The sequence below is a fragment of the Trichosurus vulpecula genome, chromosome 1 (genome assembly GCF_011100635.1).
Source record: "Trichosurus vulpecula isolate mTriVul1 chromosome 1, mTriVul1.pri, whole genome shotgun sequence".
NCBI lineage: Eukaryota > Metazoa > Chordata > Mammalia > Diprotodontia > Phalangeridae > Trichosurus > Trichosurus vulpecula.
This window is the reverse complement of record NC_050573.1, coordinates 153,948,388-154,020,476: the sequence shown is the minus strand read 5'-3', so window position 1 is coordinate 154,020,476 and position 72,089 is coordinate 153,948,388. Positions and strand designations below refer to the sequence as shown.

The window sequence follows — 72,089 nt, the reverse complement described above, 5'->3', positions numbered from 1 at the left end:
AGAGAGGAGAGGAGAGAAGAGGAGAAGAGAGGAGAGGAGAGGAGAGGAGAGGAGAGACGAGAAGAGAAGAGAAGAGAAGAGAAGAGACGAGAAGAGAAGAGAAGAGAAGAGAAGAGAAGAGAAGAGAAGAGAAGAGAAGAGAAGAGAAGAGGAGAGAGGGGAGATCCAGAAGAGAGTATTAGAGCATTGAGGAACACTTCCAGTAAGGGCACACAACCTGGTTAATGTTCCAACAAAGGAGACTGTCAGATAACTGGAAGAAGAACCAGGAAATAGCAGTGTAATGAAAACTAAGGGAAGAGAGAGTATAAAGTAAGAGGAGCTGGTCAACAGGGCAAAATTCTACAGGTCAAGAAGGATGAGGACTGATAAAAGGCCGTCAGATTTCACCATTAAGAGATCTTTGATAACCTTGGAGACAGCAGTTGCAATTGAGTTGTTGGATGAGAGCAAGGTTGCAAGGGGTTGAGAAGTGAGTGAGAGTTCAGCTACAGAGAACAAGATTTACTGCCATTGTATGTTTATGGGGGAATATGAGGCATGACCAAGAAGCATGTGATCTTTTGTCCTGCCCTCCTAGCCCGCCACTCATCTCGCTAGCCAGGACAAAGGCAGATGACACTGCCTAGCTATAATCATTCCAACAAAACTTTTCATTTTCAAATTAAGTATAAAATTAAATCCTGCTGACTCCTGTCCAAAATTTCACTTTGAAGCTTTATCCCTATTATAATAACTCCCATAGGATCAGAGGCCTAGAACTGGAAGGGACCCAGAGGTCATCTAGCTTAGGGTTGTAAAAAGAATGCTGGGCTTGAAGTCAGAAGAACTGGATTGGATTGTCATCCTCAGTTATTACCAGTGATGGGATCGTGGGCAAATCATTTAACTTTTATGAGACTCCATTTTCTCGTCTATAAATCACAGCAAATATTCCTTTTACTAACTACATCACAAGTTGTAAGAAGCACTGGTTCTGGAGCCGAAAGACATAGTTTCACGTTCCTGCCTCTGTTTACTTGCCATGTGAACTTGGGCAAATTGCTTAACCCTGCTACTCCTCATTTCCCTATCTGTAAAAAATTGCACTACATAGCCTCTAGGTCCATTCTAGATGGATGATCTGAGTTAAAAGGATAAAGCTTCGAAATCAAATTTTAGTCATGAGTCAAGTGGTCAGAAGACCACTTACATTACAACCACAAAATCATAGACTTCAAGTTGACAGGGATGGTAGAGGTCATCTAGCCCACACCCCCCTCCACCGCCCACTTTGTTTTACATGTGAGAAAACGGAGGCCCAGAGAGGTTGTGACGTGGCAAAGGTCACACATGTACTAGTGGCAGTATAGGGATTGGAACAGATTTACAAAACTGGAACTCAGCATATATATATGCATATGTGTGTGTATGTATATGTATATGTAGTGTGTGTATATATGTATATGTAAGTATATGTGTATATATGTGTATACATACACATATACATACGCACATATATACACATCCATACACATATATGTATATGCATGTATAGTATATAGGTGTAGTGTATGTGTATATATAGTATATTTATATACGTATGTATATGTACACACATACATTGTGATTATACAATAGATAACTGTATGTGTATATATGTATTTAGTGGCAGTAAAAGTAAGGTTCTGGAAATGATTCTTGGAAAAATATGAAGATAAGTCTCAAACATTTCTTGGGGAATGGAAAATGTGCTGTAAGAGTCAGCTTCAGCCAGACGAGGTTATCTAAGGGGCGAGAGGACGTCTCAAGCCTCTCTGCTTTTGAACCATGACAAAGATCAAAACTGTGGAGGGAGATATTTGAAAAAAAAAATCTGAAAGTGATGTTTGCAGAGTCCCCAACAACATAAATAAATCCCTTGGAATCTGTTGGCCCTCGTCTTCTGCGTCTCCTGGGAGCCTTTTCTGGCACCCCACTTCCTGGGCCAGCTGCCTGCCTCAGTCAGTCTGTCTGAGCTGGGGATCAAGTTCATTGCTCTGTAATATCTCCCCGGAGCTCTTTCCTGTTCATCTTTAACTTACTCACCCCGGGCCCTGATTATTCCATTAGTTTGGTTTCCTGTAAAGACTGCTTATTGTCTGTCCTTTTATCTCTGCTCCCTCTCCCTCTCTCAGCAGGTTTCTGTTGTTGCGTTGCCAAGGCAACGCCTGATGACGCTAACATCCGCCCAGCAGGGAAGAAGGATGCTTAATCAGTTTGTCTGGTAGCTTACTTTGAGCAGAGGTAGGTGGCAGGATCAAAGGCCAGTGCATTAGGGGAGGTGGGTGTATGTTAATTACCTGCTATTGTTGTTCAGTCGTTTCAGTCATGTCTGACTCTTTGTGACCCCGTTTGGAGTTTCCTTGACAAAGATGCTGGAGTGGCTTGCCATTTCCTTCTCCAGCTCAATTTACAGATAAGGAAACTGAGGCAAAGAGAGTAAAGTGACTTGCCCAGGGTCACATAGCTAATAAGTGTCTAAGGCCAGGTTTGAACTCATGAAGCTGTCTTCCTGACTCTAAGCATAGTACTCTATCCACTGCATCACCTAGCTGCCCTAGGTAGTTAATTTGCACCCCACAAAATGGGGAATTTTGTCTAAATGTTAGTAGTCCCAGAGGCAGCTTAGGGGGAGTGGATAGAGAACCAGCCTCAAAGCCGTGCAGACACACCTGGGTTCAAATACCACCTTTGGCATGTAGTGGCTGGGTGACTCCTGGTAAATTATTTATCCCCTGAAGCATCAGCTATAGGTCAGAGGTGTCAAACTCACAGTCTGAACCAGATTAAAATGTAATAGGGAAATTTAACAAAACAAATAAAAACACAATATAACACAGGTGATGTTAATGTGAGGTTTTCTAAGTCAATATGCAGTGGGCAGGGATCTGTGTCTGTTTGAATGTGATGCTACTGAAGTAAGGAGCTCTCTGAAATTGTAAACTGCAGAGATGGTACCCAAATGTGGTGATAGAAATCTAGACAGATAGAATATTTATTAAGTGCTTGCTTTGTGCCAGGCATTGTGCTGGGTACTTAGGGGAAAAAAATGCAAGCAAAAAACCCGATCCCTATCTTCAAAGAGTTTACATTTTAACGGAGGTGGAAAACATAGGAAGGGGAGTTGGAAAGATGAAGAAGGGCTGATGCTTATTGGGAGCATTGCTGCTGTCAAAGGTGTGGAGAAGTCTGGAGAGTGAGAAGTGAAGCCGAGGGCTAAGTAAGCATGGAGTGGAGGCTTCATGAAATGATGGGGGGACAAGGACTAAGCAATCAAAAGAGAAGGCTTGGTGCAGAGGTATCTCCAAGGTGAAAAGGCTGGTAGAAGCACCTATGAAAGCACAGGTGTAGTTCTCATGTAGCCCCATGAATTCCCACAGCTACCCTTCTCCCTACCGCCAATTCTGACCATTTATGGGCAGAATTCTCCTTCACTTGCTTGATGGATATGCCCTGTGCTTGGACTACCCTGTGAAGCCTTGGGAACTCTTGTGAGCAAGTGTGGGACAGACAGGATTTGCAGAGCTGATCCCAGAGGCAGTTTTCTTCATTTGAAATACTGTGTTTAAAACTCCAACAGCCCTTGTCTTAACTCTCAACATGTTTCTGACAGGGAGGAAGTCAGTGCACTCAATATCCCTCCCTTTGCCCTTCCTTTGCTGCAGATTCAGATCAGTTTTGTTCTTCTTCTCTCTGAAATGCTGGTGCTTTTCATGTAGAGACCAAAGCCGGTGAATTCACAAAGTTCTGTTAAGGAACTCGGGATGACCTCGGGCTCAGCATTGAACATACTGAAGTTTAATGAGTTCCTCTGTCAAGATTGCACCTTTTCTCCCTGCAGTGGCTCCACAGATTCTGTGCTGTTCATTCTCACAGCTGGCCCAGGGGTTAGCTATTATTGCCACTCCCATCTTCTAGACATGATAACATTGAGGCACCATGAGATTAAGTAGGTTAAGAAACTTTCCTGAAATCATGTTGTGAACTCAAGGGGAAAGAAATTACATTTTCTTTTCCACTGTTTCTGTTTTTGCCACATTGCACTCTGCTGGCTCTGTGATCCCGTGGATATGGGCATTCCCTCCTACAGTGAAGATCACAATCCACCCATGACTGCCCATTCTGTGTAACCTTTATTCCAATTGCCCCATGAGTCCACCCTGGAGACCCACTAATGTGATCTCATGACATTGTACATATGCTGATAGCTCATTGATAAGCTCTCACTTTTGCTGTATAACCAACCTTTCTGCCAATCACACATTTCATAGGAACATAGATTTCATCCTGGAGGTGTTCTCAGAGGTCATCTAATTTCGTTGTTGTTCACTTGTTTCAGCCATGTCTGACTCTTCATGACCCCATTTAGAGTTTTCTTCACAAAGATACTGGAGTGGTTTGCCATTTCCTTTTTCAGTTTATTTTACAGATGAAGAAACTGAGGTAAACAGGGTTAAGTGACTTGCTCAGGATTACATAGCTGGTAAGTATCTAAGGCCAAATTTGAACTCAGGTCTTCCTGACTCCAGGCCCTGTGCTCTATCCACTGCTGCACCAAGCAGCCCCATCTAATTTTACAGAAGCTAATTAGAGGTCTTCTTCATTTTTCAAATGAGGAACTGAGGACCACTGAGGTTAAGTGATTTGCCAGAGGTTACACAGTAAGGGACAGAGCTGAGATTTGAACCCAGGTCCTCTTCATTCCAAAAACAGATTTTTTTTTTCGAGGATCATATTGCCTCTCTGGTGACATTTTTTATGCCCACTTCTCCTGCATAGCTCTTTGTTTGTACTGTGAAATAGCCAACTCCCACTCTCTATCCTGTTCTCCGTACCACTTTGGAGAGGTACTGAACCTCCGCTACTCTATTTATCCTTTATTTAAAAATAAGTAACATACACATTCCATCATCTCTAAGGTCATGTCTATGTACCTAATGAACAACTAATGAAGACTGATTCAGTTAATTCAATGAAAAACAGTGAAACAACAACAAAAAACATCCAGAGAATATGACTAGTTTTCATAGTTATGGTAATGGGTATTAGTGATCATCCTCAGATCTGGATACTGCAATTTTTAACCAATTATTCTGATATTATCTAAACATCCTAATCTTGCCCCAGTTTTTCATTAGTTGGTTTGTTGGCATGTTCAGTGATAAGTGTGAGCTTCTCCTACTATCTTGCCTAATAGAAACCCCCTTGTCATTATGAACCTGATATTATTGTCCTAAGCTTCCCAAGTCCGTAAGTAAACATCATTTCAGAGATCAAAGGATAGATACACTTAAGAACAGTGTCCAGGGATGTCCTATGCAGGGGTCCAAAGCTGTTTGTGTGTATCCGCACAGCAGGCAGGCTGCACTTACATGAAATCTAAGAGGACAGACTTCTTTGGATGCCTCGCAGGTCAGAAAGCCAAGAAGTTAAGCAGCAAAACTATGCGCCTCCCTTTGTGTGCAAATCCTACCATATTTTCCCATAAAATTATCTGATCATTGCAGAGATGCCTTGTTTGGGGCCTTAATCATCCCCTAGTTTATGCATTTTTTTAAGGTCAGAGCTGAGGATTTCTTAAAATGGCCCCAAATTACAGAATCATTGAGTTGGTACAAACCTTACCTAATCCAACCTGTACCTGAACAAATAAACCCTCTCCAACACTCCTATTATTTGCAAACTTTAAAGCATTGTACAGTAACACTTTTTATTGTTTTAAATTTTTTATTAGATGTTATAGCAGGGCACTTAAGCAATGACCATTTTTTTAACCAGACCTGAGATTTCATTGTCTTAGGGGAACTACCAATGCTGATGGGCACCTGCTCTGCAATTTTATAGTCTTAGTGATTTGCCTGGGCCACTGAGAAATGAAGGTTAAGGCTAAGTTCTCGATAGCCCAAGTGAGTCTACGAATATTATTGTCATTAATATTGTCTATAAACCTAATGCAAAGGGTGCTCTATTCTATCCATCCACCTGACCCTCTCTCTGTCCATCTGACAAACACTGGAATAAACACCTCTGAAATGTTTTTTTTTGAGGAGCTGTGATATAGCAACCTATTTACCACTTTAATTCACTGTAATGATCCCTGGATGAAAGCCCATTGAACTTGAGCACATGTGCTGTTTCCCACTCATGTCCTCAGATTCAGTCTGTCATTTCGGAGGGCGCACTCACCGGGGAAGTCATTGGATCTCCTTGGCTTGCACGTGTCCTGCAAACACTGGCAGAAGCAACAGAAGCAGGACAAACCGTTCCAGCAAATGCTCGAAGACAGTCCCTTTTGAGTTTCATTATTACACACTCTGCCTTGGGAACACGGTGCTGTGTAAAGGGTGAGCTGGTCGTGTTTCTTCTATCTTTGGTCCTCTAAAAGTGACTGAAGTTGGGTATTTTAAGAATTACAACATTTCAGGGTCTTCTCCAAAGGACAGGTGCAGTTAACCTTGTCTTCTGAATTCAGCAGCATTCATTCAGCATGTTCCTAGCTTCTGCGGGGCATTGCTGCCACTGGTCTCCCTATAACTTTGTAAAGTCGGTGCCATAAGGAAGGCAATGATATTTTTCCCTAGATTTCCCCTTATAGCTGAAGTCTGAATTCCAAGCTGTGATCCTGAATAAATTCTAGAGCTGAGGAGGAGGCCACGTTATACAGAGAATACTATATTCTAAGACTTTCCATTCATTTGGTGGAATCCAACACTAAAAAAAAAAACCTAGAACCTGGGAAGAGACCACAGTTACTTTAGAATGTCCAATAAGGGGTTCTGCTTTACAGGAGCTGGTATAAAGGGAAATGCTGAAACCAAATTCTCTCAAAGCTTGTTTTGATCTCATTTTATGGACAAAATATTAGGAAAACTCCTTGAAATAATAGCTAGAATTTAAGTAGCATTATAAATTTGCAAATCACTTTATATATGTTATTGCGTTTTATCCAAACATCAACCCTATGGGGCAGGGTGCTATTATTATCTCATTTTACACATGGGGAAACTGAGGCAGACAACAGTTAAGTGACTTGCCCAGGGTCTCTCACAGCTAGTGATTGTCTGATGTAGGGTTTGAACTCAGGCCTTCCTAACTCCAAGTCCAGCACTCTCTCCACTGTGTCAACTAGTTGCCTAAGAGAAATTCTCCTTTTTGAGAGGCTTCCAGAGGCTGAAACTGAAGGTGCAAAGGTGTCCATCTTATCCATATCTTACAAAAAAGAGAGTCTTTGAATCCCCGTATGTTTTTTTCCCTTTAAAAAAGTTTTTCAAAGTATAATTTTTTTCTGAATTTAAACCCCCAAAATATTTTCCTATTTTTTCTATTTATAAGTATTTATTTTTCCCTCCCACACCCCCCTTGATAGAAAAAGAAAACTCTTGTAACAAATACATAATCAAGCAAAACAAATTCCCATATTGACCATACCAAAAAAAATGTATGTCTCATTTTGTATATTTAGTCCATGTCATCATGGGCATTGTAGAATAATAGTCGATCATTTCATTGATCAAGTTTCTTAAGTATTTCAGAATTGTTCATTTTTACAATTGTTGTTGTATAGGTACAAATTGTTCTCCTGCTTTTGCTCACTTCACTCTGCATCAGTTCATTTAAGTCTTCCCCCAGTTTCTCTTAAATTGTATTCATCATTTTGGTGGGCAACACCATGATATTCCATTCATTTCCATTCATTTACCATAATTCATTTAGCTATTTCCCGATTGATGGATACCAGTTCTTTGCCACTGCCAAAAGAGTTGCTATATAGCTACATAAAGGCACTTTCCTTCTTTCTTTGATTTCTTTGGGATATAGGTCTAATAGTATTATTGCTGGGTCAAAGGGTATGCAGTTTAGTAACTTTGGGGGCAGAGTTTTGAATTGCTTTCCAAAATGGTTGTACCAAGGAACAGCTAGGAGGCACAGTAGATAGAACACTGGCCCTGAAGTCAGAAGGACCTGAGTCCAAATCTGGTCTCAGACACTTGACACTTACTAGCTATGTGACCCTGGGCAAGTCACTCAACCCTGATTGCCTCACCAAAAAAAAAAAAATGGCTGTGCCAATTCACAGCTCTGCTAATAGTACATTCTTATACCTATTTTCCCATAGCCCCTCCAATATTTATAATTTTCCTATTTGTCAACTTTGCCAATAAGATGGGTATAGGGTAGAATGTCAGAGTTGCTTTAATTTTCATTTCTCAAATTTAGTGACTATTAATAACTCGGATCTCTTCCCTTGATCACTGCCTATTTATATCCTTTGACCATTCGTGAATTATTCTTATACATTTGAATCAGTTCCTTATATATTTTGGAAATGAGACCTTTATCAGAGAAACTTGTTGCGAAAGTTTCCCCTCCTTGTTATCTGTTTCCCTTCTAATCTTAGGTGTGTTGGTTTTGTTTTTGCAAAAACTTTTTATGTAATGAAAATTGTTCATTTTCTCTTCTGCAATCCTATCTATTTCTTATTTGGGAGAGTTGTTTTTCTCCACAATGTTGCTGTCCTTGTACAATTTGTTCTCCTGGTTCTGCTCACTTCACTCTGCATCAGTTCACGCTACTTGGTATTCTCAGAAATCATCTCTTTCATCATTTATTACAATGTGATAATATTCCACTACATTCATACATCCCACCTTATTCAGCCATTCACCAAATGATGAGTATCACCTTAGGTTCTAGTTCTCTTTCTTCATCTTTTTAACCGTTTTAACTTCTTTCTATAATTAGGAAGATTGTCTGCTTCCCCTTCCTTAATTCCCTCCATTTCTGTTTATTCCCCTATTGAATCTACTTAGCGGGTCCACTACAAATTTATGTTACATAACCTTAACCGAGCCTATGAGACAATCTTTGTATAGCTCCCTAATTAGTTAATTATTATACTGTTATACTCATCATAGCTGCTCTTCCAAATCTTTTATCCCTCCTCAATCCTCTGTTGGACATCAACAGCCTCAGATGTGCAGATGAGCCACTCTGATGGCAGAAAGCAAAGAGGAATTAAGAAGCCTCTTGATGAGAGTGAAAGGGGAGAGTGTAAAAGCTGACTTGAAGCTTAACTTAAAAAAAGCCCTAAAATTTAGGCAACTGGTCCCATCTCTTCCTGGCGAATAGAGGGAGAAGAAATGGAAGCAGCGTCAGATTTTAAATTCTTGAACTCAAAGATCACTGCAGACGGTGACTGCAGCCATGAATTGAAAAGATACTTGCTCCTTGGAAGAAAAGCCATGGGCAAATCTGGACAGCATACTAAAAAGCAGAGATATCACTTTGTCAACAAAGGTCGGTATATTCAAAGCTATGGTTTTTCCAGTAGTAATGTATGATTGTGAGAGTTGGACTATCAGGAAAGCTGAGCACCGTAGAATCAATGCTTTTGAATTGTGATGCTGGAGAAGACCTTTGAGAGTCCCTTGGACAACAAGGAAATCAAATCAGTCAATACTTAAAGAAATGAATTTAGGCTATTCACTAATAGGCCAAATACTGAAGATGAAGCTTAAATACTTTGACCGCATAACGAGCAGATGAGACTCATTGGAAAAGATCCTGATATTGGAAAAGTCTGAAGGTAAAAGGAGAAAAGGAGAGTAGAGGATGAGATGGATAGATAGTATCATGGAAACAACGAACATGAACTTGGGCAGACTTTGAGAGATAGTGAGGGATAGAAGGGCCTGGTGTCCTATGGTCCATGGGGGTCACGAAGAGTCAGACATGACTGATTGACGCAACAGCAACAACAACAACAAGAAGAAGTTACATTCCTTGCATCACCAATCACTTCCCCTGGAAAGTTTTTTTTTTTGGCTCAGTATATCCTTCAGTCCTGAGTTTAATATTAAACAAGTCTGGTCTCTGAGCCACACAAGACTAGGTTCAAACAACACAATAAAGTTGCCCCCCCCCATACCACAGCATTAAAAATCACTTTCCAATTGGTCAAATAAATTTACATTTTTTGATTTCTCTGAATATTGTGTTTATATTTCAGAGTTACTACTCAGCTCATTTATTTTCACCAGAAATGCTTTTGAGTTCTTTATTCCATTAAAAATCTGTTTTCTCCTCTAGGATTATACTTAATTTGAGAGAGCAAGTTATTCTTGATTTTAAATCTGTATCTTTTGCTTTTTGAATGATTGTCTTCTAAGATCTCCTCTCTTTTATAGTAGAACCTTCCAAATCTTATATGATCTTTATTGTGGTTCCTTAGTACATGAACTCCTTTCTGGGTGCTTGTAGTATTTTTTCTTTGGTATAGAAGCTCTGGATTTTAGCAATGACATTCCTGGGACTTTTCATTATGGAGTTTCTTTCAGGAGGTGATAGCTGATTCTTTGTATAATCACTTTGCTCTCTAAATCTAGTAGATCTGGGTAGTTTTCATTTTCTGATTTCTTAAAATATAGTGTCAAGACTTTTAAATCTTTTTTTCACGGAACCCAGTGATTCTTAAAACATCTCTCTTTAACCTATGGAAATAAAGACCTGGAAAGGTCCTTTATATGTATTTGAATAAACCTACCTATCTTAATGCCTTAGTAATCTTACTTGCCAGCAAGAGGCAAATGAATACTCCTAGGCAAGATCTAAAAATGAGCCAGATATTCCTAGGAGAAATCCTGTACAATGGTGCAAACCAATTAGTATACTTATTGAGGAGCTTCCAAGATATAAACCCAAGCCCATTTCAGTACAGGGTGTTTTAGGCCATGTAGATTTTGGGAGAATAGATTTCAAAGGGTTCAGAGAAAGTATATCTAGGAGCCAATGGCCTAGAATTCTACAGGGAAAGTCAGTTCAGGTGAAATGATGAGTTCTCAAGGACAAAATTCTGAAAACAGAAAGGAAAACTATTCTCCCAAGTAGGAAAATTAAAAGTTAATAAAATAATAGATTTAGAACTGGAAGAGGCCAGCTCCTGCATCTAATCCAACCTCCTCATTTTATTAATGAGGAAACTGAGACCTAGAGAGGTGAGTGTGCTTGCCCAAAATCATATAGGCAATAAATGCCAGAGGAGGATTTGAACCCAGTTCCTCTGACTCTGCCAACATTTATACACAGAGAATTCATTGACCAGCTTAGATTTTTTTTTTTTAAAGTACGGTTCTTAGAAGCAACGTCAGATATCAGGAAGAATACAAAATAGTAGCATGGTCATGTAGATAATACAGCAGACTAAAATTCCAAATGAGCTAAGAGTAATGGGGAAAGCCAGGACATAAAAAAGAGGGAAGTTTACAGATGAGGCTGAGACTTCTGATTTCATCAGTATAAGGATCTCCCTTAATGAGGAAACTTCCTCCTTAAATGCAAGTGAAAAAGCAGGGGTTTGCAAGCTATCATCCCTGGACCAGATTCATCTTGCCCGTTTTTCTACAGAGGGAACTAAGAATGGTTTTATATTTTTAAATGTAAAAACGTAAAATTGCAAATACAAAAATTGTAAAATTTAAAATACAAAAAGTATTCTTAGCTCACCAGCCTGTACAACAACAGGTGGGCTATAGTTTATTAATGCCTGTGGACTTAAAGAACTTCCTAGAACACTGAGGGGTTAGGTAACTTGTCTGAGATCCTATAGCTATAAGTGTCTGAGGCCGTGTTTGAACTCAAGAAGATGAGTCTTCCTAACTCCAGCACTCTATCCACTGAACCACTTAGCTGCCCTCTTAATAAAGTTACTCAACTTGTATTCATGCACAAGTTGGAGAAATGTGGACTGGGTAATAGCATAGGTATGCGGATTTAAAGCTGGATAACTGGCTGAACCTAAAAAATAATCATTAACAGAGGGTCTCTAGGGCAGCTAGATGGCAGAATGGATAGAACACAGGGCCTGGAGTCAGGTAGGCTCATCTTCCTGCGTTCGAATATGGCCTCAGACACTTACTAACTGTGTGAGCCTGGGCAAGTCACTTAACCCTATTTGCCTCAGTTTCCTCATCTGTAAAATGAGCTGGGGAAGAAAATGGTAAACTGCTCTAATATCTTTGCCAAGAAAACCCTAAACAAGATGACCAAGAATTGGATGTGACTGAACAACAAACTAGTAGAATGCTTCAGGAATTTATGCTTAGAGCTATGCAATTTAATATTTTGTTGATAACTTAGATAATGGTGTAGATTGGATGCATATACAATTTGTAGATGCCACAAAGCTGAGGGGGACGGGGGACATGACAGAGTAGTATTTCAAAAGATCTTAGTGGACTCAAATATTTATGAGAGATGAATGAAATACTCACCTTATATTCCAAAATCCAATTTTACAACTATCAGATAGGTAAAGCAGTTTATCTGAAAGAAGATCTGAAGGGTTTTGTAAGCTATACATTGTGACATAGCAAGCAAAAAAACTCATATGATCTTAGACTGCAATTAAGAGAGTCATAGTGTCCATTAGTGGGAAGCTTGTTGCTGTTGTTTTTCCTTCATTTTTGAAGAGGGCCAATCGTGGGGGTGATGTCTTGACTGGCACATGAATTGGATTTAAATGAGGCAGAGTTACACAAAAAGTGTCAGCCTCATTCCGTCTCCTAGAGTCATCAAAGTCCAGTGACAAGACAAAAGTCAAGACAACCAGTAATGGTCCAGGATTCAGCAGATGGCTTTGACATCTTCAATGTCTGACCAACTTCGAAGTGCTCCACAGAACCTGCATCAGTTGACTTTATGGCCATTGGAACAAATTCAATAGTGTGACATTCAATAAAGTCAAGTGGAAGACGGAGCTCCCAGAGGCATACCAAGCCACACACGTTGTCAGCTTCCCCTCTGCCAAGGAGAAAAACAGGCTATACCCAACAGCACCAATCCCCAATCACCAATTTCCTCCTAACTCCTTGTATTCTGGCTTGTACATCCGACTTTCTACTGAAATTACTCTATTACATGGAACCAATGGCATTCTAAGTGACAAATCCAGTGGTCTTTTCTTTGTCCTTACCTTCCTTGACCTCTGCACTCTTGAGCACCTCAGGGTGGCAGGTGGAAGATAAAAATCTGGCCTTGAGCCCTGAAAGGCCTAATTTGAAGTCCTACTTCTAACATATACTGGCTTTGTGATCCTGGGCAAGTGGCTCTATAATATTCTCCCTTGGTCTGATCATACATGTTCTATTGTGTCAGTTTTGGATACCATTTTTAAGGACAGATGTTGGTGATCTGGAGCATGTCCAGGAAATGGTGAACAAGATCGTGAAGGTCTTCAAGGTCATGTCACATGAGGAGTCATTTAACTGAGAAAGAAGAGAAGACTAGAGGGAATATAGTAGCTGTCTTCAAATACTTGAAGAGCCATCAAGTAGAAGGGGAATTAGTCTTATTCTTGACCCAAGAAGATAGAATGAAGAGAAATGAGTAGAAGTTGGAAAGAGACACATTTAGGTTTGATGTCAAGAAAGACTTTCTGAAAGAACCACAGAGAAGCGTAATGCGCTGCCTTGATTGACCTCGCTTTGTATTTATTTGTTTGCATGTTGGCTCCTCCATTAGATTGTAAGTTCCTTGAGGGCAAGGACTATCTTTTGCCTCTTTGTATCATCAGTGCTTAGCACAGTACCTGGCACATAGTAGTGTGCTTAATAAATGTTTTTTGATTGACTGGTCGTCTCCAAATAAAGGTTGGATGATCCCAAAGAAGCTAAGGTCCTTGAAGGCAGGGAGGGTCTCACTACTGTCTTTTCCTTCCTACTACATACACTAGTGTTTAATGATTGTTGATTGGCTGGGCACTTAAAACTTGAGTATGTTATAAAAAAGATTCTTTTTTAGGTATGAGGATTAGTCTCTGATCTCCCTTCTAAATATAATATTCCAAAACTCCATGACCACACAAATGAGGAAACTGAGGTCTACTCTGGGGTAGGGGGTGGGGAGTTCTATATACTTTGCTCTGGCCTCACTTACTATTTTCAAACAGTAAGTAGTTCATGATAATTTATACTTTGAAGCTAAAATTACCAAAGAAAGCTTTTTCATGACTTTAAAAAATTAATTCATGAGAGATCGAATGGTGTAAGCCAGCCTTGGAATCAAGAAGATCTGATTCAAGTTCTCACCTCTGACACATACTATCTATGTGACCCAGTATAAATCATTTAACTTCTCTGTGCCCTAAGCAACATTCTAAGGCTATAAGTTGATGGCCTGCATTAGTAGAGGGGGTTTTCTTATCAAAAAGTTACTTACAGTAATAAATCACAGGTCCAGTCCCTATCTCAATTAATACTTAAACCAAGAGGTTCTTTGTGTGAAAGAAGAAAACAAAGTGCCATACCATAAACAAAGAACCTCAGCCACAGAGATGGTTTCAATCGTTTGGGAAAAAAATTACTCAAATGCCAAGACTGGGAGAGAATCAAGAATTCTGGGTCCCTATTCACTAATAAATATTGGAGCAGTACAGATGTTACATTTTCTACCACATCTACCTCTTCAGTACACCCAGGATTTTAGTTGCTTTTGGCATTTCACTGTTCTAAACCTGGGTCCAATAGCAATGTCCTGAGTTCAGAATCAAGAGAAGGGGGGCAGGGGGCTTCCTTCCACCTGAAAATCTCTAACTTACCTTGTTCTACTTATGCTCCATTCCTGGTCTGGAAGACTAAAGAGTTCCCTAGATCCAAATGATATTTTCCAAGTTGAAGGACTACCCTCTCCTTTCAAAGAAAAAGAGAAGAAAAAATTAAAGAGAGATGGGATGGGGGAGAGAGAGAGAGAAAGAGAGAAAGAGAGAAAGAAAGAAAGAAAGAAAGAAAGAAAGAAAGAAAGAAAGAAAGAAAGAAAGAAAGAAAGAAAGAAAGAAAATTAAAATTCTTGGATTAGACTTTCACAAAGCAGGACAAGCAAAGACATTGCCCATGGTACCACACTATTAGGTGAAGTTTTTGGGATCCTGGGGCATGCCCCCTCCCTCCATTCCCCTGGCCCATCCAGAAAGTACAGGTTGTGCAGGTCTTCGGTCACTCACTGCCCCATTGCCTTGAAAGGCAGCCCAGTGCTATATTCATCATTCATTTTATTTTTATATTCATCATTCTTTTCACCACGAGCATATTAATAAATGTTTGTTCAAAGAAATGAAGTATTTCTGTGCTCCTTTACATTTCAAACATGACTTTTGTGGAGGTCATGGTCACTGCTCATAGAGGACTATATTCAAGAGCTAGGTCTATTCAAGAAGGCAGCCACCCAGGGGACAAGATCCAGGCGACACATATCCCAATGACTTCATCCTTGGGCTACATGAATACTGTTGTCCTTGGCAGAGAAGTGGGGATTAGTATTCTCATTTGTCTGAAATGTCCAGAAGCATTTTAAAAATATGGAGCCTCTTTTGTTTGTTTGTTTAACTTCTATTAGAAAGTTATTTTTAATCAGTTCCTCCATATTTTTGTTTTCACAAACCTCACCGATGTCCAATAATGGGCAAGGTGATAATGCCCTAAGTAAGCTAAAGCCTAGCTCAGGTTTTAGAGAAATTTCTGCTCACCAAGAAAACCTCTTAACATTAAGACACCTTGGCAAGGAAGGCACAGAGTTTGGTTGTAAGGTGTATCTCACCACTGGACCCAGATGGCTGCAGAGGAAAAAGTGAGGCTGGGGACTTGGCACAGCCCTTCCTCACTTAAATCCAATTCATTTGCATGTCCTGGCAGCACCTCCCCCGTGTCATGGTCCTCTTTGAAAAGGACAAGCAATAACAACAACAAAGCCAGCCATTCTGCAACCAGATAAATCAATCTTCCCTATATATCACACTTCTTCCTCTATCTTTACACCTTTGTAAAGGCTGTGCTCCATGCTTAGAATATCCTCCCTTCTCCCCTTTGTTTATTAAAACCTCTAACTCCCTTCAAAGCTCAGCCCCAGCGTCACCTCCTACAGGCCTTGCCATAATTGCAAGTGTTCCTTCATTTCCGGAAATTACCTTGCATTTATTTGGTATTCACTTACCTACGTAGATGCTGTCCTGTGTGCCTCTCCTCCACCCCAGTAGAACATAATTTCCCAATGCAGAAATTATTCCAGTTTTGTCTTTATATTTCCAACACCTAACAGGGCCGGGCACAGACACTTAATAAATTCTTGTTGAAGTAAATTGACAAAGTAAGTTGTACTCTTAGAAGACCCTGGGGCTCCTTCCTAGTTCATCTTCTCAGGCAAGGAATTTAAATACCCATGGTGCACCAGTCCTCTCCTGTGTTTATAGCCTGGGTTTGGTGTGTACCCTCACTTTAACTTTCTGGGCTGGCTTGCTTAGAGCTTGGAGTTCACAAGTCCTGAGTCAGAAAGACCAAACCCAGCCTCAGATACTTACTAGACGTGTGACTGAACAAGTCACTTAACCTCTTCCTAGCTCAGTTTTCTCAATGATAAAATAGTGATAATAATAGTACCTACTTCTCAGAGCTGTTGTGAGGATTAAGTGAGATAATATTTGCAAAGCATTCAGAATAGTGCCTAGCACACTGTAGGCACTGAATGTTTGTTTCCTTCCCTCCCTCGTGCTGGAAGGTCTAGGATGGTTCTCAGAGAGGGGCATCGACCATGCAGCTAATTCTTGCCTCTCACTACGCTAGAACTCTAAAAGAGTTACCTGCAAATGAGCTGATAGATCACGACATCTTACAGCAGTCATTGATGTTCAGTCGTTTCAGTCGTGTCTGACTCTATGTAGCCTTATTTGGGGTCTTCTTGGCAAAGATGCTGGAGTGGTTTGCCATTTCCTTCTCCGGTTCATTTTACAGACGAGGAACTGAGACAAACAGGTTTAAGTAACTTGCCCAGGGTCACACAACTAGTAAGTATCTGAGTCTGGGTTTGAACTCACTTCTTCCTGACTCCAGTAGGTCCAGCTCTATCCATTGCGGCACTTACCTACCACATAGCGATCATTACCTCAGTCATTTCTTTGTCTTCAAACAGGTACTTTCAGGACATTCATCTGAGGGTCAGCTCTCTCTACTTGATCCTCAATAGTCTATCTCCTCAGCATTTTTCTAATAGACTTTCTTCACAAGCAGATTTTTATCAGTTTTTCTTATATAAATGTTCTTTTTCTGGCCTTTCACTGACTAATCTATTTACATACAAAAGAGGCAATAGCTTACAAGCAAAATGAGAATCATGAATCTTGGTTTTACTTTCCCCTCAAGAGATGCCTGATAGAAGTCCAAAATATTGTGAGGTATTCAAAGCTATTGTTTGGAATTGGAACAAAAATCACTTAAAATTATATTTTATATATATATATATATATATATATATATATGTATATATTATATTATATTACAAAATCTATGTCTATTTGTATTTATAAATATAAATAAAATAAATATATGAATATAAATAAAATAAAATACAAATTTATATTTATGAATCTACTTTTATATTATATTTATTTCATAGATTTATATATACTTGATGGTGGTACATTGGACATTCCTATACATTTAAAAGGAAATTGTTGATCAGAGAAGACATCCAAGCAGTAGGAGGGTTAATCTGTCCATGGCACACAGTGCAAGCAACAATTCTATTAGTCATGCTTTTCCTCCATGATATTAAAAAATTTTAATTAACAAAAATCTATTTTATCTCTCTCCCTCTTATTCCCCTCATTGAAAAAAAAAAGTCCTTATGACACATATGCATAGTCAAATAAAACAAATTCCCACCTTGGCGATGTCCAAAAAAGTCTTTCTGTATCCCAAGTTCATCACTTTTCTGTCAGGATGTAGGTAGCATACTTCATCATCAGTCCTCTGGAGTTGTAGATGGTTATTGCATTGATCATAATCTTTCAATCTTTCAATATTGTTGTTACATTAATTATTCTCTTGGTTCTGCTCACTTCATCTGCATCTATTCATTCAATTCTTCACAGCTTCTTTGAAGTTATCCCTTCCATCATTTCTTATAGTGTAAGACTATTTCATTACATTCATGTACAATTCGTTACATTCATATACAATTCATTACGTTCATATACAATAATTTTTTCAGTTGTATCTCAATTGTCCTCCTGACCCCCCTCCACCCCAAGTTTCTGAACATACCTCACCTTTGACTACTGAAAGGCAAATGAAAGTCCAGTCTCCTTAATCTCTTGTTATCTCCTCTTCTCAGGGAGGAGGGAAAAGACAGGTAGTCACTATCATCATGGTCATGGCACCATCACTGTAGATCCAAGTGGAGTCTAGTAGCAACTTTGTACTGGTGCAAAACAAGGGATCTCTAAACCTGGCTCTGATAGGAAACTCCTTTCGTGCCTTTGTTCATGCTATTCTAGTCCCTTAATTCATTCATAAACAACTCTCTCTGTGTCTCTTCAAAATCCAAATCTTTATCATGTTTCAAGGTACAACTCATTAACTAGCAAGGCAACTTCTCTGGGCTTCAGTTTATTCATCTGTAAAAGCTATTCCTCCTCTGGAACTCCCCATTTCCGTGATAGGGCCACCTTCCTTCTAATTGTTCAGGTTTGCAACCTCAGAGTTATCTGTGTATAAGGTCCTTCATCTTTGTATAAAGTACTACCCCTCTAAAGTACCTCTCTTTTATATAACAAGGTTTGTTGTTAAATTGACTTAGAGTTCAAAGAGAAATGGTTACTGAAAGTTACTCAGAGTGTGTGACAGTGGTTGCCATTTGAAGAGAGTGTTTGTTCATTTTGAGTGCAACTAGTTGTAGTATTCTGGAGTGATATGGACACCAGAACTATTCTATGATATGGAACAAATATAATTTATCTGTTTATAGACAGATAATACTTTGTTACTAAAAATAAGCTAAGGTTGGACACATTTGCAAATAGGAGGACTCAGAGTCTGAATCCAGAAAGATATGAGGAAAGAGAAATGGAAGGACTGCTGTCAGAACTACTGGTGGTAAATCCTACTTGTCATCATTGTTGTAATTATTCAGTTGTTTCAGATGTGTCTGACTCTTCATAACCCCATTTGAGGTTTTCTTGGCAGAGATTTGGTTTGCCAATTTCCTTCTCCAGAACATTTTATAGTTGAGGAAACTGAGGCAAATAAGGTTAAGTGACTTGCCCAGGGTCACACAGCTAGTGTCTGAGGTTAGACTTGAACTCAGGAAATGAGACTTCCTGATTCCAGGCTCAGCACTCTGTCCATTAAACCACCTCCCTGCCCATTGGTGAATGCTACAGCTGTTGCTAAAGATTAAGTCCATCTGAGCAAAGGATTGACTGGGAGACAGAATCAGCAAATCACCTAGCAGATCAACCAGTTTGGTTGAATTGTTGTATCCCGTGAGATGCTTGTCAAGTGCAGTATGAATCAACTCAGTGGAAGCAGCTGTTCCACTTAGAAGCTATGTTCATCATGGAACTTTGATGGGTAGTCCCTGAGGTAAAAAGAAGACACCGAAGTTTATGTTTCCAGAGTTATGAGTTACCCTAAGCATTTGGGTTTTCCTCTCTTGTGTCTCATTAGTAGATTTTTATAAGTGTGTCTGTTCTCCCACATATATACTAAATGCATTGGTGAGTAATATTAACTAGTTGTATGTGTGGCTTGTGGTGTAGTTATTAGTCCAACATTTGCTTTAATATAGTAGAACCTGTGATGTTATTATTTCTTTCACCTTATTGTTAAAAAAAATCAAGCTGGGAGGGGAAGACCCCCTCAGAGTTGCTGTTCCAAAGACAAACAGTTACCATTGACATTCACTCTTAGCTAGGAGGGCCCAAACCTATTGTGGTCCAATCTATGAGCTTCAGAGTGAACTGGCTTTAGGGTTTTAAGAAAGAAAGAAAGAAAGAAAGAAAGAAAGAAAGAAAGAAAGAGAAAGAAAGAGAAGGGAAGAAAGATAAAGAAGGGAAGGAAGGAAGGTAAATTTTGATGGTCAGAAGCTTCCCACTTAACTTGGAATTTACTGGCTATATTTCTTTATTTCTTTCTCTTTCCTTCCTTTTTTTTCTTTCTTATTCTTTCTTTTTTTCTTCCTTCCTTCTTCTCTCTCTCTCTCTCTCTCTCTCTCTCTCTCTCTCTCTCGCTCGCTATGGTTTGGGCCCTCCTGACTTAGAGTGAATGTCAGTGATAACTGTTTCTCTTTGGAACAGCAACCCTGAGGGTCTTTCCCAGGTTCATTTTTTTTCTTTTTTTCTAATTAAAGGGGCCATACCTTTACTCACTTCTTAAAGAGGCCTATTCAGACTGGGCTTTACCTCACTTTAGCCTGAGCCTAAAAGGGCCAGGGCCTCCCATTGAATCCTGGATCATCTCCAGTCATCCTGATGAATATCTGGTCAGTGGATCCAGATGGTTCTGGAGGAGAAAGTGAGGCTGCTGACCTTGCATAGCCCTCCCTCACTCAAATCAAAGTCAACTGCAAGTCATGTCATCATTTCCCTGATGTCATGGTCCTCTTCGAAACCGAAGGACAAACACAACACAACAACAAAATAACCTGTTAAGTAAATTATTATGTTTAAGATGTAAATGTGTCATCATCAAGAATGATGGGTTATGTGTAAATGAAAACATATTAGTGGGGGCTTAAGGGCTAAAGTGGTAAGTAGGTAAAATGCACCCCCCCCCCAACAAGTAACCATGTAGTGGTTCTTCTACAGGAACAGACCTCCCAAACCAGCACTCATTTTTCTTGACTTTGATCTTCTTCAGCACCCGTTACCAATCGTTTGCCAGGCCTTGTTAAGCCTACTTCAACAATGTCTCTTACATCCATTCCTTTCTCTCTACTCATGTAGTCTCTGCCCTAATTCATGCTATCATCACTTTTTACTTGGACAAATCCAATAGTCTCCTGATTGGTTTTCCTGCCTCCATTTTTCTCCTTTCCCAAATCCATTCTCTAGACAGCTGCCAAGTTAGTATTCTTTAAATACAAATCCAGAAGCAATCTGGCATTCTTTAGATTTAATCCAACATATAGTATGTACCACAATACTCTTCACCTATACATATATATATATGTATATATATATATATATATATATATATATATATATATATATATATATATATATATATGGGAAAGAAAGAACCAGAGTAGAGGAACCAAAAGAGGAAACTGATGAGAGCTGAAGACACAACAAGGTGGGGGGAAAGGACTGAAAAACTGCTATGCTGGAGTTGAGGCAGTTAGAAACAGCCCCCTGACGTGAAGGCTTCCAGATGATTTTGTGATACTCTTCCTCACTTAAATCCAATTCATCCATGAGTCAAGACATCACCTGTGACGTCACTGGTCCTCTTTGAAAATAAAGGATAAACAGCAGCAATATTATATTTTATTTCATTTGCTTCAATAGATATCCATAGTATTATTATTTCTTTGTTTTATTGTTAAGTAAGTGGTTACATTTAAGGCTTAAAAGTGTTATTGTGAGTGGCTGGTTGCATAAATTGATAGTGTCAGACCTTCAGTCTCTTCCTTATCCACTAGGGGTTCAGGTTAGGTGATAGACCCAAAAGTAATCATGTTCTCCCATAACAAACTCAGTATGGTGTAAAGGTACAATAAAGAGGGGTACAGAGTTAGAGTCTCAGAGACTCCAGGGTCAAGCCTTAGCTCTGTCACTTATTTTCTGCATGACTTTGGACAAACCACCTAACCTCTCTGAATTTCAGTTTCTTTATATGTAAAATAAGGATAATAATAAATGCTTTGTCCTTTGCAAGGGGATGTTATAAGATATTGTTGGTGAAAACAAGTACTGGACAAACGCAAGTGATTTTTCTCATTTCAAAATATAGATAATGGCCTACAAAGGGACTGTGCTGACTATATCCACACCAGAAAATTTTTACTTTCCTAGTTCTACCAAATTGGACCCAAAAGGATATTATGCCACCTTTCCTCCCAAAAAACAAGGCCTACAAAACTAAGTACAGGAGAGTAAAATGAGTTAATAAAATGCAGGGCCATCCCAGAGGAAGTCAAACACAGTGGGAGTTCCATCCTGTCCCCAGGCTCTGGCATGAGCTGTACTGAAATGTCAGAGGGTATATGTAGGGCCAACTAAATCCCAAGGGCAAAGAGAGGGAACCCACTGTACTAGGGGCCTGCTTCCTTTTTGGAGGAGTTTGTACAGTCATTGTGCAAGAGGCCATGGAAACCCTGTGGGCAGTGCTATGGGGGAGGGGAAAAGGGGTGTGGCTTTCTCCTCCTGCCCACCAGCTAATTTGTTGTCTTACGGAACTTTTCTCTGGGCATACGATCATTCCATCCTTCATGGAACTGAGGAAATGCCTCTGGTTTTGACAGTGCCTGGAGCCACATCCCCAGGCAGTACTGTCTCAGAGACCTTCTACTGGCAAAAGAGCCAGGCAGGCCTGGTTGTAGGGGCCTGTGACCAAAATTGTTCTGTTTCTTCTAAGCCCTGTACTATATTCAAAAGTAACTTTAAAATGCTGTGTAAACACACCAACTATTTTTATTTCTTTCTTCCACGTGCCGATAGGCCTCCTTCTCTAACTTCTCCAAAAGCAGATTCTCAAATTCTAGGCCTTACCCGTCAGTATCCTTTCTGAGCAGTGGAAAAATTGAGAAAGCGTCAGATGAGCCTGCATTCCACCTCTTTCTGCTTTTCCCTCCACCTCCCATCTTCCTTCTCTGCCTCATTCCCCACCCCACCTAATGAAGATCACATGAATAAATAAGCTTTTGGGTGGAATGCAATCAATTTGCTAGGAACAAAATTAACATGTAGTGGCCTAAAAATATGATTTCCTTCTTAGCACTGAACCATAGAAGAAATAAATTCTGTGGAAACATTTGATATTTCATTGTCCCAGATAATAGAATTCCTAATGGGCAATAAAAGTTCCAAACAGACTTTTCTGGTTTCAAATGTTCAGTGTTCTTAAATAAAGGCCTGACTCCTTTGAGATGTACCTTACTTTAAGATGTACTAGTAAGTTTAGGAGATTGGGGAAGACTTCATGGAGGAACTATACCTTTAAGGACAGGTAAAAACTAAAAAAGCAGGGATAGGAAGGGAGGTGGGGAAGAGCATTCTGAGTAGAAGGAATGGAATGGTCACAGGTTCAGAAACAGGTTGACTCAGGGTCATGTTACACTTTCTTAGGCTAACTGGTCCTTCAGGAGGTGAAGCTGACAGTGAGGAGAGGAGTGATGGCCTATGAGTACAAACTGTAAATGGTGAAGTGGGAAAGAAAGACAGAAAGGAAGAAAAGGAAGGAGGGAAGAGGAAGGAAGGAAGGAAAGAAAGAAAGAAGAAGGAGGAAGGAAGGGAGGAAGGAAGGAAGGATGAAGGAAGGGAGGAAGGAAGGAAGGATGAAGGAAGGAAGGAAGGAAAGAAAGAAGGACGAAGGGAGGAAGGAAGGGAGGGAGGAAGAAAGGAAGAAAAGAAGGAAGGAAGAAGGAAAGAAGGAAGAAAGATGAGAAAAGAGAGAAAGAGAAAAAAGGAAGAGAAATAATGAAAAAGAAATAAGAAAAAGAAAGAGCATTTTCTAAATACTTACTGTGTTAAGTGCTAGGGATAGGATAGAAAAAGTGAGTCTTCACTCTCTAATAGCTCATACTTTAATTGAGGGAGAGAAGCTATAAAAGAAAATTCAGCTACAGGAGGCAGCTAGGTGGCACAGTGGATAGAGTGCTAGGCTTGAAGTCTTCCTGAGTTTAAATCTGGCCTCAGACACTTACCAGTTGTCTGACCTTGGGCAAGTCACTTAACCCCATTTGCCTCAGTTCCTCACAAGCTGGAGAAGTAAATGACAAAGCACTCCAGTATCTTTGCCAAGAAAATGGCAAATGGGATTGATGAGGTTTAGATTGTGGGAGCCGCCTTGAACTCCCTTTGAATCTTCCCACTAGATGAGACATTTGTCTGAGGCCATAAGCCTTTCATTATTGCTGGGCCCAAATCTTTAGGCTAGGTTACAAGTAACCTAGCCTAGCCCTCCATTGTCTGGCTAGTTTCCACCCTTGATCCTATCAAAGTGTCTATACCTAAATCTGTTACCCTTAAACTAGCCCAGCCCTACACGGTCTGTTATCTCCAGGTAGCCTTCAGCTACTTCCCATCCTTAATTCCATTCTCTTGGTTCCTGGAGTCTGACCTCACCCCAGTCTCATCAAGTTCCTCCTTAGACTCCTCCTCAAGACCCTCCCTAAACCCCTCCTCCCATCACCCCAGGACCACCCTAGATCCCTCCTACAATCTTTGTGTATATAAGTTTCATCTTGCCTCCATGAAGGTGCTCAGATTCCATCTACCTCAGATGGAATCTGGCCTGCTTGTGAAAACGAGCATCACAAAGGGTGAGATTTCTTAGGGCAACCCAATACGGCGAATCTGTAATAAACTTTGCCTTTCTTTGGCTGTGAGAAGGCTTCAGTCAAATTCATTTGAGCAGGACCTGGCGTGTTGGTATTTTGGGCTCCCGAGCACCCCTAAAAACATATGGTTCCCTGACTTGTTCAGGATTGCGAAGAACTAGAAATGACTCAGCAACATGACATTTCAAAGTATTTTTCTCCCTGTCTCAAATATTCCAGGACTGTTATCCAGATGGATTATCTACACCAGGGGTGGAGAACCTGTATGTGGCCTTGAGGCCACATGTGGCCCTCTAAGTCCTGAAGTGCAGCCCTTTGACTAAATCCAAACTTCATGGAACAAATACCCTTAATAAAAGGATTTGTTCTGTAAAACTTGGGCTTCATCAAAAGGCTACACCCAAGGTCCCAGAAAGCCATTGGATGCCCCAGGTTCTCCATCCCTGGACACTAACAACATACTTTTAGGACTCTCCTCCTCACAAACTACTCCACTCTGCATCTGCTTGTTTGCCTGATTTCAACTCTTAATAAGGTACCCCTCCCAGGTTCAGCTCATCACCTCTAATCTTATCACCATGTGGTTAACTCAAGCCTTGATTTACTCTATCTCCCCCAGCCTCTTCTCCCCTCCCACTGGAGGGCTGGAGGGTCTAGTACCAAACTCCTCCTAATGTCTTCCTTTATAGAACTGAGAAATTGGACTTCCACTTACTTTCATCTGTGTCTGCAGCTCTGCCTGGCTTCAACCCCAGCAAATAAGATGGTCCCGTGTGCCAGACACCCCATAGTATCCGTCCCCTATCCCTTTCCTGCCTCCTTTTGTGTGTTTTTCTCTTCCCATTAGATTGTGAGCTCCTTAAGGGCAGGAACTATCTTTCTTTTTATTAATTATATTTCTGGTGCTTAGCATGGTGCTTGGCATGTGTTATTGTTCTGTTGTTCAGTTGTGTCTGACTCTTTGAGACCTTGTGGACCATACTGTCCATGGAGTTTTCTTGGCAAAGATAGTAGAATGCTTTGCCATTTCCTTTTCCAGTGCATTAAGACAACTTAACAGAAGTTAAGTGACTTGCTCAGGGTCGCAGAGTAGTAAGAGTCTGAGTCCAGATTTGAACTCAGGAAGAAGAGTCTTCCTAGCTCAAGCCTGACTCCAGGTCTAGCACTCTAACCACTGAGCTATCTAACTGCCTACATGTTGCTGTTATTGTTCAATCATTCCCTATTCTTTGTGACCTTGTGGACCATACTATCCATGGGGTTTTCTTGGCAAAGATACTGACTGGAGTGGTTTGCCATTTCCTTTTCTAGTGGATTAAATCAAACAGAGAAGTGATTTGCCCAGGGTCACCCAGCTAATAAGTGTCTGGGGCTGGATTTAAACTCTGATCTTCCTGATGCCAGGCTTTGTGCTATCCACTGAGCCACCTACCTGCCTACATGTAGTAGGGGCTTAATAAATATTTATTGGATTGAATTGGATTACTCCCTAGAGCTCCCCAACTTTTACCATGCCTGTTATAGTTTTTGTAATATCTCCCTGCCCATATTCCACCACTGCTGCCAGTCAGTCCTTCCTCATGTTTGATAAGTATTGACTCCCTAAGAAGAAAGCCAGACCTCACGAACAACTTGCTTTTAGATTTTTGAGTCTCTAGAACATGGGGACAAGTGGTAGGGATGGTGTGCAGGGCATGAAAGAACTGTGGACGTGGGGAGTTTAAGGCTCTTTGAGAGTGCTGTCAATGAGGAGTAATGAAGGAGACTCACCTTCTGACTGCTAAGTTAAGACTTGACCAATCATGCAGCAAGAAATAATTTAAGTGTAAATATTTGAAAATATAGATGATAACACATGTAGCCAAAATGAACTTATCTTTTCAGGAACACTAGCCTAAAAGAGTAAATGAACAGTCATTTGGTACGAAGATGGTTGCATTTTTTACTCTATTAAAAATAAATATTTTAAATAACCTGCCATTGGAAGTCACAGCCTAATGGCTGGGTTAGCTAGGATTCATGGCACTTTAAATTTTTTTTCCTCTCAGGCCCCTTCTCTGAAAAAAAAAAATAAAGACTTCGATAGTTCATAGAGAGTCAATTCATTGACCATCTTGGCTATCTTTCTCTCCAATCCCATTCCACAACCAATGCAAAGATCTAAGAATGGAAGTAGAAGAACAAACAAATCCATAAAAATCAAATTTTACATTTATTTCATGTCAACACTTCTTTTCTTGTTTTTTTTTTCTTATATAGTAAAAATGAAAAAAAAAAAACCCAAAACTCTATTAAAAGACACATACGAAAAGCATCCAAAGTTGGAAACCAGCGGCCCATGAAGGTAATGGTGTGCTTGTAAAAGGAATGTTAATTGTTAGGCTTCTGCACCATGCACCTTGTCTAAAACAGGAAAGCTGCTGGTTAAGGATGCCTGGCTCAGGCTATTTAAAAACTGGGAAATCTAGCGAGCCATGCTGAGGGTAGAAAAACTAATGATGTTGAATTTCTTCTTGTTATTCAGGTGACAACAAAAGGCAGACTGATCTTCCCCTCCCCCCCACTCTCCCCCTCCCACCACCTTAAGGCCCAGTTTTATGCTTTTCCTTCTATTATAAACTTTCCATACAAATGAGATAATATTGAGATATAGGTGGTTATATACAGACTAGAAGACTGATGCTGAGAGGTACCTCCTTCTTCTGGTAAAATACTGGTAGAAATGGGGCATATGGTGATGGCCAATTTGTTGGTTTGTTTTGCTTAACTATACTCCTTTATTATAAGAGCAGGTTCTATTGTTGGGGTGGGAGTCTTGGGAGTGACAAAGGTCTATTGCCCTCACCCCACCCCAGTTGAAAGCAAGGCCCATCTCAATTTTTTTAGTAATATGCCCACCACTTAGCTTCATGCTTGGCGCTTAGTAAACACTTAATGAATGTATTTCCATTGTAAACATTTAATAAATTCTTTTCTTTTTTTTTTCAGGGGGGAAGGCAGGGCAATTGGGGTTAAGTGACTTGCCCAACGTCACACAGCTAGTGAGTGTGTCAAGTGTCTGAGACCACATTTGAACTCAGGTCCTCCTGACTTCAGGGCCGGTGCTCTACTCACTGCTCCACCTAGCTGCCCTAATAAATGCTTTTCCATTGCATTCCATTTCAAGCTTTAAAAAAAGTATCAAAAGAACTTATTTTTAAAAGATGTACTTGGAAAAAAGAGGATAAGTAATACCCAAGATTTCTTAAATAGAAGGCTGGGAAGTTTTGGTAGAGTGCAACTTGAAAATTCATGGACGTGGCTACTTTATGCTATATCAAGCATAGTGGAGAAAATGTGTAGAAGACATTAGAATACCCTATTTTGGGGCAGCTAGGTGGCGCAGTGAGTAGAGCACCGGCACTGGAATACCCTATTTCAAAGCATAATTGTAGCCACTCATAATCATCACACCCTGGTTGCTTATTGTTTTTTTTTTTAGTCCAAAAATTGATTTATAACCTTTCAGCAAGTAATCATCGCATGGTAAAATTCTGTTCGTCATGCTGCTTTTAAGCACGCAGCAGTGTATTCACATTGGTATATGGATATGAATTTCTCTTGCACATTGTGAGCTGCAGCCTAGAATTCTCAGTGCATGCACATTGTCAGCATATTTCCAAAAGCCTATTTGTGTGGTTGGTTTAGAGCACTGCAGGACTAATGGTATTGTCACTCAACCCAATGAAGAGCCATAGGCAGAAGGGGAGAGGGCAAGAAAATCAACTGATATGGTAAGGCTTGCATCAGCTTATCTGACGGTGGTATAGTTTAGTAATAAATGATTTTAAAGTAATAACAGCACAAATTTTAAAAGTTTTACGTAACGGTCGCACCCTACTTTTTTTGCAAAAAAATTCCACATAAAATCTGCAACAATTATGCAGTGAAATACAGTAGTAGAACTTGTACCAAGAGAAAAAAAGAGAGAGAGAGATACCATCTTCTCTTGTGCAATGGTACTAAACAAATGGCACTTTCCGGGTCCTGACTATAAATACTTGAGGATTTGTGATTTTGTCAGGGTAGAAATGGCCTTGCCCATTGTCACACATCCCACAGTCACATAGCTGGGGACAGTATTTGAACTCATCTTTTCCTGACTCCTAGCCTTGTACTCTTTCTACTATAGTACCAGGCCTCCTGGGCCTCAATGCTCACTCAAACTCTTAGAAAAATAGCTAAAGATGATATAGAAGAAACATGTGCTATGGAAGAATGGAAAGTATGTGCATGTATGATATTTAAAAATAACTAAAGATTGGGTGAGAGGAAATTTCTGTCAAAAATCTGAAAGAACAGATATTGGCTGATGTTTTTACATTTTTCAAAATAACATAATAGTGGAACAAAAGGTCACGCTGGCAAAATATATAGCTGGTAGTTAAACTTAGAAACTGTCCTTCATAATCATGTCCTTAGAGGTACGTTTTCAGGTGACTGAGAACTTTCAATATTGGTTTCATTTCGATTCTTCTTTTTCTTCAAACAGACAAATGTAACTGTTAAAATCACACCTGAAAGAGAAAAATCCATTGTAAAATAGATGCTAATAAAAAAATACACTGCCCTTTAATGTGCTTGCAAAAGGTTCATATTAATCAACATGTAGGATAGAGACCAAGGACCAGGTATACACGGAGTACAGGGCCTGAAGTCAGGAAGACTCATCTTCCTAAGTCCAAATCTGGCCTCAGACACTTACTAGTTGTGTGACCCTCGGCAAGTTACTTTACCCTGTTTGCCTCCATTTCCTCATCTGCAAAACGGCAGAAGAAAATGGCAAATCACTCCAGTATCTTTGCGAAGAAAACCCTAAATGGGCTCATAAAAAGTCAGGCATGACTGAAACAACTGAACAATAACAAAGGATAATTTTGTGATTTCATTGGTATGAGGCCACTAATCCATACATAAGGATTCCTATTGAGGAATATTTACTTAGTTTTAAAATGTGATATGATCTATGCCTTCAAGTATATTTATTTATTTATTTTAAAATATTTTGTTAAGTATATCCCAATTACATTTTCAGCAAGTTTGGGCCACACTCAGGAATATTGCCAGCTGACCACACATTTGACATCTCTGTAGAGAGTTACTTAGAGCATTGAGAGGCTCAAAGATTTGTCCAGGGTCATAGAACCAATAAGGGTCAGTGATAAGCCTTGAACCCAGGCTCCTGGCTTCAAGGTAGGCTCTCTTTATCCAATAGACTATACTGCCTTTATATAATATGATAAACCGTCCATATTAAATAACACATGCTCTTCTCAGGGTTTAATGAGGAAGAAATAACTTGAGGGATGGAAGTTTTGTGGGTTTTTTTTAAACAAAACAGAGGCTGTCTTGGAATGTACCTGACATTTCATATTCAACAAGTCAATAAGTATATATCCAGAATTTGACATGTTTGACTGAATGCTAGATATGATAGAAGATACAAAGAGAATCCATAAGATATGTGTCCTGGGAGCTTGGGCTTGCTCCAGAGGCTGGTGCAGCTGTTGGAATTCACTCCTTGGCTCAGCCCCATCAGGTGCTTTGCACACCTGGTGGTTTGAATGACAAAGAATTAGACTTAGGGAACAGAAAGTGGTTTGAAATATTTTCCTGAGTTTTAACTGTTGGCGCATCACACTTCCTTCAATTCTTGACTCTGACAGCTGAAGGGAAGTTGTGTTTTATATGTCTTTTATTCTCATATATAATTGTAATGGTAACTAAGGTGGGATTTTTTTTATTGTTTTCTCTTTTAGAATGCTAAAGTAATTAAGCATCTTTGATTAAGTCTTGCTAGGTGCAAAGCCCCAGGCCCACACCGTTTTTGCTAACTAGATGTGAAGCCCCAGGCCCACATCCTTTTGCTGATTGGGTATGAAGCCTTCGGGGCCCTAAGAAGAGTATATAAACTCAGAGGTTAGCAATTTGTTTGGGGCTCTCACTCACTGGAAAAGTGTCATGTGATTTGACCAGAGGAGACTCTGGGTAGCCGCTGGAGCCACCCGGCTTTGAAAACCTAGATATTGGTGCCTCTCTCTGGTAACTATGTAATTCTTTGGTCAGACAGCTAAAGGCCTGTCTGTTGATATAAGTGTGTGTTTGCTTTGTTTATATTGTCTCTGTTTGTAATTTCTGTTTGTATTTGCTCTGAAGTTTAGGGTGCTGGCTTCCCCCCCCCCCCCCCCGCCCCAAACTAAGTGAAAGATACACGTATATTTGATTAAAGTGAGATTGTTAACCCCTTAAAGTTGCTTTACTTAGAAAAGCAGATCAAAGAACCTGTGCTAGCAGCCTTTCTATATGCTGGTGTTGTCAGTCTTTCACCCCCACAACAGCTGCTAGCAACATTGTTGTTACAATTACATATTTTTAAACTTTAATTATTAAAGTGGCTTTAGTTGGATTTTATGTTCATGAGTACCTATTTCATTTTTTTAAAAGAAAAAAAAACTCCCTTGAACCTGTTTTTTGTTGTTGAGTCATTTTCTTCAGTCATATCGTACTCTTCATGATCCCATTTGGGATTTTCTTGGATTACTGGATTGTTTGCCATTTCCTTCTCCAGCTTATTTGACAGATGAGGAAACTGAGGCAAACAAGGTTAAGTGACTTGCCCAGGGCCACACAGCTAGTAAATGTATGAGGCCAGATTTGATCTCAGAAAGAGGAGTCTTCCTGGTGTCAGACCTGGTTCTCTAGCCACTGAACTACCTAGCTGTTGAATCTTTTACACTAAGCTAGGGGTTGAAGAACCTGTGGCCTCAAGGCTGCCTATGGCCTTCTAGGTCCTTGGGTGTGGCCTTTTGACCCGTCCAAGTTTTATGGAACAAATCCTTTTATTGAGGGGATTTGTTCTGTGAAATTTGGATTCACTCAAAGGGCTGCACGTGAGCACCTAGAAGGCCACATGTGGCCTCAAGGTCCAAGGTTCCCCATGCCTGAACTAAGCCAATGATAAGGTTTGCAAGGCTCTTTTCATGTATTATTTTATTTGAGGGCCACAATAACTGGATGAGGTAGGTGCAGATGATGAAACTGAGGCTCAGAGAGGTTAACTGACTTGCTCAAGACTCAGAGAAATTAAATGATTTGCTCGTGCTCGCCCAGCTAGTAAGTCGTTTGAGGCAGAATTCAAACTCAGTCTTCCTAACTCCGAAGTCCAGTGCTCTGTCCACTGTACCACCTACTTGCCAAATTTAGGCTTAAGGTATAATAACATGGCTTCTAACATGGAGTCGAATTAATGAAATAAGACTTAGATGCAATGACAAGATGAGAAGTTTGAAATTGAAGTCAATGGTAATAGGGAGCTTCTTGATCCAACCTGTGAAATGATAACAGTTGTAAGGAGACCAGTCCGACAAGGGCAGAGAGTTCCTATTAGAAAGGAGTGTTTTCTTGGGATAAATGGTATTTACTGTGGTTGGAAGGGAAAGTGGGGTCCCCTTATGTAGGGTCTTACAGAAAAGCAGAATGAACTGTTTAGACTTGATGCTACCTCAGTAGGGAACCATTATAGATCCTTGAGCAGAAGAGAGACAGGATGATGTGACAGAGCGATAGAAAATCCTAATGGCTAGAGATGAACCTTGGGGTCAGTGAGTCAATAAATATTAAGTACCTACTAGGTATTAGGCATTTGTTAAGAATTTGGAGATTCAAAGAGAAGAATGAACATTCCCTCAAGGAACTCATAGTCTAACTGGGGAGATAACATGTAAGCCACTATGTAAAAAAAAAAAAAAAAGATATATGTATCATTAAGTTGAAGACAAATTGGGTTCAGGACCTTCCTACATGACTGTATATGTCACTTAACCTCTCAGTGCCCCAGGAAACTCTCAAGAATACAGTTTACATAAGTTGTCAATCAGTAACAGTGAAGGGAGTTTCCGTACCCTCTATCAATACAATCAGAAGTCCAGATCCTCAACATCCCTCCCATTCCTCACTCTATCTATAAAGTGAAGAATGTATGGATTGTAAGGAGAGGAGTAGAAATACTGATTAGTATCCTGCTGTAGAAACCTAAGACCCTCCTTTCCTCTATAATCACTTTGAAAGGAATCAATCTGAGACTTTACCAAATGCACATCTAAATCAGTCTCTACATATCCTAGAACAGCCATTTCATCTGGCTTATAGTCAGACAAAGATTATTCTTCTCCAGGCTTTAATTTACCTAACTTTAAAAAGGAACTGCTAAAATATCATTTAGCTATCTAAGAGAGACTGCTGGGAACCAGGGAACCTGTAAAGGAATTAAAATAGTAGGACCTGTCATCTACTATGAAAGATAAGCTCAAATAGGGTTCTTTCTGGGATATAGCAGGGCTTATTTGAAATAATGTGGAGTCTGGGGGACCACAACCTTGGAAGACCAAGAAAAGATGTATAATTCCTCCCCTCTCCAAACAACAACCAAATCTAATAACCAACAAATATTTACACAGCACATGTGCCAGGTACTGACTGAGGGTACAACCACCCTCATGGAGGGAATTACCCAAAAGACACCGGCATTTCCATGGGGCAGCTTTGTAAATTTCTGAATATTTCAACAGTGGTGATACAACTACTGCCTGTACCATCTGCCTCTCTCTAGAAAGTTTTAGATGGTAAGTAGGCATCAGAGTGTTGTCTTCTTTTTCTTCTGGAGCTGCTTTATGCCACATCAAGCAATTTTAAAGGACCTAGTTACTACATGCCAGGCATAGTTCTAGGAGCTGGGGATACAATGAAAAAAGTAGTCCTTGCCCTCAAGGAACTTATATTCTATGAAGGAAGACAACATGGATATATATGGGCACATATATACATGCAGGGCAGCTAAGTAGTACAGTGGATAGTGCTGGGCCTGGAGTCAGGAAAACTGCTCTTCCTGAGTTCAAATCTGGCCCCAGACACTAACCAGCTGTGTGACCCTGGGCAAGTCACTGAACCCTATTTGTCTCAGTTTCCTCATCTGTCAAAAGAACTGGAAAAGGAAATAACAAACCATTCCAGTATCTTTGCCAAGAAAACCCCAAAAGGGGTCACAAGAATTGGACGCAACTGAGAAACAACCAAAAAAGACTAAAATATACATGTATATATACATATGTACACACACATAGAATATGCAAAAAAATAAATATAAAGCTTTTTGGAGAGGGAAGGCACAAGCAACAGGAAGTATCAAGAGAAATGCTTCGTGTACAATGGTGTTTGAGTCAAGTCTTGAAGAAAACAAGGAATTCTAAAAGATGGAAATAAGGAGAAATACATTCCATGTATGGAGAATGGACAGTGGTAAGATACAGAGATGGGAGACGGATTGTCGCGTGTGAAAAATAGTCCATTTGGCTAGACTGTAGAATATGGGAAGAGGGGTCATGTATAATGGGGCTGGAAAGTTAAATGGGGACCAGGGTGTGAAAGGCTTTAAAAACAAATGTTTATATTTTATCCTAGAGATGATAGAGAACCACTGGAGTTTATTGAGTAGGGAAGTGATATGGTCCTACCCGTGTTTAAAAATAAACCAATCACACAAAATGTGGAGGATGAATTGGAATGGAAAGGGATTTGAGGCAAGGAGACCAATTAGGAAGGCACTGAGGAATTAGGAAGCCCAGGTGAGAGGCAATGAGGGCCTGGACTAAGGCGATATGAGTAGTGACTAGTGAGAAGAGGTTGGATACAAGAGGTGTGGAAACTGAAATGGCAAGAAAAGACAAGCGACCGGCTGTGAAGAGTGAGGGAATGTGAGCAGTTAAGGATAAGGACAAGGTTGTGAACCTTGCGACTGGAAGGCAAGTCTTGCCCTGGTCAAGTTTGGAAAATGGTGGATTGGGCAAGGCGGGATAAAAAGCAAGTTCTGTCTGGGGCATATATTGAGTTTATCTGCCATGGGAAGGTAAAAAGCTAGGTACTATGACCCACTTCAGTGTAAGGCATCATGGCTTAGGGTCAAAAGACCTGGGTTTGAGTCTCTACCACATATTCATTGTGTGATCTTGGTCAAGTGGTTCAACCTCTTCCAGCCTCAGTTTCTTCACCTGTAAAATGGGGATAACAACGTATTCCAGACACACGCAATTCACAAGGTTGTTTGGGAGGTGGAATGAGATAACTTAATAAGATGCAACAAACTTTAGCTGCTGTTATTACTAACGTGCCTTATTTATGACAATTAGCCAAAGCTTTATCTCTCCCCTTGCTCTACTTGCTACTACCATAGCTAGTGGAATATGGGTCTAGGTGTCAGTTCAAGTCACCCCTGCTTCTTAGACTAAGGACTATCACATCTGGTTACTCACCAACGATCAAAAAAACTGTCAGGAGGGTGCCAATTGCCATGCCTAATGTGGGTATCCCAGGAAGAGAATCTGCCTCCCGGTAGCAGTATCCACTGGAAGCACACTTGCACACAGTGACTGAAAGGCAAATCAAATGTTATTCAGAGCAAGTTACACCTTTGAGATATATATATATATATATATATATATATATGTATATATATATATATATATATAAAAAGTCTAGAGAGTTCTCCTTACCTGTCCCCCTACCCCACAAAGGGTATTTCTTTTGTTCATTTCTGTCATGACCTGAGAATTTCCTGGAGTGGGGAACTCCCAGTGAAGAAACTCTATTCATCAACATAGATCTAGAACTACTATGTGACTTAAAGTGTTGAGGAGTTGCCTGAGGCACTCAGAAGTTAATGAACTCACCCAGAGTCACACAGTCAGCACCTGTTAGAGGCATGTCTCCAACTTCCTAGCCCTGAGGCCAATTATCCTATCTCCTGCACAATGTCACGCCCAGGTACCTCCTCTCACCTCCTTTGCTTTTCAGCTTCCTCTTGCATATTGTCTTCCCCTTTAGACCATTAGTCTGTAAGCTTCTTGAGGGCAAGAACTGTCTTTTGCCTTTCTTTGTATCTCCAGCTCTTAGCCTAGAGTCCAGCACCTAGCAGGTGCTTAATAAATATTTATTGACTAACTCTATAAAAACCGAAATGAAGACAAAGCAGATACAGACTCCCAGGAAGCTATTCCTAACCAGTAAATATTACCCCAAAATGTAAAAAGCTGAGATATAACTCACCCGGGAAAGAGACTGTGTTTTCTAAAGGCGGAAAACCACTGTCTTTAATTTTAACTGAAACTTCGTACACCTGCTCTTCGAAATTAATGTGTTTTGCAGAAAGTTTAGCATGGGTGCCTGTCAAAAAGGGCAGATTAGACAAGATTTAAATGAAAGCATGAGCCAAAAGCAAGGCAAGACCTTAAACTCTCTCTGTTCTGGGAGCCCTTCCTTCACCTTTGAAGTAGGATCCAAATCAATGAGCAAGCAGAGCAGACAACACACCCATCAGGGGATGTAGTTTCAAAGTCTTTTGCAGCTTTGCTTGTATACTGAGGAATAAGTGGTCACATTTATATGTGATGGGAGTTAGATTATCCAAAGCATACAGGGAAATGTTACCCCTATGCTCTCCTGATTAGAAAATGACTGAAGCATCTTATTGTTAACACTATCCTTCCATTTAAGATCATAGATCTAGAATTAGGAGGAATTTTAGGGTCCATTAGAATCCTATGGCAACATGGTAAAGCCATTTAAATGCATCAATTAAATTAATTTTATTATTAATAATAAAAGCATTATCATATAATTAAGTGTATTGATTAAATATCATTAATTATATAATTGTGCAATAATGAAATATTAACAATAATTAACAATAGCTTAAAGTTATTAAAGCTTTAATAGCTTAAAACTACACTAAAAGTTTTGTATATAGGATTGCAAAGGAAACTAATTATATTGAAAAACAGTTATGAAAATACTTTTTAAAAAAAAAAACCTCACAGACCTCAGGTTAAGAAACCCTGATAATCCAACCTCATCTGTTTTTTTCACTGTGCTACAGAAGTTAAGTAATACAGGTTTTGAGTATCAGAGACAGGATTTGAATCCAAGATCTCTGATTCCAAACACAGCCCCTCTTCTAGTATAGATCAAGCATAAATTTATCTCTCTAGTTTCTTCTTTTCATCTTTTCTCTTTATTCTACTTAATAAAATTAGCAGGTTCCCAAAACTCATGCTTGCTACTCAGAGTATTCTCTTGGTGTAACTGCAACTCATTTTTTCACATCCTCATTCTTTCTCTTCAATTTGTCTGTCCAGAATTTCAAAAAGTTCATAGAAGTCATCTAGCTTGACTCACAGATATGGCATAGAAAATAGCCAATGAGCTACATGGAAAAGCTCACTGAGTGGAAAAAGACAAAGGATATATTTGGAAATAAATGATTTAAAACAAAAGGTATCAGTAAAGATACGGTAAAGTTTTAGTGAATAGTCAATGAAAATGGTTTTCACAACCACAAACCACCAATTTAATGGTAGTCAATGATGCTCACCTGTGAGCTCAATTCACCCTCTATCCTGGGTCAAGAAAGTTATGTATGTAAAAATACCTTTTGTAATGAAAATTCTTCATTCCTCTAACATTCAAGGTATTCTCATGGGAGCTTCTTATTTAAATTCAAAACAACCTAACATCCCATCAGCAAGCAGAAAGTGAGTCTTAGTTTAATAGTACAAGCTTATAAAAACACAATCAAATATTTCACCAAGTTCTAAATGTAGCCCATAAATTAGATCTCTTTATCGGTGGGATTTTGACAACTCACCATTGATTTTGGAAAGTTCCCAATCATTCTGCAACCCGTCACTGCCAAGGGAAAAATCAAACTGTGGACCCCAAGGTAGCTGCTGGTCATCATCAGTGGCTGCAAAAATGACACTTCCTGGTGTAGTAAGTGGATAGCAGAAGAAGAAGCCAGTGTAGTCTTTTGCTAAACGAGGAGGGTTGTCATTCACATCCAGAAGGGTTAGTTCAAAATCTACCGAGGAAGTTAGATAGGATCCACCTAGAGAAAGGAAGAACATTTGCAGTCAATGTGGTATTTCTACATTTTTCCTCATGACAAAAATGAATGAGTGAATAAATGAAGGCTCCTTCCTTTCTAAAAGTTTGACCACAGTTATTTTTTCTGCTTATTTTTTCACCTGAAGTCTCCCTGATTTCTGGAGGAGTTAGCGAGATTTCTTAGACTTCTTCATTGCTCCAGCACTTAGCATAGCATCTGGCACACAGCAACTTAACAAATGCATATAGCCGCCCCTGCCAGATTTCTCTACCTTTGTTGTATAGTTCCTTGTCTACACTTTACCTTCACAACTACAATGGCCTGATCATGTTATTCAAATACCAAATGTAAGCTTGCCTAAAAGACTATTTTATGGAGAACTTGTACAGGACAAGCGTTCACGTGATAGAAGAAGTGATACAAGAACTTTGGAATTGATTGTGTGACATGGGTGACACTGGCACAGGACAGTCCAGCACGGTGTGCCCTCATTAGAGAAGGGGCTGTGCTTTATGAGGGAAGCAGAATTGAAATAGCTCAAAAGAAATGCAAGATGTGCAAACTTAGAGAATCCATTCCAAATGTTCCCATGGACTATTTGTGCCTGACCTGTGGAAGAGCATTCCAAGCTTGTATTGGGCTGATCAGCCACAGTCATTCATATTGTAACTTGACTCTAACATAGTGATGCCATTTTGATCCTCTTCAAGAATGAAGGACAACAATCAACCAACCAACCCACCAAACACTTTACCTTAACAAAGACAACAACAACAAAAAGATTTTCTTTATTCTTTTATTCTTATGCTCCTTTGAAGTGGTAAAGACTGGAATTAGCCATTTTTGAACCAAGGATTTCTGAATTTTGGGTGAGATACACAAAACTTCCACCAACGGTAGCAATTATAAATATGGCCAAAGTTGAGTGCTAATCCCTATGTTACGTTGTGGGTAGGTGTAATAAATATTTGTGCCAATTTAGGTGGATCCTATAGACTTTAAATCATAAGTTGAACTATTCTTTGTATGTCAGGGGAAGGGAAGGAAGACCTCTAACACATTGGATGAACCTCCTGTGATGGACTCATGGGAGGCCCTGGACAAGAGTTGCTCAGATTGGGCAGGCATGGATGATTTCAGTCTAATGAAAGGGTGGAACTTCTGAATCAATGAGATCACAAATCCATTTAAGTATTTGAATAATCTCAACTTGTGAAATTCCAGCAAAATATCCATTTCACTTATTTATCTTGATAATCACTTAGAGACCACCCATTGCCTTATCAAGGCATAGTGCTGCCTCTGGGGTATAGTGAGCTCCCCATTGTAGAAGATCTACAAGCAAAGGTTTGCTCAGCCCTTGTCATGGATGGTATAAAGCAGATGTATGATTTGTAGGGAAATGAGAGTAAATGTCTACTGGGGATCATTCTGACTTAAAGATACTATGGATTTCTGATTTAACCTAATGAACATTGTCTAATGTTCATTAGAGGATAAGGTGATCAGTATTTTCAGCAGCTAGACTGAGAGTTGGGATTCCTCATCTATCTCTCTGTCTCTGTGTCTCTCATTACCACTGTGCTATACAAGAAGAGGAGAAGGCATTGGTGACTCGCACCAAACCCATAAGAAGGAAGTTGTTGTGTGGTTCAACTTATCCTGAGTATTTGGGGCATACCAGGTCTCCTGTAGCCACAGTTCTCATTTCCTTAAATGTGTGCCTGCTTTACTCATTTTATCCCAAGATTCCTTTTGATCCCAATGATAAGATGTGTTTACATCTTAAGAAGGGAAAAAAAAAGAAACAGCTATCAAAATTTCTAGAAAATTCTTATTCCCCAATTATCTTTTTACCAATAATTCATTCAAAACTAATTTGAGCTTCAAGAAAACATGACCTGAGGTTGAAATCAAGGAATAGAGAGGCTGAATGTATTGGAAAGTGCTTCTTTTAATGGTGATGAGCAATTTAAAGTGTTTTCTGTGTATGTGGTTTGTAGCAGGGGAAGGGAATTTTGCTTTTTTGAAAGGTTTGTGAATGGCTGTATTACTTTTCATGAGTGTGAAGTCCATTTTTAGCATACATGTGTGCTATCATATTTACAACTTAGCTTACATAAACTCTTAGCTTGACTAATATACTCTGTGTCTCATAGGCTCTTAGATTTAGAATTGAAAGGGACCTTAGAGGTCTTTTATTCCAATCCTCTCATTTTACAGATAAGGCAACTGAGGTCCAAAGAGATCAAGGGAACTGAGACAGAAAATGTTGTTGGGTTAATAGTCCTTCTCTTGTTAACATTTGATTGGGGGACAACAGTGGAATTTCCTAGTAGTTTTGTCCTTTGTTCTCATTTCTCTTTCTTTCTGAAATATAGACATCGGGTACTTCTCATTCACAATATCAAAAAGAATCTTCATGCCTGTAGCTCAGGTTGGATTGCTGAAGTTTTCATTTTCTTTTCAAATGTTTTGCTGATGAAAGATTGAAGTCTCAGGAGATAAGGCAAAGTAATGAGGTGTTTTTGAGGTTCAAATAAGTCTACAATGGCATTCCTCAGCTCCCAAGTGTGATAGTCTCTGAAAGTGATATTGGTGGCAGATCATCCTTCCTCCTGAGGGAAACTCTAGGCCATATCAAATATGATGAGGGGAAGGGAATGAGAGTAATATCAGAACCTAGTTAGCCTCCACATATATTCTACCCTAGTGGGAGCATTTGCTGGGAGTACAGGTATATCCGAAGCCAGGTGGTCTCCTACTCTAACAGGACCCAGAAGATACAGAGAGCTTCAGAAAGAGATAGACCTAGACCAAAATTTTCTTTTATTTTAACTCCCTTCTCTCTCACTTACACTAAGGCAGATCTGGGTTGAAGATAAAATCAATACTTATATAGCATTGAAATGGCTTCCCATCAGATGGTTTCTTTTCTTCTTTGTGGATCCCTGGACATCTTCATGCCATGTTGCTATGCTCCAATTTCCAGCTTCTACCCAGCACTCCAGCTCCTGCCTTGGGACCCTAGGCTTTTGATTAGTGACTCTTCACTGTATCTAGCCCCAATCCACTCCCACTAAGATGCTCCGTGGCTAGCCAACTTTATACTGAGCCACTAAATAACCTTCCCCTCACCTCCTTTGAACCTCTAGCTCGAAGAAAAGCAATCACTCCTAGAAAGGGTGTGTCAATCAACTTCTCTATAACTCCACTCACCAGGCCTGTGACTTCTCTGACCCAAGTCACCTCTCTCTCCACCATGTTTGTTGTCTTCCCTATCAGACTCTAAGCTCCTTAAGAACAGAGGTTATCTTGTTTCTTTGTATTTGCTTCCACAGCGTTTAGCTCAGTGCCTGGCACATAGTAAGCACTTAATATTTTTTCATTCATCCATGTTTAATCTGAATAGTTAATAAATTATTCTTTCTGCCTTTGTTGGCCCATTTTACCACTAGCTATTTATCTATATCTGAAAAGTCATATTACATTTTAATTGCTCACCTTTCTCAGTGGCTATTACTTTCACTCGATAAATACTTTCAGTTTCCCTGTCCAAGTTTCCCATGGTAAAGATCTCACCAGTGACTCCATCAATTCTCAGCCAGTCTCGGGTATCCTTACTCAGAGAGTAACTTCACAAAGGAAATGGAGCAAAAGAAACATCATATTATTTTACATAAAAGAAATTAGATTTTTTAATGGTACTATCATTTATATGTCATTTACTATCAAACGATTTAGTATTTAAATAGAACTCTAACTAGGGCTGGGCAACTAGAACTTTGCCCAGGGTTCTGACTTTAGAGGGCATGATGACACTTGCAGTCCTGCAGCAGTATAGAAAAAACAGAATTAAGCACCTAGTTAAAAATTTTAAGTAGATAAAGTAGGAAGATACAAGATGGCCAGTTAGAGTGAGCTCCTCTTCCCCTCCTTAAATCTCTACTCTCCACACCCTCCAACCATCCAAGTAGCTGTCTTGTGCCAATGTCCCAGAGTCTCTATTTCCTTCCCCTTTTCTTTCCCTCTCCTCCACTAAATGAAAGCAAGCTTCGTGCTTTATATTTATATACAGTTTATATTACTTGCCCCAGGCCTCAAAATCTACTTTAGACTCTGAATTTAAACGTACATCATCTAACAATGTCTCCAGATAACTGTTCACATTTTTTAAATTGTTTTTATTTACAAGGTACTTTCTCCACCACGGTGTAAGTGCAAATATCATAACCCTCATTTTACAGATGAGGAAACATGTTTAGACAGTCACATGGCTATAAGTGTCTGAGTCCCAGGTCATCGAACCCAGATCTTCTTATTCTAAGCTCAGTGCTCATAACTACACTATGTATCCATTTCTATACCATCTTACTTCAAAAAAGTGAAAACTCAAAATTGTTTATAGACTTCATCCCTAATTATTAGAGATTTACACAGTTTGATTTTCTTATCAAAAAAGTGTGTATGTATTTTAAATCCTTTCCTTAACCAACACACACACACACACACACACATACACACACACACACACACAAAATTCCCAAATTTCAATTCCCTAAAACATAGATTTCAATTCCCCAAACATACAATAAACCAATTTCTCATTCCATTCTCTTCTATTGATTCTCAGAACATCCCATGAGGTTAGGCAAAGCTAGACGAAGGAAACAATCTTCAGAGCCCTTTCCCCAGGTTTGTTGTTTTTGTGTTGTTTCAGTCATGTCTGACTCTTTGGGACCCCATTTGGGGTTTTCTTGACAGAGATATTGGAATGGTTTGCCATTTCCTTCTCCAGATCATTTTCCATAGGAATGGAAAATCATTTTCCATAGGAGGAAACTGAGGCAAACAGGGGTCAGTGATTTGCCCAGAGTCACACAGCTAGTAAGTGTCTGAGGCCAGACTTGAACTCATGAAGATGAGTCTTCCTGACTCCAACCCCAGTGCACTATCCACTGCGCCACCTTTGCCCCAGGTTACATTCCATGTACATGGTAATATTTGGGATCACTGGATTTTCAGCTAGAAGGAGCTCCAGCAATCATTTAATCCAAACTTCTTACTTTATACATAAGGAAAGGGAAAGAAAACAAACATTTATTAAGTACCTATTATGTGCTAAGTGCTTTATAAATATCATCTCATATGATCCTCACAGGTAGGTACTATTATGATTCCTATTTCACAGAGAAAAAAAAAACCAAGGGCAGACAGAGATTAAGTGACTTGCCCAGGGATACAATTAATAAATGCCTGAATCTGGATTCAAATTCAGATATTCCCGATTGCAGGTACAGGGAGACTATCCAATGCAGCGCCACCTAGCCCTCTAGAGTTGTTCATGCATCTGTTCTCCACTACGGTTTCAAAACTGAACTATGTTTTCAATGTCTGGTTTCTCGCCATAAAACCAAAGAAACTATAAACGGTAAAAACGTGGCAATCAGTGATTCAAAAAGCATTTTCAAGCTCTTACTGTGTCCTAGGCACTGTGCTAAGCACTAGGGATAAAAAGAAAAAAAAGACAGTTCCTGACCACAAGGTGCTTACAATCTAATGGGGAAAATACCATATTTGTAAACCAATTCATACGATGTAAATACAGACCAGATGGAAGATAACCTTAGGAGAGAAGACACTAGTAGCTTTAGGCACCAGGAAGATTTCCTGGAGGAATTGAACCTTAAGCTGAGTCTTAAAGAAAGCTAGAGATTCTTAGAATCAAAGATTAGCAGAGAGAGCTTTCCAAACATGAAGATGTAATATGGCAAACATACTCACTGACATCCAATCAGAACATTTTGATCTTTGAGCTTAATCCAGAGCAGCTCACTGATTGGCAGTTAGGAGGCTAAAGCTGTACTCAAATATTTGGAAATAAAAATGAAAACACAAATAGAAAAAATAGTCCAATTGAAGAGCATTGAACTTGGAATTGGGAAGACCTGAATTTAAATGCTTCCTCAGATGCTTACTAGCTGTGTGACCCCAAGCAAACCACTTCAACTGTATCAGCCTCAGTTTCCTCATCTGTAAAAAGGGGGCATCATAACAGCACCTACCTCCAAGGATTGTTATAAGGATCGAAACAGATACATAGTGCTTTGCAAACCTTAAAGCGCCATAATAATAACTTATTATGCTCTCATTAAGACCCTGTCATCTACAACAGGTGCACCAGCTTAGTTCTTGCTAAAGTATCTTTTTCTGAGGGCCCAATATTGATGTAACCTGGGAATGTCTGTGCATGCTTGGTTTGTCTAAGATGGAGGTGCCCCAAGGGGCCTTTGAAGCCTGTCTTGATTGCCTATGGAGAGCTCTGTCTGCATCCCCTAGTACCTAGGTGGAAGTAACCTCCTTTGATTGGCTGCTTGCAACTTTAAAAGTGGTAAGACCTAGCTGTTCAATGTCTTTCCTGTGTGTTTCTTACTGTGGTGCATTCACCCATAACATGGAGGCCATGAACTGAACTGGTGAGAGAGTAAGGACTTTCCTTCCCCTGCTCCTTCTCTTTTATCAGGCTTCTGTGTCATTTGATCTTCTCAGTTTCAGGTGCCAGAGGTGATCACCACCGAATTGGGAAGCATATTGACTTTGGAGCCAGGATTGAAGAGGGGATGGTACAGCAGCCAGCCCAGCTGAGAAGCCCTGAGAAGCCAGGGGATTGGGACTCAAGTCCCATTGGGGTTTTGGACTTGAAAGTGAGACTGTGCTCTATAAGAATCGAGCTAAGGCATGAACTTAATCCTCTTCCCCTCCTCAAAGACTGAGGTCATGCAATGGGGTAGGAGGTTTATGCCTCATGCATGTTGGGGCAGTAAGTTTGTGTATTTTGTGATTATACCTTCTGAAGTAAATATTTCTTTGCAAAAGCTGATATGACTATTAGTGGTTAAATGGAATTGAGACAACTCCAGTGGTTTGAGCTGGAGTCATTTACAGAAAGCCCATAAACCCCGTGCAAATCCCCTTAAAGGGACCAGAGAACCCTGGTGAAGGGGTGAAATGGTAAAATGTAACCCACTTGGTCTTCAGGTAGTGGGGGCCAGGGTGGTCTATATTATGGTAGCTAAAATCTGAACACGGAGGGCAGGGAGGGAATGTGATTTTGTTGCTTTAACTATTATCAATCAGTCAAGTATTTATTAATCACCTTCCAAATGCCATGTAAAATGATAAGTTCTGGGGATATAAGAACAAAGAATGAAACAATCTCACTTCACAAAAGATCTCATAAGCAGTTAGGTGGTACAGTAGGTAGAACAATAGATCTACGATCAGGAAGACCTAAGTTCAAATCTGGCCTCAGACACTTACTGTCTATAACTCTGGACAAGTCACTTAACCTCTATCTGCCTGTTTCCTCAACAGTAAAATGGGGATAATAATTGCACCTACCTCCCAGGGTTCTTGTGAGGATGAAATAAGACAATATTTGCAAAGTGTCTAGCATATACTAGGCCCTTAATAAAAGCTTTTTTCTTTCCCAAATTTTATGAGGGATACAAGACACTATAATTATAGATATATACATATATATGTATATAGACACACACATATATGTATCTATATTGAAAAGCAAATAATATAAATGTATTCAAAATAATTAAATACTAAATTGTTTGATTAGGGAGATCAAGAAAGGCTTCAAGAACATGATGCTTGACCTCCATTTTAAAGGAAAAGAAGGACTCATGATGTAAAGGTAAAAAGGGACTGCATTCTAGGTATGTGAAATGGAAATAGGATATGGGGGCCATAAGTGAAGAACAGAGAGAAGGGCAATTTGGGTGAATGGAAGAATTCAGAATGGAGAATAATGCCCAGTAAAACTGGAAAGACAATTCTCTATGCCATGCTTTTAAAGAAACACTGTTGATCATAAACTGAGAGTTGAACTAATACCTTCCTACTGAGTGAGTTATATTCATAGTGAGATGGAAACATTCCCATGAAAAAAAATGAAAAATATGTAGTCAATTGTCTAGCTGTTTTGTCCATGTGATACTAATTATTATAGTATTTGGAAAGACCTAGATCATTGACTCAATTTTTCTCTTTTCTTCTAAATATACATAGCCAGTAAAACTATGTCTATCTATTATTGTACTACCATGACCCTGACCTTATTAGTGATAAAACTGCAATTAATTACTGTGTGGAGTATTTTGTCTATTTTGTAAACTTATAACACAAATATAAAATTATTCTCCTAAGGGGAATGAGTTATGTGCTAGAGGAAATGTATACTGGAATAACATTGGATTTGAAATTAGGGGAATCAGAGGACCTCAGTTTGAACCCTGACTATGCCACTTACTCCTTGTATGATCTAAGAAGGTAATTTAACCCTTTTGGGTGGAAATTCCTCATCCGTAAAGTGAGAGAATTAGGTGGCACAGTGAATAGAATGTTGGATATGGATTCAGGAAGACCTGAGTTCAAATCTGACCTCAGACAGAGGGCCAAGTTGTGTCAATTAATCCAGCTTTGCCACTGAGCTGGGAACTAGAGATATAACTAAAAGAGGAATTTGGTGGGAAGTCACAGGATCATAGACCCAGAGCTTGAAGGGACCCCAGCGGCCATCTACTCTAACCCCTTCATTTTTCAAAAGAGACAATAGCTTTTGAACAGAAAAAAATAGAAATTTAGTCAACTGTAGACACACTGAGAGCAGCATGGAGATTGCAAGCTAGGGAAGAGGCATCTTGACAGCCCCTAGACACTTTCTTGGCCCCATGTGGTGTGACCTCCAGAGAACATAGAGAACATGGAAGCCAATATGGGGCAATAGGTGGAAAAGCCAGACTACATGTAAATGGCAAGTATAGGCATAATGAGCCAGCAGATCTGCTTGTGGCAAACTGAAGTCAGAGAGAAATTTATTGGTCACCAATGGTTTAGAACTTCAGGAGTCTTTGGTACTGAGATCTCAGGAAGGGTGAAGGGAACTCTCTCAAGTCAAGGAAGGTCTCTTTTAAGGGTCTTTCTCATCTAAAAAGCCAAAGCAAAGGGGCCCAGAGACATTTACTCTTTTAGGAGAGGGTGAAGGAAGATTGTTGTTATTTAGTCTAAAGTCTTATGGGAGGAACTTTTGGAAGGACAACCGGAGCAAAAATGCCTTCCAAAAGTCAGGAGGACTCAAACGTGGAGACAGGGCAAGAAACAGATTCCAAAAGGAGATGGAAAATATTTACAACCTAGTCAAGATTGAACTCGCAGATTCCAAGGCTGCTAACATCACTCCATCTCTATTACATTCAGAAAAGAAAATTCCTTTACAACAGAAATCCAAGATTACAGAATGGGACAGTGAAACATAATAAATCAATAGGCAGAGCCAATGAACCCTAGGGCTTATTAGCAGAAGACAGGCAAGAGAATAAGAGCATCATAGAAGGTCCTTGGTATTACAGTTAGAAACGAAAAGCAGCAATGGGAAGGCCACTTAGAAATTAGGACCTGGGTTTCAGATTCAGCCCTACCACTTCATGTCTGAGTGATCTTGGGGAAGTTATTTAGCCAAGGATTTCTCATCTATAAAATCGGGGTAATCATGCTCTCTTAAGAGGAACAATGTAAGGCACAAATGAGATCATCCGTGTGAAAATTCTACAAAGATGTAAGCTGCTATCTTATGCAGATCTAATAATAGTAGTCAGAAATTACATAGCACTTTAAAGGTTTGCAAACTGCTTTACAAATATTATCTCATTTTATCTTCACAAAAATCCTGGGAGATAGATTCTCATATTAGGAGGAATAACGAGGAAACTAAGGCATTTCGAAGTTAAGTAATTTGCACAGGGTTACCTGGCCAGTAATTTTATGAGGCCACATCTGAACTCAGATCTTCCTGACTCCAAATCCAGCAATCTACTTATTCCATGATCTAGCTACCCGCTAGGTGATAAATAGTCTGCTAATTTAGCTTCCTTAAAAATTCATCCAAATCACCAGATGTATCAAACTAGTGACAGTATATCTGATCAGATCAAAAGGAGAGTTATGTGTTCTGCGTATTGATTTTGTATGGGAAGACTTGTCCCAATCCCAAACTGCTACTTGGTCTCTTTCATTAAAATAAATTAATCTAACCAAGAAAAAAGAGGGCTATTTGTTACCTTATTGCCTCTCCCTCGGGATCAGTGGCGTTCACCATTATCAATTTAGTGTTTTTCTCAGCATTCTCAGATATTCGTGCTTGGTACAATTCCTGGGAGAATACAGGAGGTTCATTCACATCTGACACCATAAGAACAAATTTTGCATAGGAACTTGAATTGTATTGCACATTATCAACGAGTGGCTCAGGATTTTCAGCCTTGATCACAAGATTGTACATTGACACTGTTTCGAAATCAAGAGGCTGTTGGGAAACAAGCAACAAAAAAAATTAATTCAGATTTTCTGCCAGTTGGCTATTATCAGAAAGATTCATAGTTTCCTTGCTCCCCTCACAAACATCACACAACATTACACTTATCATATAAGATTCTCAAGTTATTCAGGGATTTATTTCTTTAGAACACAACTTAATAAGCAGGAAGCATGTCATGTCATTTCTGAGAACTCACGAGAGATTGTTGAGGGGAAGAAATATGGGAAAAGTTCATTGTTAGCATACCATGCCCCACTGTAACAATCAGGATTGGTCATATCCTTACTTACTTAAAAAAAAAACCACTAGTATTAAGAAGTACCCATTGCTAGTGTACTTCAGGGACCTGTAATTCCATTGACGTGGGTATCCCCCCCGCCAACACAGATTGCAACCCCTCTCTACCTTGGTAGATGGTCTTTGGGAGTTGCTAAAAAATTCATGACCCTGCATCTCTCTGAACTTAGCTAGCCTTATCCTTGGGTGGCCACACTACAATTCATCACTAAGGCAGTAATGGAAACCTCTACAGCTTATTGGGACCTATTAGAGATTGTGTTTTGTTGATATAACCTTTGCCTCCATGCCACAATGAGGCACTGGAAGAGGATTATGGATCATAGACTGAGACTTGGATGATAACTTAAGAGGTCATCCAATTTAAGCTTCTAATTTTATAGATGAAGAAACTGAGGTAAAGAAATCACAATTAACTTTCCAACTATTTTAAAGAGAAAATGAAGCCCATGAAACAGTTAAAACTTAATAAGATTTCATTACCAGCATTCAAGTCAAGAGGCAGTGACTCATAGTAGATAGGGTTCTGGGCTTGGGTTCTTGCACATACTGGCTGTGTGACCCAAAGCAAGTGCAGTTCCCACACCAGTACTTCTCTCCTGGTAATGAAGTCACAGGTCCTTTATGCATTTCTGTTTCTGAAGCACTCTTAAAGGTTGCCCATTAGAGTACTTTGAATTTCTTTTGGGATTGAAGAGGGAAGATAGTGGCTACAGGTCCTCATTTAAACAGAAAACTGTTATTGCCCTTTTTAATAGGTTGTACTATAAGTAGGAATGCTTATATGTGAAAACAATGTGGCAAATCATAAAATTTGTGTTTAGTTTGAGACTTATCAGAGTAGGAGAAACTCTGGTAAGGGTTATATGACCTATGATTTGTATTTTTAAAATAGAAAAAAAATTGATCCTGGAACTGATGAACCTGTCAGCTTAACTTCCACACCTGTAAAAATACTTGAACAAGTCACATACACACGTAACACAAAATACATTGGAAAAGTTTGGGAGCATAAGGCACCAAGGAGCAATCAATGTGACTTTGTAAAGAACAAGGCTGAGCAAGAATCTGCCTAGAGAGGCAATCTATCCTGACTTTAGGAATACTTTATTTTCAGTTCTACATTAAAAGCAAAATTATGGTCTTGCCACAGATTCTGCCCTGTACCAAGGTGTTTGAAAGGTCAATTCGATCATTATAATTAATGGCCCAGAGTCATTCAAGAGGTGTGACAAACAATGTCCTCCAGAAATTTGTTCTGGTTCTGGTACTCTGCCATTTTTCAGCATTTTTCCACAATTGAGAAGTAACAAAATGGAAAGCATGATCACTACTTTTATAGATAACACATAGCTGCCTGGAAATAGGCAGGCATTGAACTAAAAGACCTTTAAAATCTCATCCAAAAATTGTTTTAAAAAAATTTTCACCTAAATCCCCTGGTAGGTCAGTGGTTTACAAAGATTGTTGACCATTGGGCTAGTCTATCCTATCCTGGAGAGAATGTCCTGAAATTTCCCCTTAGCTACCAGTAGGGTAAGTAGACAGAAGGGGAAACATCAGGCAACAATCCCCAACTAGTTAGTGAAGCCATGTCCAGAACTAATGGTAAGGCCTATCCTTTTTCATGCATAGCACTGCAGACAACATCCAAATTTGGACTCTGTGGACACTACTATGCACACATTTAAAATTATTTACATCTACATTCAGACTTTGCAATACCAATTTGCAATGAAGACATCCCCATAGGGCATACTGCTCTAGTAAATCACAATTCTTCACAATCACAACTCACATATCTGGACTCTTAAGATTTGTAACATACTTTGTAGCAAAAGTGGGTCATGCAAGCATCTGAAAGATGAGGAAACTGAGACTCAGGGGAGGTAAGTAATCTCAACATGGTCATATGTCATCACCTACGTTAAGTATCAGGCTGTTAACTCAGGCCTGCTAAAGCCAAATCCTCTATTCTTTACATGATACTATATTTCCTGTTAGTACAATAAACAAATAGACCTATTCAGACACCAACAACAATGGATCCTGCTAAAATGGGTCATTCACCTTATTTATCTTGACATATCCTGCATTAGTCAAGGGATCAGTGTCGATCACAAGTTGTCTGTCAGGGTCCCCCTGAATAATATTATAAAGGATTTTGGAGCTCCCAGTAAATGGCTCATCTCCGTCTGTAGCCTGGATGGTGAGAATTGTTGTTCCAATGGCAATATTTTCCTCAATAGTCAAATTGCCATACTAGGGAAAAAAAGAAAGACAAAGATATGAGAATGCTCATAATAAGCACGAGAGAAGATACTATATTCATTCACTAATTCACTCATTCCACAACCATTTATTATGCACCAACTTTTACATAACAGTGTCCTAGGTCTTGCGAGAAATAGAAATATGATCGATATGATCCCAATATATATAGAGCTTACACTGCCAGGGGAACTATAGTAATAAATGAATATGTAACAGCTCTGAAATAACTATGAAGCAAACAATAGCATGGGTTCATAATTTAGGAAGGAAATATCATTTCTGACGAGGAGGATCAAGGATGAGATATTATTTGAATTGGTTCTTGAGGGTTGGGTAGGATTTCAATAGGCAGAGATGGGGATGAAGAATTCTAGACATAGGGAATGGCAAGAGCCAAGGCCTGAAAAGCATGAAAATGTCAGGTGATGAGGAGTTTAGTTTTGCCTCACTAGTTTCAGAAGACAAGAGACGTAGGTGATGGCACAGTAAAAATAAATAAATAAATGATGGTAGATATCCAGTCTAAGGATCTCAATCTAAATGCTAGGTCTGTCATTTACTAGAAAAAGGAACAAGGAACTCAAATGATTGGGCACTCAACAAGACTGAAAGTTCTATTTATTTCGTATTTGTGTATCCTTTGTGCCTAGTCTACAATAAATTCTGCTACACTTCTAAACACCCCAGAATTTCTCAAAAACATAAACCTCCTTTTAGTTATGACTAAGTTGAGTTGTTAGATTTGTCATCCCTGATCTTCCAATCACTCCTTAAAGAATTATGTTCAAAGATGACCCCAGAATCTAGCCAAATGAGCTCTTAAATAGTTTTTTAAGTAATAAATTTCAACAGTTCATTTAAATGAAATGTTGAATAAAACCACTAGCAAGTTTCAAATCTACTAACAATAAAAATGGTCATCAATATTTTTCTAGAAGCATTAAATTAATTTTTCCTTCTTTGCCTTATGGATATTTTATTTTAATTTAAGCCATAAGATTAGTGTCTTTCTTTATTTTTTTCTCTCTCATACAATAGTTATTGGTAAAAGGGTTTAAACTGCCAATGATCTATATAAAAATTATATTTTTACACAATTTACAGTGATTCTCAAAGCAAAATGTATTTATTTAACCATTTTATAAATGATATTCTTTCAATCAAGGTCTATCAAAAATGATATCTTTTCAATGAAGACTATTCCACTTATTTTAATTTGCATTAAACATGCTTGTTTAAAACAGATTGACTGATTATATATTTCAAGTTTGAATTTGTATTTGTACTGTTTAACAAAAAAGAATGATCACTAGACTTTCCACTGAAAGGAATGCATGTGTTCCTGCTATGTTTACTACAGTTAGCTGCTATATCTGGGTTTTCTTATATGTGTGTGGGTGTGGGAGTGTGTGTGTTTGTGACTTCAGGATGTTCCTTCATCCCACATTTTGTTCCAAAAATCATTGTCAGGCAGTAAGAAAAAAAGATAGGGTCCAGCAAATACTCACGTCGTTTTTTTCAAAAATGGGGATCTGATCATTGATATCAATAACATTTATTGTCACGTTACAGATTGTCTTGAAAGCTGAAAATCAAACAAAGCAATGTCACCTAAAACCTCCACTGAAAATCCCTTTGCCCAAACTATTAAGGAACATCTAGACTGCAAGGGTACAGAAACCAACAGAATTCCATTGCCAACAGGCATTCAGGTGGCCTGTCTTACCCTTACTTATTTTGTGTTCCTCTGGTGCCTAGCACACTTTTAACTTTCTGTAAATTCTCTTTAAATGCAAAAGTGTTTGGGGTGATTGACAAATTGATTGATTTTCAGGTTTTCTGGATGTTGGACATAATCAGAACAGGTTCCACTCAATACCTGGGGGAGGGGAGAGTACTATAATAAATACACATTTCCCGTTTATAAAATTTGACTTTAATAGCATGAGGAAGAGAATTGGATCCAAGAAAGAGAGAGACAGTAAACCTAGAGAGAAGAACCCTGTTCTTGTTTATGTTGAGGAGAGAAGAATTCCTTCGCTGCTATAGTCAAGCCAGGAAATTCTCCCCTCAAGTTTGGTACTGGTCTGCAAAAAGAGAATATGGCAGTGAAGAAAGGCCTCTTTCTTCACAAAGGAAGGCCCTCCTAGTCCAGAAAGGGAAGAACAAGTCAAAGTGACTGACTTTTCACTCACATTCTCACCTGGGCCCCGAGGATAGCATTTATGTTGTGAGCCATCATTCTCTTCAGTGATTTAAAAAAAATCACAGAGCAAAAGTGACAAGGAATACAAACCAATCACAACAAGAAGTCAACACAGGAAATACCCTCTGAATTCTCTTCTGGATTTAGGGGTCAGAAGGCACTTACCTGGATCTGACACTTGCACTTTTAAATAATACTGAGCTTGGTCTTGCTTTCTTAAGGATCCTTTAGCTAACTGGATAATTCCATCAACACTTTGAATGGAGAAGAGACCATCACTTGGAATCAAGGGACTCTGCTCTGCAATTGCATACTGTAAAAAACTATTAACGGTGTCTTTTTGATCCATGTCATAGGCAATGAAAGCTCCAATGTTGCTGCCTATGGAGAAGAAAAGATGGAATGTGTCAGTTGAAATATCTCTCAGGCAGAAAACCAATCTATTTCTCCTCTAAAAATCCTGGAAACCAAAGAAACTGTGGAACTAAGTTGAACCAATATATATTTGGAGAATATTGAAAATTAGCTTGGGACTTCCAGGTCAAGTGACCAACAAGATGGAAGACTAGACATTTTCTCTAATCCTCTCAAATCTCTCCAAAATAGGAATTTACAACAGAAATAAATCAATTTCAAGTGGTTGCCATAGTCTAGGACACTAACAAACAAGGTAAAAATTCAATGGATTAACAGCAGAGAAGGCATGAGAAATTAGGAATTATTCCTTAACCCCTAAAGAGCACTGACTCAACACTTCTTCCCCCACTGCCCACGACAATCCCAGCAGCAAGGCTACACAAGCTGTTTCACAATAGGACTCAACTCTACACCCTGACCCTTCCCCGATGTAGATTACTAGGGCCTCAGAGAACCAAACTTTAAGTGGCATAAATTTTCTCAGGCCATGATAGCTCCAGCAGCAGCATTCTGTGCTGCAACAGAGTTCATCCCGCATTGAAGAGAGGCAACAAGGCAGGATATGTGTCCAACCCCGTAATAAAGCACAATTCTTTGTGCTGATTCACACCTCTAATGCTATGGAGATCTAAATTCCAAATGCTAGAAATTTTCTCAGGCTGTAACAGTGGCATGAAAGTGATCACTGTCATTGGGTCAAAGAATAAAAGGAATGGGGCAGGACACATGGGAGGGAGGGGGGAAAGAGGCTGTATGGCATTCCACTAAGCCTGAGGGTAAGAGCCCAGCATTTAGCTGTGGCCAATTTGGTCATTCCAGAAGTCATTTGGAACAGAGACCTAGGCTGCTGAACTGTGAACCAGTGTGAAAGGAGCCTGAGCTGCTTTGAGATCCAGCCTCTAGGAAAACTGCCACGAAAGGAGACCAAATCAGAAAGTGAGCAATAGGGGAAAATAAGTAAAATGGCTGAAATTGCCAAAGATCTCAGTAGGAAGAAAATTTAAAGACCTTGAACAAAAGCAGTTAAACCAATAGGGAAGACATTAACAGCAGAAGGAAATGCGGCCTCCAGAGCTAATAAGAGATTTTAAGCATCCATGAATCTTGCAAGATAAAGTAAATGATGCAACACCTGATGAGGCAGAAGACCCTGTAGATTCTGAAGAGAGCAAAGAGCCACAGAATGACATTCCTAAATGGTTTAAAAGAGAGATAATCATTATGACAGTAGAATTTGTGGCCTGCACAGCAGGAATAATTGGCAGGAATAGAAAATTTTGAATCTGTGGTGATGAGTCTCACCAAAGACACAAAAGAGAGGATAACTGATTGAGAATGCAAATACATGGAAGTGAAGGGCAATCTTGATTCCCTTGTTAATTATTTCCTATTTATCCTGTATGTAGTCTCTTTTTGTGTTCCCAGCACTTAACACAATACCTGGCACATAGTAGGGGTTTAATAAATGTTGGTTGGTTGAATGATTGGAAGAAGAGAAGCAAAAAGGAGCAAGATTAAAAGAAAGCAGGATCTCCAAACAAGTAAAATCTCAAAGACAGAATGCACAGAAACAACTTAAGGATTACAGGTCTCCCAGAAGAACATGACAAGTCAAAAAACCTGAACACTATAATGCAATAAATAATACGAGAAAACTACCCAGAACTTCTGACCATAGAAAACAAAAGACTCCATAGACCACCTCCAGAAAAAAATCCAAGGCGGCAAACTCCAAAACACATAGTGGTTGAACCAAACAATTCCATTGAGAAACAATGTTAGCCATCAAGAGAAAGACCTTCAAGTATAAAGGAAAGGAAATTCAAATAACATATGACTATTCTGCCCTCACCAAAAAATACCCCTGCTTTTAAAGAAAAGGGAAAGGCACATGATAAAAATGTGTCAATTGAAAATTTTGACACTCCATAACAATTGATCACAAATTCGACTTGCTGTGGTACCTATATAGCCTAACAACTCCCTAAAATCCCAGGTCCACAAGCAATTTATCACAAGGTTGTTGGATTGCTCTCCACTGCAGAAATACATTCCTGCTGGGATTCTGAGTCGGGAAGCAAAAGGTAAATAAGTCCTTTGTTAATTGGTATTAAGATATTTCTTATACAGGGTGTAAACAGCTTCAGAAACCAGCATCATTTCAGAACTTGAAGGTAAGCCCTCTGTATAGAATGTCAGTAATTTCATTTGGAGAATGGAACCATTCTGCATTTCTTAAGAAGGATTGATTAAACAGTACAATGTGCTTCTGGAGGGGGAGGAAGGAGTAAAGAGGAGTAGATTTGTTTCTCCCAGGAATCTTTTTTGTTATGTTGTTAAAGTAATAGTCTAAGATGGCTTAAGTGTGATAGTGACAGAAGACTGGAGGGTAGACCAGATGATCTCTCAAAATTTTTTTCAAGATAGAAATTCTGTGATTAAAAGAAATATTTTAGGGGGCGGAGCCAAGATGGCGGCTGGTAAGCACGGACTACAGTGAGCTCCGTACCCGAGTCCCTCCACAAACCTATAAAAATGGCTCTGAACCAATTCTAGAACGGCAGAACCCACAGAACAGCAGAGGGAAGCAGGGCTCCAGCCCAGGACAGCCTGGATGGTCTCTGGGTGAGGTCTATTCCACACGGAGCTGGGAGCTGGGAGCTGGGAACGGAGTGGAGCAGAGCCCAGCCTGAGCGGTGTGGACGATCCAGACCAGAAGCTGGGCGGAGGGGGCCCTAGCGCCCTGAATATGTGAGCTGCGGCAGGTACCAGACCCCTCGACCCACAAACACCAAAGACTGCGGAGAAGGTTAGTGGGAAAAGCTGCGGGAGTGGAAGGAGTTCGCGGTTCGGCTTCCAGCCCCGGGGGCAGCGGAGGTGGGGCAGCTACAGCTGTTGTTACTTCCGGCTCCAGGCCCACCTGGTGGGAGGAATTAAGTGGCGGATCAGAGCAGGAGTGCAACAGCCTGCTGAAGATCTAAGCCCAGTCTGGACTGGGGGTCCTTGGGGAAGGAGGAGTGTGGCTCTGACAGAGCTGGCACCTCCCCCCCAAACGTAGAACATAGAACTCGTTAGTCTACAAGCAGTCATACCCCACTGAAAAACTCAAGGGTCAAGTTAGTTGGTTGGGAATATGGCCAGGCAGCGAAAACGCGCCCAGATTCAGTCTCAGACTTTGGATTCTTTCTTTGGTGACAAAGAAGACCAAAACATACAGCCTAAAGAAGACAACAAAGTCATAGAGCCTACAACAAAAGCCTCCAAGAAAAACATGAACTGGCCCCAGGCCATAGAAGAACTCAAAAAGGATTTGGAAAAGCAAGCTAGAGAAGTAGAGGAAAAATTGGGAAGAGAAATGAGAAGGATGCGAGAAAACCATGAAAAACAAGTCAATGACTTGCTAAAGGAGACCCAAAAAAATACTGAAAAATACACTGAAGAAAACAACACCTTAAAAAATAGACTAACTCAAATGGCAAAAGAGCTCCAAAAAGCCAATGAGGAGAAGAATGCCTTGAAAGGCAGAATTAGCCAAATGGAAAAGGAGGTCCAAAAGACCACTGAAGAAAATACTACTTTAAAAATTAGATTGGAGCAAGTGGAAGCTAGTGACTTTATGAGAAATCAGGATATTATAAAACAGAACCAGAGGAATGAAAAAATGGAAGACAATGTGAAATATCTCCTTGGAAAAACCACTGACCTGGAAAATAGATCCAGGAGAGATAATTTAAAAATTATTGGACTACCTGAAAGCCATGATCAAAAAAAGAGCCTAGATACCATCTTTCAGGAAATTATCAAGGAGAACTGCCCTGATATTCTAGAGCCACAGGGCAAAATAGAAATTGAAAGAATCCATCGATCGCCTCCTCAAATAGATCCCAAAAAGAAATCTCCTAGGAATATTGTTGCCAAATTCCAGAGCTCCCAGATCAAGGAGAAAATACTGCAAGCAGCCAGAAAGAAACAATTTGAGTATTGTGGAAACCCAATCAGAATAACCCAAGATCTGGCAGCTTCTACATTAAGAGATCGAAGGGCTTGGAATGCGATATTCCGGAGGTCAATGGAGCTAGGATTAAAACCTAGAATCACCTACCCAGCAAAACTGAGTATCATGTTCCAAGGCAAAATATGGAGTTTCAATAAAATAGAGGACTTTCAAGCTTTCTCAGTGAAAAGACCAGAACTGAATAGAAAATTTGACTTTCAAACACAAGAATCAAGAGAAGCATGAAAAGGTAATCAAGAAACGGAAATTGCAAGGGACTTACTAAAGTTGAACTGTTTTGTTTACATTCCTACATGGAAAGATGATGAGTATGATTCATGAGACCTCAGTATTAGGGTAGTTGAAGGGAATATGCATGTATATATGTATATGTATATGTATATATATGTGTATATATATATATATATGTTTATGTATATATATAAGTGAATGTGTATGTATGTATGTATCTATATGTATATGTATGTATGTGCATGTATGTGTATATATATATATGTGTTTATATATATATATATATGTAAAAGAGAGAGAGCAGACACAGGGTGAGTTGAGGATGAAGGGAAGAGAGCTAAAAGAAATAAAATGAAATTAAGGGATGAGAGAGTAACATACTGAGAGAGGGAGATAGGGAGAGATAGAATGGGGTGGATTATCTCGCATAAAGGTGGCAAGAGGAAGCAGTTCTATGGGAGGAGGGGAGAGGGCAGGTGAGGGGGGAATGAGTGAACCTTGCTCTCATCAGATTTGGCCTGAGGGGGAATACCATACATACTCAGTTGGGTATGTTACCCCACAGGAAAGAAGAGGGAGGAAAAAAAGAGGGAGAAAAAAAGGCGGGGGGATGATGGAGTGGAGGGCAGATGGGGGTGGAGGTAATCAAAACAAACACTTTGGAAAGGGGACAGGGTCAAGGGAGAAAATTCAATAAAGCGGGATGGGTTGGGAAGGAGCAAAATGTAGTTAGCCGTTCACAACATGAGTATTGTGGAAGGGTTATACATAATAATACATGTGTGGCCTAGGTTGAATTGCTCAACTTCTTAGGGAGGGTGGGTGGGAAGGGAAGAGGGAAGGGAATTTAGAACTCAAAGTTTTAAAATCAGATGTTCAAAAACAAAAAAAGTTTTTGTATGCAACTAAAAAATAAGATACACAGGCAATGGGGCGTAGAAATTTATCTTGCCCTACAAGAAAGGAAGGGAAAAGGGGATGAGAGGGGAGGGGGGTGATAGAGGGGAGGGCTGACTGGGGAACAGGGCAACCAGAATATAAGCCATCTTGGAGTGGGGGGGGAGGGTAGAAATGGGGAGAAAATTTGTAATTCAAACTGTTGTGAAAATCAATGCTGAAAACCAAATATGTTAAATAAATAAATTGCATTTAAAAAAAAAAGAAATATTTTATAGTAAAGAACTAGAAACCACGTAGTTATCAATTGATTAAGGAATGGCTAAACAAGTTGTGATACATAGATATAACATAATACTACTGTGCTATAACAAACAATAAATATGATTAATGCAGAGAAGCATGGGAAGACTTATACAAACTGATTCAAAGTGATATAAGATTCAGAAGTGATATAAGAACCAGAGAAACAATATACACAATGTCTAAAACAAAGAAAATGGAAGAAAAAGTCAAACAAAACTGAATGCTATGAAATCATAATGATCAGACTTGGCCCCAAAGAAGACATATAAGATCAAACTTCCCTGCCTTCTTTGCACAAGCAGGTAACTATGGATATAGAACACTATGTACAATATCAATTTTTTTTAATGTTTTGGTTAGTTGTACTCAATTATATTTCTCCCATAAGACTTTGTAACAAGGAATTGTTCTCTGGAAGAAAAAGAAAAGGAGTGATACATAGAGAAATGTAGCTGATGTACAGTCTTAGGATATCAATGAAAACATGTTAAAATGTTTTTTAAAATATTTTATAGTTACTAAAAGACCAACTCTGTTTAAAAGGACCAGAATCTTACTCCATTTTCTACTACAAGTACATTTCGACTATTTCATTTCCCCCATGCATGTGAAGCTCTAAGTGGGAACAGCAAATAACTTAGCAGGGACCATGGAATTAGATTTTCCTTCTAAAAATAACATAATCATTCCTTACCTATTTTCTCATTCTCCTGGACCTCAAATACTGTCACTGGAGCAGGACAAACAGGAGGATTGTCATTAATGTCTGTAACTTCAACATTAATTTCTAATGGTCTTGCTAGGGGGAGTCCACTCTCATCCTTTGCAGTTGCATAGAAGACATACTAAAACAGGAAAGTCAAAGTCAGGAGAAAATTTATCCAAAATTCATTCCTGCATCTCACCCTGAAAAGCAAAGTAAATGACTATTTCTTTTTATCCATTTGGGTTCTGTTTTCTTAGACATGGAGAATAGGGAGGGGAAATGAAAAGGTTGGGTTTTGAAGAAAAGAAATATGCTTGTTGAAAGTAGATAGCATGCTATGAGGAGGAGGAGGAGGAAGAAGGAAGTCAAGAAGGGAAAAAGAGGAAGAGAAGAAGGAAGGAGGAGGAGGAAGAAAGAATAGGAAGGAGGAGGAAAAAGAGGAAAAGGAAGAAGAGGAGGAGGAAGAAGAAAGAAGAGGAGGAGGAAAAGGAGAGGACTTGCATTTATATGGTACTTTAAGGTTTGCAAAGCACTTTACCTATGTTTTCCTTGATGAGCCTTACAACAATGGTGCTCTCTCCATTTGACAGATAAAGAAACTGAGGCTAAGAAAAGTTAAGTGGCTTTCCCAGGGTGACATAGGTTGTAATTGAGGTTTGAAGTCAGACAATTGAAATTAGATCTTCCTATTCCAAGTCTAAAACTACATCCTATGGGTCACTTAGTTGTTTATTGGATATAGAATGTTTGTCTGTTTAATAAAATCACTGTTGCTGTCATCTGTACCCCTGGCTAAGACCATGTCTTGCCAACTCATGACCATTTCAAGATTACTTACCGAATCCGTTTCTTCTCTATCCAAGGGTTCAGTCACATAAATAATTCCGTCTTGGTCAATTGAAAATGGGAATCTAGTTGGCTTCTTTTCAAATAAGGAGTAGAGAGCACCTGGATCATTCCACTGCACCTAGAGTCCCCCAAACAACAAGAGACAGTTTGTGAAATGCAAGCAAAGGTTCATCAATTTAGAGATGTATGGGATCTTAGAGGCTATCTAGCCCAGAGATGAGGAACCTACAGCCTCCAGGCCACATATGGCCCTCTAAGTCCTCAAGTGTGGCCCTTTGAATCCAAACTTCATAGAAAAAATCTAGAGGGCCACATGTGGCCTCAAGGCCACAGGTTCCCCACCCCTGATTCTAGCCCACAGGCCCTCACTCTAATAATGAGAAAACTGAAGCCCAGGGAGGACTTGTGACTTGTTTAAGGTAGCATAGGAACCAAGCAGCAGTGGCAGGATTCAGTGCCAAACTCTCAGACTCCATCCAAGTAAAGCACTATTTCCATCACACTATGTCACCTCTTAAATCTAAGAAGCTGCAGCTTTGTTGTGTCAAGTATTTTCCTACATGCAGGTTTTCCTGATCCTGCCAACTGCTGGTGCCCTCTCTCTCTAACTACCTTGTATTTACTTTGTATTTTATTTTGTATTTATTTTGTGAACATGAATATTTGAATGTAACATCCCTTCTGATGGAATGTAAGCTCTGTGAGGGCAGGGACTGTTTTCATCTTTATTTTTGTGTCCCCAGCATCTAGCACATAGTAGGGACAAGTAATAAATGGTGTTTCATTGCCTAATCATTTTGCTTTTTCAAAAATTGTTATGGATTTGTGTGCATGTAACAACTTGTGTATGTGTGGCTACATGTGTATATATCGTACTGGCAATTGAACATTTAACTTCCAACCAAAGATGTTTCAGCACTTAGCTCAGTGCTTGGTACATAGTAGGCACTTAATAAATAACAGCTGACTGACTGAAGAAAGCTTTCACCTTTCAAGGTTGTTACAAAGGCAGGGATGGATGCATTTTCAGAAGCATTTTCCCCTCACAAAATAATACTATCTGACCTTTCTAAAACATATAGTATTTGCCCTGTCTCCCTTCCACCCCATCCCTCCATCTTGGAATCTAACTGATGTTCAAGGATTCATATACATCTGTCTATATAATAGATAAAATGTTCTTTGTGACAGACAAAATTTAAGGATTGGAGTACTGGCTTACTACAGGCTTCCAAAATTCACCACAGATGAATTTAAAAAAAAACCAGGGGACACTCTGAACTGTTCTCCTGGGAGATGTTTAAGGAAGCTAATGGATCTGTAAATAATACAAATCCCTCCCCAAGATGCTTAGTCTTGAGAACACCAGGGATAAGGTGCATGCCAAATTCTGGAGGTTTTTTTTAAATGAACAAGAAAATTTAATAGCAAGGCTGCTCTATTGACTTGAAATGAGACATATACTCAAAAGAGTTGCTGGACTAATTATTGTTCTTTGTGTCATTACCAATTTATTCTCTCCAATTACCTGGAAAATTCCACTTAGACAAGTAACACATTAATAGCCATTAACACTCAAATTGTTGGTGATTTATTTGGCTTATCCCAACCCCTTCCTCTGAGTTCATTGACTGAAGATTTGGTGGAGGGAAGACATGAATGACTGCCAAAGGGAGGCAAATCTGGGTGAGGGATCATATAGTGGAATCCTGGGTAGCTGAAGGGGCAGTGTGAGGATACTAGAGAGGTAGAATAGATGTTGGTGCCTAGAACAGGGAGAGACTTACAAAACACTAAGTGAGAGAACTTTAAAAAATGCTCACTTCACAAGTGTGCTCAGGATCAGTCTTATCTACAGACCTTATCCCTTGACAAGATCAGAGTCACACTCAGGGGGCCATGTCCAAAACAAAGACAATGGACATTAATAGAAGAAACATAATTCTAAGCTGAAATTGTAGCTGAAAAACAAAACATCTTCATCAGATATATACTGTGTGGAATGGGCATGCTCTCATGTAGATAATGGCACCATGTTAGAACAATGTGCTGTTTACTCAATCAAGTTACATCCTACTTGAAGTAAGTCCATCTCAATCATAGCCCTTTAGACTAAGTATGAAAGTCTTTGAAAGCCATCTGATAAAGTCAAATGACATCAGATAGGAAGTCTGACTAGGAGGTTTCATTACCCTCTGGAACATCAAGTCCCAAGAATCACAGAAGTTGGAACAAGCATGGCTATCCAGGACACTCTGAAGAGTCATCACAGGGGGAAGCGGGGAGGAAGGAAAAGGAGGGAAGGAGGGGTCTTCGGTCTCATTCTCTACTTCTCTATGGTAAGAGGAGAACTATTTGAGCTTCAAAAGGGCAGCAGATATTAGATTTTCTATCCTCCCGCTGATATCCTAGCAGTATCACTGGATCAGATTATGAAAAGAGCTGCATTGGGAGCCAAGGACAAACTCAATATAGATTCATCATGCTTAAAGGGAGCTTCCTGAGCACTACATGAACAGGAGAAAAGGACCTCCATTAACCAAGAGCTATGAATGATCCATTTCCCCACATGTGCTCTCTAAGCTTAAGCTCACTTTTTTCCTGGACTCCAGATTCTTGGGGAAGTATATCTCAGTCAATAGGGGTGGTGGAGGAGATGTTTGGTTCCAGCTGTTATTATTATACCACATTAGTAAACACCCCTCTCTAAAAGCTACTTGACTTTCTAAAAGCTCTTCTAAAAGTCTAGCTGACTTTTGTTGATTCTTAACTAATAATCTTTGGGGAAAGCACACCAGTCAGGCCTTGAACCAATGGCATAAGAGAATTATTCCCTCCTCCCAACTCTTCAGGGGTACCCCTTAGAATTCAGAAGTCATGTGGACCTAACTGATCACTAGGAATGAGAGCTGGGATGAGGATCCTCAGTGCTTATCTGTGCTACAGTATGTAAATGTCCGAAAGGGCAGAGACAATATGTGGTTCACTTTGCTGCTTTGCATTTTTTTTTTTTGCAATGCACAAAAGTGTACTCAATTCGTATTGTTTTACTGAAGATTACAGGGTAGGGGGAGATTAAACCTCTGTATATGGAGAGGAGGGGACTAATGGGATATTTGCCACTATTGGGTGACATAGTGAATAGAATACTGGGCCTGGAATCAGGAAGGCCTGAGTTTAAATCTGTCCTCAGACCCTAGGCAAGTCACAACCTCTAATTCCTCTTCTATAAAACAGGGATAATGAAAACACCCACCTCCCAGGGCTGTTGTAAGGATCAAATATGATAAAGTCTGTAAAGTACTTATCATGTTATCTGTCACACAGTATGAGCTATATAAATATTCGCTATTATTACTATTACCTGAGTGATTTTGATAGGATAAGGCTCAGTAGAGTTTTCCTGAAGGGTGATAGTCCCTGGTGCCTTCCAAATGTTCTCTTCCACAATAATATTCACAGGTACGGTATCACTGAAAGAATTATCTGACTGACCTCCCATGTCCATGACAGAAACCACCAGGTCATAACGTGCATTCTTTAGTGGATCTAATTCCTGTGACCCTGGAAAAGGGGGAAGGAAAGAAACAACAGGAGGGTGCAACTGTGTCTACTTTGCTGATTTTGTGTGACCCCTTGGAGGGGGCAATTATACAGTATTCACACCTCAGTTTTTTTGAGGCATAGGAAAAAGACAGCTTGCATCCTTTACCTTCTCGGGTAAGGGAAATTCCACCTGTTTTGTTGTTTATCTGAAAATACATCACATCATTTATCTTGGGAAGCTGGACGGCAATTCGATAAAAAAGCTGGGCATGGAGAGTATTGGGATCATCCCGGTCTGTAGCATTGACATACATGAAAGGCTTTCCTATTTAGCAAAACCAAGAAGAAAAGATGTAAAATCATCAGCCTTAGGCTGGGGAACTGGTTCATTCATTCACTTGACAAGCATTTCCTAAATGGCTGCTATGAAGGAGGTAGGAAGCTAGTGTAACATCTTACAGAAATACAATATTGCTGGTGTTTTTTTTTTTAATGCCATCCAGAAGAAAGAAAAACTATCACTGAATTAGCAGAGTACTGTTTCCTTGAGCAGATCACAGTGCCAGATCTAAGGATCCTCTTTGGCCCAAGCCTCCTTGCCTGTACTGCTTATAATCCCCAGCTTCCTCTAAGTTTCAGCTCAAGGGCTTCATTCCAGCCCTGATCCCTCCAATTTTTAGGGACCCTTCACCTAAAAGACAATTTTGTACTAATCTTGTATACGGTTTGCGTTTACTTATTAATGAACACATTATTTCTCACTCCATCCCCTACCATCTAAGAAAAGGTAAGCTCTTTGAGGGCAGGAACCTCCCTTTCTTTTTTGTTTTTGTCTCTCAGTATCCATCACAGCACGCAGCATCTGAATTGGATTGAAATGAATTTCCCTCCCTCTCTTCTCCATTTTTGTGGTTTCCCAGGCCTCACTGATCTTCCTACCCATTTTGCCCCACATTGTCCCTCTTTGTTACCTGGGCGTGAATTCTGCCTTATAGTTCCATTGTATTGTGTCTGGAGAAAGACCGGACGGTTGTCATTAATATCTTCAACTACAATTGTGATAGTAACCGGACCCTCTACTAGGTTCCCTCCAGCATCCAAGACTTCTACCTGACGTTGAAAGGAAATGTTTAAAATAATATTAACAATAATGATGATAGTGCTTTGGGACTTGCAAAGAGTTTTACATGCTGTCTCACTTGAGCCTCTCAATGACTATGGTAAGAGACCTTTCAGTTGGGGTAATAGGCCTAAAAATCATAGGAAAGAAGTTAGAGTTAGTCAAATAGCATGAAATCTGAGGGTTCCATCAAAATAACGTCAACTTCGGTGGCAGGAGAGATCCCATTGTTCATTAGGGAATTGATTACTGTTGTCAAAGGCTGACTATAATGGAATCTGCACAATCAAAATAAATTGGCCAGAATCATTGCAACAGTAGCACTAGGAGTATGGTATTATGGGAGTATTCTCTAAAAACTAGGAATAGGAGCAGCAGCAGTAGTAACTGTAGTGCAAGCAGCAGCAGCAGCAACAGTATTAGTAACAATATTACTAGTAACAATCGTAGCAGCAGCTGCAGTAAAATGGCAACATCTTTCACGTGGACTGTGAACCGTAACAACAATTTCAGTTGTAGGAAGACAATCTGAATGCTGCACTGGTCTCCCTGGAAGATCTCCAACATCTCCTCATTGGAGTTTATAGAGAAGGAAATGGACAAGAAATAGCCAGAATGAGAAGACATGAGTAGGTAACAATCTACATTGGAAGGACTATGACCAACAGTGAGATCACAGATACCCAGGAGCATCAAAATATAGGGTGCTTGATGTCCCTCGTCTCATTTGGTACTCATAGCAACCCTAAGAAGTAGGTCAAGCCTGGATTGCCATTCTCCATTCTGTACCTGGAGACATTGAGATGCAGGGGAGGCCTGACATAGCAAGTTTGGTGTTAGAAATGGGGTTGATATACAGAGTTTCTCTTTCTTATGTTCTTTGCAATATACCAAAAATGCTAAGTGACCTTGGCAGCTAGGCTAGCCAAGAGAAGAGAAAGAGAGAGAGAGAGAGAGAGAGAGAGAGAGAGAGAGAGAGAGAGAAGGAGAAGAAGAAGAAGAAGAAGAAGAAGAAGAAGAAGAAGAAGGAAGGAAGGAAGAGAGAAAGAAAGAGAGGAAGGAAGAAAGAAAGGAAGAAAGAAAGAAACAAGGAAAGGGAGAGAGAAAGAAAAAGAAGGAAAGGGAGAAAGAAGGAAAGAGAGAAAGAAAGAAGGAAAGGGAGAAAGGGAAGAAGGGAGGGAGGCAGGGAGGAAGGAAGGAAGAGAAAAGAGAAGAAGAGAAGAGGAGAAGAAAGGAGAGGAGAGGAGAGGAAAGGAGAGGAGAGGAGAGGGGAGGAGGGGGGAGGGGAGGGGAGGAGGGGGGAGGAGAGAAGAGGGAGTTCTTTGAGCCCTGGCTTGAAATTCTCTCTGTCCCACCCTGTATCACACCCCCGTCACAGGCTAGTTTCACAGGCCCCTGTTTCCCCTAGCTTTTCAGTAGAAGGAGAGAAGGAAAAAATGTGAGTTTTGCCCATATCTCTTCACTTGCACTTTCTACTCTTTGCATTGCAGAGCACACCTCTCATCCCAACATTGACTCTCCCTGGGCATATTCAAGAGCAGGTGTGGTATTGTAGCAAGGTGCGGTATGAGAAAGAATTGGGTTATAGGAAGAGTAAGAGTCTGGAAGTAAGAGATGAGTTCTAAGGGGAACTAAAATGGCTGCACTTGGAGGAGCATTCCTGAGTAAAGGACTTTGTCATGAGAATAGGAGTCCCTCAGTCACAAAGTCTGAGAGAGAGATTTCTTCTGTTTTTTCCACAGTTGGGCACACACAAAGTGGACACGTAAATTTAAAATGAAATCATTCTTTTTTTAAAATTTTTTAAAATTTATTTATTTTTAGTTTACCACACATAATAAGGACTTGCTAGCAGAGGATGGTTTCGATCCATCGACCTCTGGGTTATGGGCCCAGCACGCTTCCGCTGCGCCACTCTGCTACCTAAATCATTTTTAACAAACTACTCCACCAAGACCAGAAGAGCTGGCGTTTAGTAGGAAATAACTCTGCCAATGATTGAGTTGCTTATGATGCTTTAAGTGGTAAGAATCAGGGTGTAGCCCAAGGCATGGTTTCTGCTCACCTGGAGTATATGGACAGCTTTATTTTCTCTATCCAGGATTCCAGTATAATACAGTATTCCGTCTGGATGAATATAAAAAATGTTATCTGTCTCACCACTTAACTGAAATGTCACGTCGGTAGCATCAGTCTTAAACTGGGAAGGAAAGAAAAACAAAATTAGTAAATATAGAGGAACAATTTGTTGGTTTTATGGGCAGTTACAAAGAGTTCCATAGGCTGCACCCATGAACACATTTAGAGTATAAAAGAATATAAGCTCTTTGAGGGCACCTTAGAAATTATCCAGACCAAACCTTTACTTCAGATATGAGGAAGTTCAGGTCCAGAGACATTAAATGTTTTATCCAAATCCCACCACTAGATAGTGGAAGAGGCAGGACTCATCCTCAGGCCTTTGGATTCCAAGTCCAGTAATTATTTCATTAGACTACACTGCAGGCCTTTGGGGGTAGGGGGTTGGGAGGTAGGGTGGTCCATACCTGTGATTTCATTGACTTAGGGAATCTATGGTGAGGAAACTCCTTTTACTGCCACAGATTGGCAACTCTTCTGTATTTCCAGACTAATCACACATTACTACTCCTCATGCTCTCTGCAGTGAGCTCGAGCCCCACATACATTCATTTGTATGTAGATATAGATAAATCCGACTGGTCCACTTCCTATTCTCCATTGACAACATTCCATCCTCCATCTCTCATCTCTACACCTTTGCACATGCTGTTCCTCAGGCCAGCATCCTCCTCCCACTGCCTTCCCCCTTCTAGAAGAATGCAATTTCCTTCAGGGCAAGGATTATATCATTATTGCCTATATATTGCGGATGCCTAGAGCAATGCCTACTACACAGCAGGTCCGAAATAAGTGATTGTTCAGTTGAATCTATTTGAGAATTAGAAAGGACCTTAGAAGTCATCTCATTGAGTAGATGAGTGATTGAGCCCCTAAGGAAATTAAATGTCTTATCCAAGGTCTTACAGCTAGTCAATATTAGAGTTCTCCTGACTCTCAGCTTTGGACTCTTTTCAATACTCCACACAGAGTCTACTCACAAGGTTTTCCCCCTTCCCACTTTCATCCCAAGACAAATAATATGAAGTCTTTAAGCTAAAGCAGAAATGCTTAATTTGGAGTCCACAGACACCCCAAGGGTTAAAGCAGCTAGGTGGCATAATGGATGGAGCACTAGAGTCGGAGTCAGCAACATCTGAGTTCAAATCTGCTCTTAGACACATATTAGTGGAGTGACTTTCGGCAAATCACTTAATCTCTGCCTCAGTTTATTCATCTGTAAAATGGGCATAATAGTAGCACCTCCTTCCAAGGGTAGTTGTGAGGATAAAGTGAGAGAATATTTGTAAAAGACTTTACGAGTCTTAAAATGCTATGTAAATGTTAGTTATTTTTATTCAGGAGGGCCATAAACTTGAATGGGAAACAAATTACATCTTCATTTTCACTAATCGCTAACTAAAATTTAGGCTTTCCTTCAATTATGCAGGTAGACAAGAAACATTATTGTGAGAAGGGGTTCATAGGTGTCACCAGACTGCCAAAGGGATCCAAACACAAAAGAGGTTAAAAGCATCATGAACTAGGGTATCATTTTGAATTTTGTTCACCAATTTGCTGAAATTCAGACATTTCTAAAGCAAAGATGCCCAGTGGTTCCACCCAAAATTGAGGTCGTAAAGGTAATACAAGTACATTCACACACTCACACACACACACCACACACAAACACACATATACCATATATACACACACACATACACATACCACACACACAAGCACACACACACATACATGTACACACACCACACACACACACAAACACACCACACACACACATACACTCATATACATGCTCATCCACTACTGCCCCTCTGGCTACCCACACTACCTTCTCCATTTCCAGCTGTCTTCCAACACCATTGTTTCTGCTGATGCCTTTTCAAAGTCATAGAGAAGAGTTTGGAGCTAAACTTTGGGGTGGAAATTAGTTAGAGTATTGCCTCTGGTGCAAAAATTGCCTATTCCTACCCTGACTGACTTCCAGGGAATTTGAATCTTAATCTAACACATTGCTTCCACATTTGAACACATAGCAGAGTTGTGCTGTAGCTTATTCAGACACATCAAACTGTCTCCTTTTCCAGTCCAAGTTTCACTCTGAGTGGCAGGGGTCCTGTTCCCCACCCTAAGGAACATTTAAAGCATAGGGAGTCATTGGAGAATATAATGTAATTATGCATTCCCTTGTAATACCAGTGATAACTTCCCTCTATTTAATTTGCTCTCCAAAATTTTTTGGTAAGGCTTGCTCCGTCTACCATTTTAGTTTAGGTATGGCTATGCTCTTAGTTAGATAAAGGAAATCAAGGTCCACTGTGTAGCAGGGCTCACTAAAATGAGACACCTTAATGCCCAAAGATAGTCATTACCTGAAATATAACTTGATTGTTTCTTTCTTCACCTTCAGATATAGAAAATGTCATGGGTTTCAGAGGTCCACTGAATACCCCGTCTTGACCATATCCAGTCATCTGTTAAGAGAGAAAAGGAATAGAAATTATACTGACCATCTTTCCTGAAAATCCGATCACTTTTTCATTTGGCTTTTTAATGGTGCTCAGGGCTAAAACTTTAAACAGAGTTAATCTACCATAGATTAAAATCATGTTTTGATTATCAGCATAAAGTTGATCTCTGTCACAAATTCTTTCATGTATTTTATATTGTTTAGAAAGGCTCCTTGTGACCTGAATATTTCTTACAAGGAAACAAATACCATATAACTAAGTGATTAGCATGATATGATAACAATGGCACTCAAAAGAGTCATATAAAATCTGGAAAAGTCTGTATTTCCTTGCAGAAGAGAGTTGAGATGGATGATCCTATAAAAATACACATAAGGGTAAAGCAGGTATTTCAAACACTTTCATGTAGCAGCTCTCAGGCATGAAGACCCTGAATGTCAAAGGCTAGCAGTTTTCTGTCAACCAGCTTCCAATGGATGACCACAGTGTGGTGAATGACAGACTAAAGGAAGTGCCCACCACCTGCCTTCTCCCCAGGTCTGTAAGATGAATGTTCCTCAATGATCACTTCCCCAAAACAGATAAAGATAAAAGACATGATGATGATGATAATGAAAATGAGGATGGTTTCCAGGCATTATTCTCTCGTTGGAATGGTAGAAATGGGAGTGGAAGGTGTTTTCTCATCTGTAAAATAAGAGGGCTGGACTAGATGAGCTCTAATCAATCAATGAACATTCATTAAATGCCTATTATGTGCCAGGCACTGTGCTAAATGTTGGGGATACAAAAAGAGGCAAAAGACAGTGCCTGCCCTCCAGATCTATGATTATAGAATATAGACCATTCCAATGAAGACAAATTGAAGTATATTTATTTGGGGAAGCTTTCTCTGGGGTTATTTAAAAATGGAAGGTATGGGGGCAGGGTGGAGCCAAGATGGAAACTGGAAAGCAGGGACTTGCCTAGGGCTCTCCCCCAGGACCCTCCAAAAACCTATAAAAATGGCTCTGAACAAATTCTAGAACTGCAGAACCCACAAAATAGCAGAGGAAAGCAGGACTCCAGCCCAGGAAAGCCTGGATGGTTGCTGGGTAAGGTCTATCGCGCAGGGAGCTGAGAGCAGAGCAGAGCAGGGCCCAGCATGGGCTGCGCCCGGACCAACCAGACAGGGAATCAGGCAGAACAGGCCTTAGCGTCCTGAATCAGTGAGCTGTGGCAGTTACCAGACTTCTCAACCCACAAACACCAAAGACAACAGAGAAGGTTAGTGGGAAAAAACTGCAGGTACAGAGTGGAAGGAGTTCCTGGTTAGGCCACCACCCCAGTGGCAGTGGAGATGGTGCAGCTACAGAACCACAGCTGCAGTTGCTTCTGGACTCAGGCCCACCTGGTGGGAGGAATTAAGTGGCGGATCAGAACAAGAGTGCAGAGCCTGCTCAGATCTGAGTACAGTCCAGGTTGGCGGTTCTTGGGGGAGGAGTAGCGCTGGTATGGCAGAGCTTGCTGTGTAGGAATAGCTCTGAAAACAACAGCGCAGCCCCTCAAGCTTGGGACAAAGTATTCTATACTCTACAAGCAGTCATACCCCGACAAAAAACTCAAGGGTCAAGCAGTTGGCCAGGAACATGGCCAGGCAGCAAAAACAGACTCAGATTCAGACTCAGACTTTGGAATCTTTCTTTGGTGACAAAGAAGACCAAAACATACAGCCAGAAGAAGTCAACAAAGTCAAAGAGCCTACATCAAAAGCCTCCAAGAAAAACATGAACTGGTCTCAGGCCATGGAAAAGCTCAGAAAGGATTTGGAAAAGCAAGTTAGAGAAGTAGAGGAAAAAATGGGAAGAGAAATGAGAGTGATGTGAGAAAACCATGAAAAACAAGTCAATAACTTGCCAAAAGAGACCGAAAAGAATACTGAAGAAAATAATACCTTAAAAAATAGACAATCTCAAATGGCAAAGGAGCTCCAAAAAGCCGATGAGGAGAAGAATGCCTTGAAAGGCAGAATTAGCCAAATGGAAAAGGAGGTCCAAAAGACCACTGAAGAAAATACTACCTTAAAAATCAGATTGGAGCAAGTGGAAGCTAGTGACTTTATGAGAAATTAAGATATTATAAAACAGAACCAAAGGAATGAAAAAATGGAAGACAACGTGAAACATCTCATTGGAAAAACCACTGACCTGGAAAATAGATCCAGGAGAGATAATTTAAAAACAATTGGGCTACCTGAAAGCCATGATCAAAAAAGGAGCCTAGATATCATCTTTCAAGAAATTATCAAGGAGAACTGCCCTGATATTCTAGAGCCAGAGAGTAAGACAGAAATTGAAAGAATCCATCGATCGCCTCCAGAAAAAGATCCCAAAGAGAAAACTCCTAGGAATATTGTTGCTAAATTCCAGAGCTCTCAGATCAAGGAGAAAATACCGCAAGCAGCCAGAAAGAAACAATTTGAGTATTGTGGAAATACAATCAAGATAACACAAGATCTAGCAGCTTCTACATTAAGATATTGAAGTGCTTGGAATATGATATTCCAGAGGTCAATGGAGCTAGGATTAAAGCCAAGAATCACCTACCCAGCAAAACTGAGTATCATGCTCCAAGGCAAAATATGGATTTTCCATAAAATACAGGACTTTCAAGCTTTCTCAGTGAAAAGACCAGAGTTGAATAGAAAATTTGACTTTCAAACACAAGAATCAAGAGAAGCGTGAAAAGGTAAACAAGAAAGAGAAATCATAACAGACTTACTAAAGTTGAACTGTTTTGTTTACATTCCTACGTGGGAAAATGACGTGTGTAATTCATGAGACCTTAGTATTAGGGTAGCTGAAGGGAATATACACACACCCACACACCCACACACACATATGTGTATATATATATATATGCATATATACA

At 39.8% G+C, this 72,089-nt stretch overlaps 1 protein-coding gene across 1 annotated transcript; it reads right to left on the bottom strand.

Annotated features, from left to right (window-relative positions):
• Nucleotides 1-28,794: 28,794 nt before the first annotated feature.
• CDH17 (cadherin 17) lies at nucleotides 28,795-69,182 on the bottom strand. The gene is made up of 16 exons (XM_036741395.1): nucleotides 69,081-69,182; nucleotides 66,635-66,769; nucleotides 64,421-64,559; nucleotides 63,616-63,774; nucleotides 63,268-63,467; nucleotides 59,893-60,021; nucleotides 59,043-59,193; nucleotides 52,648-52,863; nucleotides 51,785-51,861; nucleotides 50,073-50,264; nucleotides 47,449-47,693; nucleotides 40,823-40,953; nucleotides 37,079-37,318; nucleotides 35,482-35,598; nucleotides 34,689-34,805; nucleotides 28,795-28,901 (listed from the first exon to the last, which is right to left on the bottom strand). Exons 1-16 carry the CDS (start codon nucleotides 69,180-69,182, stop codon nucleotides 28,795-28,797), a joined length of 2,457 nt encoding a protein of 818 aa, XP_036597290.1.
• Nucleotides 69,183-72,089: the final 2,907 nt, after the last annotated feature.

What these genes read in the sequence shown, in the direction of transcription:
- CDH17 (XM_036741395.1), bottom strand. Translation starts at nt 69,182, where the DNA reads ATGACTGGATATGGTCAAGACGGGGTATTCAGTGGACCTCTGAAACCC. An exon ending in AATTTCCCTTACCCGAGAAG is followed by an intron (nt 63,468 to 63,615) that starts GTAAAGGATGCA and finishes CCCCTTTTCCAG; the next exon opens with GGTCACAGGAATTAGATCCA. An exon ending in AGTGCAAGTGTCAGATCCAG is followed by an intron (nt 51,862 to 52,647) that starts GTAAGTGCCTTC and finishes TTTGATTTTCAG; the next exon opens with CTTTCAAGACAATCTGTAAC.